Raw genomic sequence first — 64457 nt, forward strand, 5'->3', positions numbered from 1 at the left:
GTTCTAGCGAGTTAGATCCACTTAGTAAACACTACAGTTAGCTTCCCTTAAAACGGCACTGTTAATTGAGAGTGAGGACTTTTCAAGGGTATTAGGAGCTTTTGGAGTTACATGTTAGGATTGACAACCCTAATCTTGTAATCAACGTTTGTATCACATGAGCATAAGCTAGGTGACTCGTTCTATCAAAGTAATAACTGTGCTAGGGTATTGTAGTTGAAATTTTGTATAACTATAACTATGAACACACATCCCTGGAATTCCCTTATCTCTATTGTCTTTCTCCTGATTTATTTGCTTTTAGTTGATCTATACTTTTTATTGCTTTTTTCAAAAGTTTTCAAAACCCAAATGTTTTTCCAGATAGTAATTGAGTCTTAGTAGAGGATAGACACTTTGTGTTCGTCTTCCCCGTATTCGATATCCGGTACTAACCTTTAGCTATACTATATATACTCTGTATACTTGCAGGTTTATTTAGTGCTAAAAAAAAGTGCATCGCCGTTGCCGGGGAAGACAATTCACTTTGGAGTGATATCTTCAAACGGATAATTTTGCTACTTTGGACTTTAATTTCTTTCAGTTTTTAATTTTAGTTTTTAATTCGTTTTTGTTTTTGGTTCTTGCAGGTTTTGTATGCGAACGCGCTCTGGGAAGGACAGCCTAGAACCGCTCGATTTAGAACTTGAGAGAACTCGTAGAAAAATAAGAAGTGAAAAAGGATCAAGAACAATGGGTGACCGAACGGACATCGAGAAACTGCAGGAAATGGTGAAGCTACTGATGGATGAGAGAGATGCGGAAAGGGCGGCCCGAGAGGCTCTGGAAAAGAAGAATCAGGAGATACAACCCGTGATGAACATGTTCAATCATGGGAATATGATTACCTTTCCCGAAGGACCTCGTATTGACGCTAATAATTTCGAGTTACGCATGCCCCTTATTCAAAGGGTCGAGCAAACTCCTTTTGCATGTAGGGCTACAGAGGATGCTAACCGCCATCTCTCCAAATTTGTGGAGATCGCAAACACTCTCAAACTGAACGGTGTCGACGACGATGCCATAAGGGTAAGACTCTTCCCCTTTTCATTAACTGATTCTGCTAAAGAGTGGTTTGAATGTATGCCCAGAGAAAAGGTCTCCACATGGAAGGATATTGTAGCTGCCTTCCTCGACAAGTATTATCCGTCGGGCACAATTTTGAAGCTCAAAAGCGAGATCTTCCAATTCATCCAAGGCCATGACGACCCCCTCTATGAGGCGTTTTCTCGTTTCAAAGCCCTTCTCCGAAAGTGCCATAACCATGGTTTCACCGTGGACCACCAGGTAGGGATTCTCTATAATGGGTTTAACGAGAAAATTTGTGCTATGCTTGATTCAGGTGCAAATGGAGGGTTCTTAAGAAAGTCAGGTGAGGAAGCCATGGCGGTGATAGAGGAATTCGCCACCAACAGCAGGGGGTGGTCGAAAGAAAGGCATAGCCTAAAAAGGATAGCTGCAGTTGAAGAAGCCGAGGAAAGCTCCTTTGCAAAGGAATTGGCCGAGCTTCGAGCTAGGGTGGACCAAATGGATTCATCAAGGAAGGAGGACCCGATTCCACCAACCTCCATTATAGCAGTCTCTAAGCCCGAAACTCCTACCTCGACAGTGGAAGAAATCAACTACATGCAAGGAGGCGGCCCCAATAGAAATTACAACAATAACTATCGCCCTAACCAAGGGGGCGGTAATTTCAATAATTATAATGCGAACCGACCTCATCCTAACCTTTCTTATTCTAACAATAATTACTTGCAACCCCCTGCAGGATTTAACGTTAGCAAGGGAGGAGTAGTTGAGACAATCAAGAAGGAGGAAAAGTATGAACAAGGGATCACAAGGATCTTGGAAGTAATCACGCAAGACAGGAAGGTTAATGACACCAAGATCGGAGTGGTCGAAGCTAGGATAAACAACCTCGAGCAGGGAATGAACACGATCTCAACTTCCATAGCCAACATCAACACACAACTGGAGCAAATCCAAAAGAAATTGGATGAGGACAGGGCAAAGGCAGCCGTACGAGTGGACGACGTCAACAAGAAGTGGGTGGCAAAGCAGAAAACTGGGGACTGCCCAGACGCCGGTGGACCGCCGCACACCACGCGGCGGACCGCCACTGAAGCCTAGAATGGAGTCTGCCCAGCCGCCGGCTGGCCGCCACCAAGAAGGTACACGCACCCGCTCAGCAGGGACTCGTGCGGCACAATGGGATTGTGCTACCTTTCCAGCCGAAGAGGAAGTTTAAGCTCGAAGAGCAGTTCAAACACTTTTTGAACATGTTTTGTAAAGTTCATACTAACATTCCTCTAGTTGAATCGTTGCAGGAAATACCTAGGTACGCAAAGCTACTAAGGGAGGCGGTGATGAGGAAGAGAAAGCCAACAAAAGCCGACCTTAAGCTACCACATCATTGCAGCGAGATCATCCAAAAGGAGAAGGCAGTGAAGCAGAGAGATCCGGGCCAATTCATTATCCGATGCCGGATTGGAGAGGGAAAGGTTGACAAGGCCCTATGCGATCTAGGATCTTCCATCAATCTCATGCCATTAAAGTACTATGAAAAGCTCAACATTGGGCCACTCAAAACTTCAGACGTAACACTCAGGTTGGCCCATAACTCGACCATCAAAACTTTTTGTATGATTGAGGATGTCTTAGTGAAATTAGATGATTTTATTTTCCCCGCCGATTTTAATGTACTTGACATGAAAGTAGACAAGAACGTCCCTCTAATCTTAGGGAGAGACTTTCTTGCCACTTGCAAAGCTTTGATTGATGTAGGTCGTGGCGAGATCACCATTAGCGACAACCATAGCCAATCCACCTATAGGATCGAGAGCGAGATGCTCAAGTTTGAGGAAGCAAAGCGGGCAAAGATGGAACAGCAGTGTAGGGCAGTCATGTTCACGGATTTGACCAAACCACAAGACCCCTTTGAAGCGGAGGAACATACTACCTCCACCATCTATGTTGTAAAAGAGGTAAGACATCCCAAAAAGGTAAAAACTAATCCCTCTACCTCTATTCCGCAGAAAAAGAAGCAAAAGAAGAAGAAGGCAACCGGAGAGGACCCCGAAATTTATGTTATCAAAACAAAGACGGGGAAATATCAGTGGTGGAAGAAGCTAGGGACCAAGCTGCTCCCTTTGCCTATTTTCAACACTCGGGTCGCTGATCCGCCCAATTAGTGGGCCACTTCAAGTCGAGCTAACAACTAAAAACAAAAGCGCTTGTTGGGAGGCAACCCAATGCTTTTCATTTTCGTTATTTCGTTATTTTCATTTTTCATATTTATATATATATAAAAAAAAATTTAATTTACGCGTGGCGGTCGCCGCACTTAACACGGCGATCGCCACACGTGTTTTCACATGTGCAGGGTAGGTCGGGCTTAGGGCAGGCTTAGGGCGGGCCGGATGAACCGCTGAACGGGCCGCGGCGGCCCGCCACGAAACACTGTTTTAAACGCCCGTGCGGCGGACCGCCCCGCGCAGTCCAGAGACGAGAATGCAGTTATAAAAGGTATGTTTTCCATTCTTTCTCCCATTCCTTCTCAAATTCCTTCCTTGCACACAACCCCCACCTTTATAAATCACCAATTTCACACACCCACACCATAATTCTCTCAATTCTCTTCAAGTTTAGAGTCTTCATCTCCAATTCTCAATCAACACAAGGTATGAATCCTAACTAAATTTCTGAGTTTTGTTCTACTCTCTTCATAGATTTAAGCATGTTTTGGATGAATTGTTCGGTGAAAACTCTTATTTTATGATGGGGGATGATTGTGTACGCCTATTTGTGGCTTTCCATGGTGGTAGTGTGCTTTGGTGATAATCTTGAAGCTTTGTGAATAGTGATTCCTTCTTGTTTATACTTGTTTCTATGTTGCAATCATTTTCATAGCATTGTGAGGCTATTATTATTTCCATGAATTGCAATACTTGAGTATCCTATAGAGATTGTTGTTATATGTTGAAATACTGTTGATACGTCTCTGCATGGGGGATGAATTCACGTTGGGGGATGGTTTTGTGTTTCCTAGTTTGGAAGTTTATGTTTTACATGTTTCCATGTTACCATCTAGGAAAATTTCTACACCTAAGCTTGCTTCTACATGTTGATCCGTTGATAATGTTTCTAAGAGTGCAAGTTTGGGGGAACATTTGATTTTTCCCATTAGTGGTATATTTTCTAATTATTATACTTTTCGTTTGTAGGAATATGGGATCAAAGGGGAAGCCCGAGAATGCGAAGAACTATGGTGTCAGCCTTGCTTCGGATGAGCATAAGGCTATGTGAAAGAAATTGTTGGCATGAGAGACGGCGCCCTCGAGGTACCCCCACGATTTCCCTCTTCAAACTTTGGGGATCGCGAAGGACTTTTAGGCGTTATGCGATGTTGGAGAAGGGAACGGCCTCCGGTACATGTTTGAGAGGAAGTGGCCGTCGTTCAGGAAGTATACTCTCGAGTTCCTGAGCTCGTTGAAAGTCACAAAGGATCGCCGGCATAACTTTCCGCTTAGCATCGACTTCCGCCTAGGAAACCAATGGAACTCGCTCACCATGGAGGATCTTTGTGGAATCTTCCATTGCTTCGACCCCAACCCCGTGACCGACAATGATTATGATTTTGATGAGGTTTGGGGTGCGATGACGAATGAGCACGAGCACGCCGCGGGCTACGCCAAGTCTTCCTCAATTCGCAACCCCGTTTTGCGATATCTCCACCGAGCTATGACCCAACTGATGTTTGCTAGGGTCGACGGGAGAAATGTCTCCCAAACGGAGTTGAATGTGATTTAGTGCCTCCTCAACAAGAAGGGGTTCAACTACGGAACCCTTTTTACTATCTATGTGGATCGAATCACGAAGAAGGATGGTGGCGTCATGTGTTGTGGTGGTTTGATCACCGCAATCGCCGAACATTTGGAGGTTTCTTTCGCGGGTTTGGCGGAAGATGGCGGGGAGTGCTTCATCACTTATGAGGTGCTATTTTCGGTAGGGCTCTTGAGGACCGACTTTGGGGGCAAGGATATTTCCTACAAGTGGCGGGGGATCACTTCCCCGTTCCCATCCCGCAGTTGACTAAGGTCGACGATTGGGCAAACCAAGTTAATTGTAAGCTCAACACCCCGGCGCACCGGAGAGCTATTGAGGTTAACCCCGTCAATGGGGAGTTTAGGAAGAGGAATATCACGGCTCGCATCCCCATTTTTTAGGCCGACGAAGAATCCGCCTTCGAGGCTATTGATCACTACACCGAGGAAGGGGAGCACTCGCACGCTCAAGAGAGTGAAGTGTCGCCGCCGCCACCACCCGAACGCCGCCAAGAAGAGGAAGAAGAGGAGGAAGAAGTAGAAGGACATCGCCGCCGGACCAGAGCAAACTGCCGACGTGGAAGGCCGAACCCCGACGAGGAGTTTCAAGCAAACACCTCCGCCCAACTAGGAGATATCTACTCCTACATGCATAACGTGTCCAACACTTGGGACACCCGATGGGCGGAGCAACAAAGGGAGAACGCCTACAACCGCCAAGGATGGACGGCTCAAGGCGATTGGCGCACGGCGGAACAACAATTTTGGGAGCAACAAAGGCTAGAAGACGTGTATCACCGTCAACAAATCGAAGAGCTTCAAAGGATAGCCGCCGAGGCTCGACAAGAGCGCCAAACAATGAGTGGTGATATCGCCTATCTTATTGGCGCATTCGACGACCTCAATGCCCGTTTCCCCCCTCCTCCTCAAGATTGAAGAATTCAAGCTCAATGACTATAAATGAGCATTTGTATCATACTTTTGGATGTTTCAAGACAATTTCTTTTCTTGTTTTTGACAATTTTTGCTTTAAGTTAAGTTTGTTTGGTGTTAGTTCTAATTTTTGTGCGTTGAAAAATTTTCGCAGGTTCTGACCTCTCTGCGGCGACCGCCGCATGTGCTGCGGCGGTCCGCCACATACTCGCTGGAACATTCAGTTGTCGCGTGGCGACCGCCGGACAGTCTGCGGCGGGCCGCCGCCTGGGCGTATTTTTCCAGCGTGATTTTTTCGAAGTTTCTCAACTTTCACCCGGTCAAGCCTCAACGCGAGAATTTTCAAGGTACGTTTTTTTTTCAGTAGTTCACTCACGTCCCTACCAACTCTGCAAACTTATTTTACACTGTTGTAAATAAGTTTGGGGGGATGAAGTGGTGGACCGTGAGTTTAGTTTTTGCTTTTATTTTCAAAAACCCCATAGGTGAATTTTGTGTTCTAAAAATATTTTCTTGAATCCATGTCGTGAACTCAACATGAAGAACTTAGAAACACGCATGCTTAGGGACATACTTTAGATCGAGTTGCCGATGATATTACATTCCATCTAATGTTTAAGTGTGGCTAACGTTTTGATTTGATGGTTTGGTAAAAAGGTGCATAATTAGTGAATTGCTTGTTCGCCTTGAATCATGCTTATACCTTGTGAGGATTTGAGCCAAAAATTTATTCTTGTGTGATTTATCTGCATGCATGTATATGTTTCTAGAACTTGCTCCTAGTCTTGCCTAAGTTTAACTCGATTTATGAGGATGATTGACCATCTTTTCTTAGCCTACTTTTATCTAAAAACCATGACCCTCTAAAAAATTTATATTCAAGATTTTTCCCTTCGGAGCCAAGTTTGAGCCTTTAAGCCTTTTCTTTGGAAGCCAAAATTATGGGGACAATTCCTTGGGTTAGTTAGTCATTACTATCTTATCTTGTAAAGGAATTGGAGAGATAAGGGTGAAATATAAAAGTAGTGTGCTTAATCTAAAGAAAGTACAAGTTGTGAAGTTGAGAAAAATTCCAAGTATGTGCTTGATCTTAGAAAAGAAAAGAAAGGATGTGTAAGAAAGAAAAAGAAAAAAAAAAGAAAAAAAAAAGAAAAAGTGTGAAAGGTTGTGAAAAGAAGAAGAAAATCAAAGGATTGGAAAGTGAGTTGAAGAAGAAAAATAAATGAAGTGTTAAAAGTGCCTTGGGTTAGAAAAGTGGAGTTATCTTTACTCTACTTGGGATATTTTTATTTTAGTCACTTTTTAGCCAAATATTCCTCACCTACCAAAGAGTCTACATTACAACCAAAGATAAAGACCTTTCGGACTTTTTAAACTTAATCACATTTAGTAGAGGAGGGAGTAGACTTTGAGCAAGCCTATGGTAAACTTTGCATGATGCATGATTTGAGTGTTTATGTACACATTACCCTTATACACTTTGAGAGTGAGAGAGCACTTCCCATCTTTGGAAGTTTGCCACATGTGAGGGCTTGAATTCAAGGTGTTCCACGAGTTAGTAATGAAAGTGCACTAATAAGCCATGCTTGATTTATTGCGTTAATACATGTTTAAATTGTTCTTCCATCTTTTGAGACAATTATGATGTCTAGTCCTTGTGCATTCCATGCGTCTATTTGGTATCTTTATTGTTTTGTTTGAGGACAAACAAAAATGTAAGTTTGGGGGAGTTGATACGCTCGGATTTTGCACTGTTTTAAGGCCATTATTTGGTCCGTTTTTTATGTCAAAGTCACTCTACACGTCCATTATTTGCATATTTTGTCTATTTTGGTATTTTGACGTGTTTTGTGAGAAGTGTGCATAATTGAGCCGAAAAAGGGAGCCAAAACGCCAAGTTTGGAAATCTGGAGTCAGACGGCGACCGGCGACGGCCGCGGATGTGTGAGGCGACCGCCGGCGCCCGGCGGGCAGATCAACGCAGCGGTTCGCCTCGGAAAATTGTGCTTGGAAGAGATGTCTCGTCCGGCGACCGCCGGAAGATGTGCGGCGGTCCGCCACCGAGGGAACAGACTCTCTGGACTCCAACGCGGCGACCGCCGGCCAAGATGCGGCGGTCCGCCGGAGAAAGGCGGCGAATCCGAGAAGCCCTAGATTTGCGCCCAGTTTTACCATATTTTGGAGATTTTCTTCCTTCTACAACAAGTTATGGCTTTCCCCTATAAATAAGACCTCAAGCTTCATCAAAAGGAGAGAACTTCCAATTGCAAAATACTTCATAGAGATCAAGACCTAGAGTACTCCATTGGTGCAAGGAGTTGGAGAAGGATTTCAAGAACATCAAGAACGACAAGGATTCAACCTACGGATTTTATTTGTTTTAAGTTGAAATGCCTCTTATCTTCAATTTCACTAAGGGAATCATGCCGTATTATATCCACTGGCTCATGCGACAAAACTTAGACTTACAGACTCTTGATATGCAGACAAAGTAATGCATTGACTCCTCTCCCCCTCCCACTTCACTCAAGCTTGTCCCCAAGCTATCGTCGTGAAGGGGGGAAACAGAGAGATCAATGCAAAATAACAAAACAGGTTACAAAAACAGAAACTTCTCACACTTAGACCAAGCATTGGGCTAAGTGGGAGAAAAACACAACAAAACAGAAAACACAAACTTCTCACACTTAGACCAAGAATTGTGCTAAGTGTGAGAAAAGCACAATAAAACAGAAAATACAAACTTCTCACACTTAGACCACGCAGTGGGCTAAGTGGAAGAAGACACAACAATTATAAAACACACATAGGTAACAGAAATAATAATAAAAAAAAACTAAAAGAATGAAAAATAAAAGTTACTTGGTCAAGGGACGGTGATTCACTTCTGGGGCTGGCTCCCTCGAGAGCCAGATGGGGTGGGATTCCGGGTCGGGTTATTCTTACTTTCTTCTTTGCTGGCTGCTCCAGCTCTTCCTCCTCCTGTGTTGCTTGTTCGAATACTGGCTTCCTTACTATAGACTTTGATTTAGATGGGGCTGGAACTTGTTTGGGAACGGCCGGGGGGATCAACTGCTTGAGCGATTGCTGCGATTGCCCGACGGAGGGACTGCTCTGAATGGGCTGCTTGACTTCACTGCTGGACCCAGGAGTTACCTTCGACTGGGTCAAGGGGAGCGTCTGCTGCATCCACTTTAACATTTTCATTGAAAGCTCCACCGCTTTCGTCATTCACTCATTCTGTTTGGCGCACTTCACCGCCAAATCTGCAATGTTGCCCCTCAGGGTCTTCACTTCCTCCCGATTCCCATTCAACTCCTTCATGATCCCACCGAGTTCCTTAATCATTTCCCTCCTCATTGACTGCATTTCCTTCTTTACGTCCTGGACTTCCTTGCGTAGCTCTTCAATCTCTTCACTTGGCATGGCTTCCTCGGCTTCCTCCGGCTCTGCTTTCACCTTATCTCCCAACGAGTAGAAGAGAGTCTTGGTGCCGTGAGTCTGCAACAACCCCTTGTTGAAAAAATAATCAACACTGAACACTTCTGGGGGTTCGCACATGACTACCAACGGAGCGGTCTTGGCAATTTTCATTTCTATGTTCCTCTGGAGGTAAGCGCCGATGAGGTGGCAGGTGTACATATGACGCGCAGGGTTGCTCGTCATTTGGTGGCACGCCTGCGCCAGCCAATATCCTAGGTGCACCTTTACACCTTTCGCCATGCACCATGTGAAGTAGAGGTCGGTAGTTGTGAGAGCTGAATTTGCGGTACCCATCAAGTTATAACTGACAAACGTCTGAGCAAAGCGGAGAATCCGGTCTTCAATGTGGGAGGCCTTGGAGTATCTGGACTTAAATGTACCCACCTTGGGGTGCGTGATCAGTTCCCATGCCGTTTGCACCTTGAAACCAGGTGTGTTCTTCGGCACTCCAACCATCCTATCATTCCACGCCCCCTCTTCATCCTCGGCTTGGGTAAACAACCACATCCGCAGAGACCACTCCCGAATGCTCATCTCATACTCCTCATTAAAAAGCCTGAACGTTATAGAATCCGCATCGAGATCAGTGGTATTCTTCAAACGAAAGGTGGAGAAAAACTCTCTTGCTAGATCCACTGGCACCCTCTCCTGGCTGTGCTGTAATAACCACTCAAATCCTATCGATTGGATACAAGCGCGGAATTCCTTATCACATGCAATCATTTTAAGCTCCCTCGAGCTGTACTGCTTCCCTGACTTGGCCATCTTCCCGGCGCTACATCTTTCCTTGTACACTGTGATCCTCTTTTGGTCGTCGAACTGCCTCATCTCTTCCAACAACTCTTTAGTCAGCCAGACTTCCAGACGTCCTGGAATTGGCTCTTCTTCAGCTTCTTCAGAGTCATAGATGGGTTCAGGCATGGGCTCATCTTGTTCCTCGACAGAGGGTTCCTCGGTTATAGGGGAAAGGGTCTCCTCGACCTCCTGGACGGAGGGAGCTTTCCTAGACCGGGTAGATGAGGTCGCCGCCGCCTTTCCTTTCCTCGCCCTTTCCTTGGCCAAGCGGCGCTCCTCTGCCTCTGCTGCGTCAGGAACTAAGTCATCGACTTCATCGAGGAGGCTCCTCCTGGTGCGCCTCCTTTCTGCCCTCTCATCAATCTTCGGTTCATCTTCATCCTGGTCGCCTACCAGGTCCACAATCAATTTCAGCCTTCCCTCGGGCTCCGGTGTTCCAGTCGTGAGTAGATCTGCTTCTTCCAATAGCTTTTCCGGGGTTTCCCCCTCGCCAACCAACATCGGGGTTGCCCCTCTCAATATAAATGGGGTTTCCCCCCTGACATCTCCTGGGGTTGCCCCCTCTTCCATAGGTTCAGGGGTTGCGCCCCTGAAATCGGTTGGGGTCTCGTCCCCAGTTTTCAAAGGGGTTTCCCCCTCAGCAACATTCTCTAAAACAGGGATTTCCCCCTCAATCACACTATCCACAATAGGGGTTACCCCCTCCATCACTTCGTCGATAACAGGGGTTTCCCCCTCACAAACTTCCCTCACTTCAAGATTAGGGTTCTCAGGTTCTTGCCTTTCTGTCTCCACCATGGTTTCGTCGTTCGTCGGTCCGTCACCCTCCGGCCGTTCGTGTACTGCCTCCTCTTCCTCCGCCTTTTGTGAAGCGGTTTCTGCATGATGAGATATAGAATCTTGCGGTCCTTCTTCATGAAGATTCACCGGTTGTGCAGCCGAGTCTGCCGGAATCGTCGGTGGTGGTTCGACCGGCGCAGACGGCATCAGGCTAGCGGCGAACAGGGCATACACTTCTTTTGCTTTCTCGACACTCCCCAATTTCTGCGTCAATTCCGCCAACAAGGCCGGGTCGTACACCGTGCTGTGTGAACTTCCGGTGTGTTGGGTTGAATCCATCAGTGCAGATCTGAAAATGAGAGAAAAACTGGTCGGATTTGGTTAGGGTTTAGTTTCTAGAGAGAGAGCAAAAGTAGTGAGAAGGGAGAGTAAATCAGATTTCGTCGATTTGGGATTATTGGAGAGGGAAAGACGACGATTGCTTTTCTGATGAAAGATGGTGCGGTTGCAGGCATGATGTAAGCAACCGTACAACTTCCATAATTATCGGCCAGATTTTGAATTTCAATCTTTTTCCCTCCTTGACCCCTTCCTCCAGGCTTCCCTTGACTTCTCCCCTTCAGGTTCTTCTCTAGCTGATTCCCTTGACCATGTCCTACATAAAAAAAAATGAAGGTTCCAGACTCCTAGGTCAAGGTTAGAGTGTAAAAATATCGGTTCCCTATGGAGTCTGGTGCTTCGAAAATATTTTTGGATTTTCTAAGTTTGAAAAGTAATTAAACTATTTACACACTTTATTTTTTGTATTCCCGAGATTCCCTGGTTCAGTTTGTATTTTCAAAATTGTTAACTTACTCCTTGACCCAGGAATTCATCGGGAATATCCCCCGTCCGTTTAGGCGATAGTAGGGAGTGCATGTAGTGGAACTTCGTCCACAACACACAACTCGGAATTATCCCTATAGACTTTCACTCTATGACCATTTACAAGGAAAGGAACAGAGTTCGGAGCACTTCCCTGGATCTCCACTGCTCCGTTTGCTCGGATGCCGATGATGGTATATGGGCCGATCCATTTAGACTTCAGTTTTCCTGGCATTAGCTTGAGCCGGGACTGAAAAAGGAGCACCTTCTGTCCCACATGAAGTTCCTTGACCCGGAGATTCTTATCATGCCATAACTTCGTTCTTTCTTTGTACCACATGGCAGACTCAAATGACTCCAGCCGAAGTTCCTCCAATTCTTGCAATTGTAACTTCCTCTCTTCTTCGCAAGCTATCGGCTTCATATTCAGTTCTTTCACTGCCCAGTACGCCTTGTGCTCAATACCAACAGGTAGGTGACACATCTTGCCAAACACAAGTCTGTAAGGCGACATTCCAATAGGCGTTTTAAAAGCAGTTCTGTAAGCCCACAATGCGTCTCCGAGCCTCTTGCTCCAGTCCTTCCTTGACGGATTAACTGTTTTCTCCAATATCGCCTTGATCTCGCGATTAGAAATCTCTGCCTGGCCATTAGACTGAGGATGGTATGGGGTCGACACTCTATGGTGAACACTATATTTCTTCGTCAAAGCCTCTATGGTGCGATTACAGAAATGAGTTCCTTGATCCGAGACGATGGCCCGAGGAACTCCATATCTGTTGAAAATATTGGTCTTCAAAAATTTTGCCACCTCCTTCGATTCGCATGTTGTGGTGGCCTTAGCTTCGATCCACTTAGACACATAATCCACTGCAACCAATATATACGTGTTCCCACAAGACGATGGGAATGGTCCCATAAAGTCCATTCCCCACACATAAAATAATTTCGCACACGATCACCGGGACCTGAGGCATCTCGTCTCTTCTTGAAATTCCCCCCGTCTGCTGGCACCTCTCGCAACATTGGCAGAATTTAAAGGCATCCCTATTTAGCGTCGGCCAATAAAAACCGTTGTCCAAGACCTTCCTCGCTGTCTTCCTTGGTCCAAAGTGGCCTCCACATGCTAACGTGTGGCAATGAATTAACACATCTCTTTGTTCCCATTCGGGAATGCAGCGTCTAATCACTTGATCTGAGCACATTTTCCATAGGTAAGGATCGTCCCAAAAGTAATATTTAGCTTCACTTCTAATCTTCATCCTCTGGGCCCGGGAAACTTCGTCTGAACTTGGCATCTCTCCCGTGACCAAGTAGTTGGCTAAATCAGCAAACCATGGTTCTGCATTTAGTGTGCGCTTCCCCTTATCCGATTCCCCTAGACCGGTCAGAGCCAAAACTGCTTCCCAGTTAGGTGGTCTAGGAAATCTCTCCAGAAGGTACAAATGTTCCTCGGGGAAGGCATCGGGTATGGCCTCTTCTGTTTCCCCCTGATGTATTCTGCTCAAGTGATCAGCTACTCTATTTTCCGTTCCTTTCTTGTCTCTTACTTCCCAATCAAACTCCTGCAAGAGTAACACCCAACGGATTAATCTCGGCTTAGACTCTTTCTTAGCCAGCAAGTACTTAATCGCCGCGTGATCCGTGAAGACTATAACCCTTGACCCAAGGAGATAGGGTCGGAATTTTTCAAACGAGTATACGACAGCCAACATTTCCTTCTCCGTGGTGTCATAATTTTTCTGAGCCTGATTCAGCGTCTTGGAAGCATAGAAGATCACATAGCTTTTTCCATCAATTTTCTGTCCTAGGACAGCTCCCACAGCAAAATCGCTCGCATCACACATTATCTCAAAAGGATGGCTCCAGTCTGGTGCCCTGATAATTGGTGCTGATACTAACCTGTCCTTAAGCAACTGGAACGCCCTTTCGCATCCTTCGTCAAAGACGAATTCCACATCATTATGTAACAACCGAGTGAGTGGTTGCGCGATTTTTGCAAAATCCTTGATAAACCTCCTATAGAACCCTGCATGGCCTAGGAAGCCTCTCACCTCTTTTTGGTTCGTAGGGTATGGTAATTTTGATATCACATCCACCTTTGCTTTGTCTACTTGAATACCCCTCTCAGAAACCACGTGACCCAGGACAATGCCTTCAGTCACCATGAAGTGGCATTTCTCGAAATTCAACACTAAATGCTTCTCTTGGCATCTCTGTAACACTAGATCAAGGCTGGCTAAACAAGTATCAAATGAGTTCCCATATACAGTGAAATCGTCCATGAATATCTCAATGCATACTTCCAACAGATCCGAGAAAATGCTCATCATACACCGTTGGAAAGTTCCCGGTGCATTACACAATCCAAACGGCATTCTTCGGTATGCATATGTACCAAAGGGGCACGTGAATGTGGTTTTCCCTTGGTCCTCTGGATTAACGTAGATTTGGAAATAGCCGCTGTATCCATCAAGGAAACAAAAGTACTGTTTGCCAGCCAGTCTTTCCAGCATCTGATCAATGAAAGGTAAGGGAAAATGATCCTTCTTTGTGGCTTCGTTCAACTTCCTGTAGTCGATGCACATCCTCCATCCTGTCACTAGTCTGGTGGGTACCAACTCATTCTTTTCATTCTTAACAACCTGTATTCCAGATTTTTTTGGTACCATATGGACAGGACTGACCCACTCACTGTCCGGAATGGAGTAGATGATCCCTAGAGCAAGCAATTTTAACACCTCCTTTAGGACCTCCTCTCGCATGTTCGGGTTCAGTTTCCGTTGTGCATCTCGATGAGCCTTCGCACCTTCTTCTAAACGAATGTGGTGCATACAAAGATCCGGACTTATTCCCACCAAATCTGAGAGAGTCCATCCTATTGCTTTCTTGTTTCTTTTGATGACTTCCAATAACTCCTTCTCTTGCTCCTTGGTCAGGTTGTTGTTGACTATTACCGGAAATGTCTCATCCTCCTCCAAGTAAGCGTACTTGAGGCCCGGTGGAAGTGTCTTCAGCTCCTTTTTTGTTCCATTCGTCTCCTGGGGCAAGGGATTTTTGTCCGTAATTTCTGGTAACGTCTCCTTCCCAGACCCAGGAGATTTTTCCAGACTAGCCACATGAGCCGATCCCTTAGATCTAGCTGACTCAGGGCTTTTGCAGAATTCCATAATGGCCTCCGTGAGTTCTTCATCTGTCAATTCTGCTGTGTTCATTGCTGCACACCATCCTACAACTTCTCTGTCAATCGAATGGCTCAACTCCGAGTTGTCGATTTGTTCCTGTATCAATTCCGTCTCAAGATATTCTTGGACTAAAGGGTTAATAACATCAATAGCATAGAGATTCTCAACATCTAAAGGCCTTTTCATCCCCTCATCTATGCTAAAGGTATACTTTTCCCCATTATAGTCCAAGCAAATTGTTCCATCAAAAACATCGATAATGGTCTTAGCAGTACGCAAAAATGGTCTCCCTAAAAGTACCCCACTGGACTCAGCAGACTCATTATCATTCATCTTGATCACATAAAAATCAGCAGGATATAGAAAATCATGCACCTTGACTATAACATTTTCCAACACTCCTTCAGGGCAAATGCAAGTTCTATCTGCTAACTGGATCACTACCTTGGTAGCAACCATTCTCACCCCAGTCAACTTCTTATAGATCGAAAGTGGTAAAACATTTATTGACGCCCCTAGATCACACATAGCATGCTCGACCTTGATATCCCCTAGAGAGATGGGTAATGTGAACATACCTGGGTCGGTGCATTTTGAGGGCATCCTTCTCTTTTGTATCACAGCAGACACAGTCTCCCCGATCACAATCTTCCCATCTGGCTTGGTCTTCCCTGCAATAAACTCCTTGATAAACTTACTGAAGGCAGGCATTTTTAAGGCTTGCAAGAATGGCAGGTTGATTTCCAACTTGCTAAAAATCTCCATGAGATCCTCTGTATCATCCTTTTTCTTCTTCGCCTCCCCGCGATATGGAAATGGTTTTGCTCGCTTTACTGCATTTGTGGAAGTCCCAGCCTGGGTTTCATCAACTCCCTTGTTTCCTTCCTTACTCACTTCTTCAGGTTCGGGGTCTAGGAAGAACGGGTCCCTTGGTCGAGGTAGGGATCCCCCTAAATCTCCCTTCTGGAGGTCTTCCTGAACAAGGATTTCCCTGGGTCTAGCGCCTTCCTCTTGATGTAGCTGACTCTGTTTCCCTTCACTAGCCTGCATAGGCACTTCCTCATCAATTTCCAACGTCGGCCCTTCATAACCCCGCCCAGATCTCAAGGTGATTTGACTAATGTTTGCTCGGTCTGGCGGTTTGACGGTGGCAGGAAGTTTCCCTTCATTCCCTCGCATCTCATTCAAGGAAACTGCGATCTGGGAAAGTTGTTTTGCCATCATGTCCATGGCGGCTTTATGTTCAGACTGAGCATCTTGCAACTTGTGCACCATGTCATTGTTGGAGTGCAGGTTACCCTGCATGAACTGCTGTGAATTCACTAGATCATGGACCATGTCATCCAAACTCCTCTGTGGTCTGGAGTTGAATTGACCAGAATTTGGTCCTTGACCTTGGTTCTGACGATAGTTGCCTTGATGATTGTTGTATTGGTTGTTAGACCCTTGATTTCCCTGATGGTTATTGTACTGGCTACCAGACCCTTGATTCCCTTGATGATTTGGTTGGGAATTCTGGTAGTTTCCTTGGTTATTTCTCTGATGAGGTGGCACATAGGAACTCCCTGGATTGTTCTGATTTCTGTTTCCCCAATTAGTTTGATCTTGATTCCTGTACCCCAGCTGCAATTGCCCCTCTTGACCTTTCCCTGACCAGTTGGACTGCCTCTCCGGAGGGTGTGCATAATTCGTGAGCTGAAGTGGGGGTGGCTGGCCTTGATCATGGTCAGTCCATCTGAAGTTTGGGTGAGTCCTCCATGGAGCGTCCCTCTGTCTTCCTTGGTTCCAACTTCCGTCGGGATTCCAACTTCCCATCGAATTTGCCTGAGCTTGACACTCCCCTTCGCAGGGCTGACTGTAGTATGGTTGAAGTTGTCTTTCCTCCTGACCAGGGGGTTTCTCAATTTCCACTGGAGCATGTGGATTGTATTTCTCAATTGCATTTAGCAAGGCCTTTTCCAGTTTATCGATCCTATCTTCCACCTTCTTGTCTTCTTGTTCCATCACTGCATTAGCTGATCCTCTCCTCAATATGCTTCGCGGGTTATCATAGGCCTTCTTCGCCTCGATCAGCCTTCCCAAGGTTTCCCGAGCTTCACTTGCCTTATTCTTGGTAAAATTTCCCCCGCTCGAGGAGTTCATCAAGTCCTTTGATTCAGGGTTTGCACCTTCGTAGAACAGATAGTAAGTCTCCGCTTCTATCATCCTGTGGTTCGGACAAGCATCCAGCAGCCCCTTGAAACGGGACCAATAAGAACTCAGAGACTCATCGTATTCTTGTTTGCACTCCTGAATCTCCTTCTTCAAGGCATTCGTCTTGTTGGATGGAAAAAAGTAATCCAGAAATTCTAGTTTAAAATCCTTCCACGTGTTGATCGAGTCCGGTGGAAGCCTTAGCAGCCAAGTGTTCGCCTCCCCTTTGAGAGCAAACGGAATTGCTCGAAGACGGTAGTCCTCCTCTGTTGCCTCGTTGGGACACTTTTGAATGCTGCATAGTTTACTGAACTCGTTCAAAAATTCATAGGGGCATTCGTTCCTACGCCCAGAGAAAGTGGGTAGAACTCCAAGTACATTCGTCTTGATATCGATCGACCTCCGTCGTGGGTTCGAGACTATAGCATGAGCGGGTTCACCGTCAAGATGTGCGGTGAGCGACCCTATTTCCGGATCGGGATCTAGCAGATGAGCCATATTCGGGTCCTCCTCCTCCTCGGTCTCGGAATGCTCTGGTTCTGTTGACGACCCCGGGTTCTCCTCTGTCGACGAATTCCACTCCTTTTCACTTTCTGACTCGAACGGGAATGGATCCTCCGTCCTCAATCCTGATCTGGTGGTGATGGTAGATGTAGATTCCTTGACTCGCCACTTGTATTGGCCACTCCCTGATCCAGATGAGCTTGCCCAACTTCCAGAATGGAAGCCTGCTTTCATAAACTGTCAAGGAGAAAGAAAATAACAGAAATTAAAATATTTACACCAAATCCTTAAACGAAATAACAATAAACGCCATCCATCCCCGGCAACGGCGCCATTTGAAAGTACGTGAATTGTAAGTGTGTTACGTAGGAAATAACAGGTTCCCTAGGTCCAGCAAATCCACTAGATCACGCGGTCTAGGAACTCGTTGGTCGCAGGAAATCCCGGTCGTCGGACACACAGAGCACTTCTTTCAAAAACCCTCAACCACTTTACTAAACCTAGTATAGGGAAGTAGGGATCGATCCCACAGAGAAGGATGCGTAATACTCATGTTCAAGGATTTGGACTTGTTTTTGGTGTTGGCTGCTGCCACGCATTTTTTTTGGGGTTGAGGAAAACAAATTAAACTTGACTTGGGAATCTTAAAACTCCTACGCTAATAGCTAGACCTAGGCGAAATAACAAGAGAACGTTGCGAGAAAATTAACTGCTCAAACACTAGATCCAAGAAAACTACTCCAATTACCTAGACCTAGGAAATAACTGACTGTGGGGACCATGACTGAAAAAAAAAACAGAGTACGGACGAAAAGCTGGCAGAATAACTAACTCGAGTACTAACTAACAGCGACATCATCTTCTACAACCAAATTGCGTACTAAAAAACTCATAAGAAAATTAACATGAGCGAAATCAGAGCAGAGCAAATTAAATCTAAATCAAATTGATGCATATCAACGAAGAACTAAACAGATCTACAAAAGCTAGACGAAGTAAAACAGGAAACAAGCAGAAAACTCAAATCCATCTAACAACTTCCTTTTCTCACTTCAGATCCAACCTCAGACGCTAAATCCACTCCGGATCCAAGCATCCGACACAAACTCCGACCAACAGAAACACTTCATCACTTCAGATTTGAACAACAACTTCCAATCAGTCAATAAACCACAGATCTATCACCGAATTCCCATATCAAACACCACAACATCAAAATAAAACAGAGATCGACATAATATTTGTTAAAATAAACTCTCAGCAGCGAGATCTACGTAAATCAACTCAAAATATCACAACTAAACGCAAATCAACAAAAGCAAAAAAATAACGAGTGTCATCAACAGCCAAGTCGACTCCCAAAAGTGAAGTTCGACCGCAAAGTGCAAAACAACTGAAATTAAAAGAGATTGTATCTTCGTCCACACGCGGACGGTGTTGCAACTGAGAAACTTCTAAAGAAACGAACCCTTCGTAACCCGAACTACCCCAGATCTCCCATTCCCAAGTGTGTGTTATGTGTGTGAGCTAAAAGAGAGTGAAAAAGTGATATTATGTGCGTTGCATGCTCTTCTATATATAGGCGTTGGAGTGGGGCCCAGCGAGGTATAGATAGACTTTGTTGCCCTCAGCTATTGACTCCCTTCGTCACGCCTTCTTTTCTTTTAAATTCTGCTCATTTCGCTTCATTCCTTTGCTAGACCATCTCCTTCAGCATTTCCTCGATCTAGCGATTTTTCTCACACACCTGGCTTAGGAAACGTGTTAGACCCAGCAAATTATAACGCTTTTCACCAAATAACCGATGCATGAAATTAGCCTTATCAATGCTTCATGATTGAGTGACACAATCGTGCATGATTTAATATAACTTGGTTCATAACTGTGACAGAGTTCTAGCGAGTTAGATCCACTTAGTAGACACTACAGTTAGCTTCCCTTAAAACGGCACTGTTAATTGAGAGTGAGGACTTTTCAAGGGTCTTAGGAGCTTTTTGGAGTTACGTGTTATAATTGACAACCCTAATCTTGTAATCAACGTTTGTATCGCATGAGCATAAGCTAGGTGACTCGTTCTATCAAAGTAATAACTGTGCTAGGGTATTGTAGTTGGAATTTTGTATAACCATAACTGTGAACACACATCCCTGGAATTCCCTTATCTCTATTGTCTTTCTCCTGATTTATTTGCTTTTAGTTGATCTATGCTTTTTATTGCTTTTAGTTTTTCAAAAGTTTTCAAAACCCAAATGTTTTTCCGGATAGTAATTGAATCTTAGTAGAGGATAGACATTTTGTGTTCGTCTTCCCCGTGTTCAATATCCGGTACTAACCTTTAGCTATACTATATATACTCTGTATACTTGCAGATTTATTTAGTGTTAATAAAAAGTGCATCAGTAAACAAACACGTTGTAGCCGATTCAAGGCCCGTTTAAATTTAGTTTATGCAATTACAATAAATTTTCAAAATTAGTAGTACTAGTATTATATTTAGGCAATCATTCTAAAGCAAAAAGAACTCCTTAAACTTGTAAGTTGTAATTTTTATGATTTAGGATGATTCGGGTTTTGATGTTCACTTGTAACTAAAAATCATATCTATTTTATTCTTTTGTTTAGTTTTTTTAAACCTCGGTTCATGATAATAAAACTTGATATGTCTTCTACAATATTAGTGTTACAGTGTAGTATCTCATTATTATCTATCTCTCCTCCATTAGTTTAACAAATCTAATCTTATACAAATTTCATTTTAACTTCATATATTGTATTTCACTCTAACGAATGAAGCATAAGGTCATCCGCATCTCTGTTTCTTATCCGTCTCTTAACCGTCTCATCTCTTAACTATTCATGGGCCCCACTGTACTTTTCAGCTCATCTCTTAACTAAGAGACAGCACCTAGATCCCTCCATCTCTTAAATTCATTCAATTTCATTTTTTATTTTTATTTCCAACAAATTCAATTAATAAAAACACACTTCATTAAATAAAATAAATATTACAATTTAAAAGCCTAAAAAATAAAAAAATACATAATTTAAAATCCTAAAAAATTAAAAAAAAATACATAATTAAAATATCTAAATTAAACTATAAAAACTATTCCGCCGGCGAATCATCATCCCCCGAAGTCGGCGGTGCACCAAAGTTAGATTGATTCCCTATACCAAGTTGAGCTTTCATATATTCAATTCCGTCCATATGCGCTGAAACTTGGGCAGGAGTCATTTTTGAAAGGTCAGCCATCGTGGCGACCAGGTACATGGACATTAGGGTGTTCGAGCCCGTGCCGGATTCCGAGCCTCGCCCGCCTGGCTTGATTCGCCGCGGCCCCTCCCTCTCCTTCTCCCCCTCGCTCTCGCCGCCTTGGTCCCTTGCGGCCGACGCCGTGAACCGGAAGAAGACCCCCCTGCATCATCGGTTGGCATGCCCTTACATGAGGTGTTGCCTTCCCCGCCATCACTAGACGAGTAGTGGCCACGTGCCGTGTGCTTCGTGCGTTTCGAGCCCGACTCGACACCGCCAGCCCACCTTTCAAGGTGGTGGACTTGCGACCAAACATCGACAAACTTAAAATCTTTACCGACGTCGTCTTTGAAGACCCGCAACGCCACTCTCAGAATGTCGGCTCCACTGGCTCCGCTCTGATAATTCGCCTCTTCTCCCCTGTATATTGCGCAAAATTTTTTGACATCTTTGTCGCATCGGTCCCAATGACTGCGGAGCATCTTCACGTTGCGGGCAAAGGTGTTCTTCGGCCTTCGTGCGTTGTAAACTTCGGTGACTTTTTTCCAAAAACACTTGTTGGTTTGTTGATTCCCGACGACAGGATCGTACGAGACGCCGATCCAAGCGTCGTACAGAGCCAATGTCTCGTTTTGGCTGTATGGATGACGAGTGTCGTCTCCCACAACCTCTTCCTCATCTTCCTCCTCGGCATTGACGCCGAGCCTGAGGCCGATCCTGCCGGAGCCGCCGCCTATTGGCCAGTCAGGCAAAGTGCGCTCAAGCGCCAAAAAATTCTCCGGAATTTGGGATAATCTCGGCGATTGCCCGTACCTCTGGGGGGAGGGACGATAGTATGCATCCACATCAAAATGTGGTGGAGTGGTCGAGGCTTGGGTGCCCGGCAACGAACCAGTAGTACCCAAACAGTTGTACATGCTTGCCCAATCGTCGAACGAGTTCAAGTTGAACCCGCCGGAGCGCCGCCTGCCGGAGCCGCCGCCGCTGGAGTTTCCATCGCCGGACATTTTTTTAACAATTTGAGAGAAATGAATAGATGAGTGTAGTGAATGGAAGAGGAAAGGAAGAGTAGTGTTTGTGTAAAATACATATAAAAAGAATTCATGAGAGCTTTCTGTATTTCCAAGAAGGTGGGTTTCCATATTCCGAAAAGAAAAAGTTATTAAAATATATTAGTGAAGAATGAGATCCATCTCTTTAAAGAGAAATAAGTTATCAAAAAAGAAATAGATTATTTTCATGAGACATACCAAAATAGAAAGAGTTTCTATTTTTATAGGACATGAGAGTAGTAAATTGACAATTTGGTCCCCAAATGATGTTAGATGATTCAAATCAAGAGTAAATGTCAATTTTGGTCCTTAACATATGACCAAAATACTGAATTTGGTAAAAAAATTCACTTTTTGAAAAACAGATCCATAACAAATAGTAAAATTCTTATTGGAGTGGTATTTTTTTACGGTTCCGTAAAAAATCTAACGGTCATACCACTGTGCATTTGGCGTTGATCGTTAGTTTTTTGACAGAAACGTAAAAAAAAGGACTACTTCAACGATATTTTCATTTGCTATGAACATATTTTTCAAAAAGTGAATGTTTCGTATCAAATTCGTATTTTGGTCATATGTTTAGAACCTAAATTAACCTTTAGTCTAAAATCAATTGTATGTCACGAAAAATGCGATGAATTTGACTTGTCAGTACCAATTTCGAGCCATTTGACACAATTTACATTTTTCAGCTTTTGCAATATTGCAGAGGAGTGTTGTAATTTAAATAAAGAATAATAAAATAGTTTTTTTTTAAAAAAACGCAGTGCACGTAGTAAAAAAGCTTTTTTGTGGACCCAAATGCCCAAATGTGTCCCACCTACAATCCACGGAGTCAGGCGCGATGCTGTCACCACTAAATTATTTGAATTGGATTACGCTAAAACCGAAGAAGCCAAAGTTTGAGAGGCCAAGAAGAAGAGAGCTTCGTACTTGTACATGACTTCTTCATTTCGATTTTTGGGAATTTACAGTTGAGGATGAGCAATAATCGGTGGAACTGGGAAGTGGCGGGTTTCGAGCCCAAGAAATCCGTGGAGCAGAGCCAGAGAGATGATTACCGGAGGGTGCCTCGCCGCTACTCGACCTCGATATCGTCGCAGTCCGACCTCGCCAACCAAGTCGTCATCTCCAAGCTCCTACGCTTGAACGACAAACTCAAGGTCACTGTCTTGCTGCTCACTCCTTAACTTTGAATAAAAAAAGAACACTGTATATTCGGAAATGCTTTGAGAATTTGAGGGTTTGAGAATGACAATCAAGGTCACTGTCTTGCTGCTCACTCCTTCTTAACTTCTAACCAAATCAACAAAGAGTTTACTCCTTCCCTCCCACTTACTGTACGCATTTCATTTTAAAAAATTGATAATAATAAATAGTTAAAAGTGAGAAATAATAAAGTAAGGAGATGATAATCTTAATTTACTCTTTCTTTCATTTTAACTATTTATTATTGATTTTTTTAAAATGAATGCTTAAACCAAAATGTTTCTACCACAGTGCCACAGAGGGAGTGCTTTTTTTCTTCTTTTTAACACTGTATTTTCGGAAATGCTATTAAATGAACTCGAAGACTATGAAATGACATTGGTTTAAGAAAGTGCTTGAGTTTAGATGCCCCTACTAATTTTGTCCAGCATATATTTCTAGAATGAATAAAGTAGAAGAGTGAAGAGAGAATAAAATAAGAGAGTAATTGTGTTATATTTTTCCAAAAAACGAAATGACTCATTTTATGTGAGATGTCCCAAAAAGGAATACAAGTCGTTTATGGTGGGACGGAGGGAGTAAGAAATAGAGAACTCTGGTAAAAGGTTGGCTACTGTAGGAAGGATCCTTTTTCCGAATTATTATAGTTACACTTCTAGAATGGTCATATTGAAGATTCTGAATCTTGTGTCTGTTGGTTATATTCTTATTGATGTCCAGCACACTGTCTTGCATACGGACGATCATCTCAAAATGATATATATCAGTTCTGGTAACAAATTTTAAGAACTAAAGAGGCTTGGGAATTTCCAGATCAGGCTGCCCTTGAAACAGAAGCTAGAATCTTTCCACTGCTATCTGAGAAGAAAAAGCTGTTTAATGACTTATTGACAGCCAAAGGTACTTATTAAGTTATTATACTCTAGACCTCTGGGATTCTCATGCTCTCCAAATTCTATATGCATAATAATCACACCAAGCAAACATGTTACAGGAAATGTAAAGGTGTTTTGTCGAGTAAGACCTCTCTTCGAGGAGGAAGGCCCAGATATCGTAGAATTTCCTGATGATAATACCCTTCGGATAAACACTGAAGATGAAAGTCTCTCCAATCCAAAGAAGGATTTTGAGTTTGACAGGGTCTATGGGCCTCATGTTGGACAAGGTGGTATCCTTTTCACTTCCTTGGCTTCAGCTGTTTGAATGAACTGTACTAACTTATGAGCTTCGTTTATGCAGCCGATCTCTTTGCTGATATTCAGCCCTTTGTTCAGTCAGCATTTGATGGATTTAATGTTTCTCTATTTTCGTATGGGCAGACCTCATCAGGAAAGACACATACTATGGTACGGCTTCTCCATCTCTTCCCCATCCTGCAGTACTCTGCACACTATACTTATTCACTATTGTTAATTGGCTGCAATGTATCCTATACATTTCTTTATTTCTCTGATACATATGCTTCTTTGACATATTGATATTTACATAGTATAAATGGTGCCTGGAATCATTGATCTATGTTTTTTCTTTCTATTTGTTCAATTAAACTGTACTGCGTTAAAAGATGTGTAGTGAGGGTTCTTTTGTCTCAAAATCTCAATAATAATCACGGGGGAGCTATTGTCTATCTTGGGCCTCAGTGTAAGAATCAGTTAGGGTCATTATAAAAGATTGATCATGACATGTGGTTTACTTTGTTTCTGATATCGTTCTAATCTTTCTCCAGGAAGGATCTAGTCATGATCGTGGTCTGTATGCTCGGTCTTTTGAGGAGCTCTTTGATTTATCCAACTCAGATGCAACTTCTACTTCTCGATATAGTTTTTCAGTTTCAGTCTTTGAGCTTTACAATGAACAGGTTCCTGGATCCTACCTCTTTACAACAAAACTTTCTCAATCTATGTTCTGAAATCAAGTAGGCCACTAATAGCAGGACATAAGGAGTCTTAAGTAAGGGCAAATAAGATGATCCGTTACCCTCTCTGGTTGCTGAAGAGAATCTCCACTTCAATACAAGAAGAAAATATAAGGATTGGAAGAACATAATTATTTAAGTGCGTGAGTTTCAAAGATGATTTATTTGGAGTAAATGACTCATTTTACTGGTATCTGAACAGCTGAACTATTGATTTATTGGACTAATAATAAGTACATTATATTATCTCTAATTCATATGGATAGTAATGCATTTAAACATTGCAAGCCATGTACAGTTTAGTAATTAGTTACATGCAGCTTTTGCATTTTAGAATATTCTATCAGACTCTACCTGAAATTAATTTTCCACTTTATGCAATCGAGCATCATTAGCATCTGATGCTGATGTTGCACCTCACTTTTTTTTTTTTTGTAGATAACAGATTTGCTTCTGGAATGTGGAAGTACTCAACCAAAGGTCTATGTTGGGTCACTGAATTATGTTTTAGAACTTGTCCAGGAAAAAGTTGAGAATCCTTTAGAGTTCAACAGGATTCTCAAAACAGCTTTTCAGAACCGAGGAACTGACACCTTGAAGTTTAAAGTTTCTCATCTGTATGGTTCATCAATTTTATTGCCTTTCTTTATGATTCTCTTACTTATTTGTGTTTTATTCATCTGTTGCATATTTGTGTTTTTGTTCTTCTTTTACTTATTACTGTTGTATTATTATTTTACACTGTTTTTGTCACCCCTTCGTCATTTTCTTTTGGAACAAATACATGTTTGATGCCAATGATAAACTGAGACAAATACATATATGTGAAAGATGGCAGTTTTCTTGAGTAGCTCTCTACATCAAAAGTTATCTATAGCACCCTTAAGCTGTGTGGATAATGATATGTTTACATGAAGAAGTAGTGGGCATATAATATAAACATTTATAGTTTTGAAATGTTCCCATTGATGTGTTTCCACAATACTGCTCAGTAAAATGTTGGGATATAGTATGTAACTAGTGGGTCCAAGTGAAATGATTCATTAAAGTCATATTATATTTGTTAGTTGGACGAAGTATGCACAACAATGATGGAGCTTGTTTCTGATTTTTATTGGGGTATTAAAATTGGAGGATAGTTCTTTTGTAAATTGTGGTTCTGCTGATATTACAGTCCTTAGTGGTCTGTGAAATGCAAAGGTTTGGATGGCTTGTACTTGTTGCAAAAACTATTATTATAGTTGGATGAAGCTTGTACAATAATGATGGAGTTTCTTTTCTGATATTTATTTGGATGAAGTTTGCTGGCTTGATGCAAAAACTATTAAAATTTAATTGGCGAGGAGAGGATCTTTTGTAGGTTGTGGTGCTGCTGAAAATATTTTCCTTTGTGGTCTAAGAACTGCAAAAGTTTTGTTGCTTTGATGCTAACGCTCTAGGTTATTACGTTCAATTAGGAACTAGAAGTTTGGGCTTTTTAGTGGTGTTACTATTTTATAATCAGCTTAGTAGAAAAATAACACATCCTGGATTTTACATGGTTGAAAGTTTAGGAATATAACCACTGCTGAACTCCACAATCGAAAAGCGAAATGCTCCATATCAAATTCAAACTACAAACTACGAAGAACACTTTTTCTACTTTTTCTGCATTTCATATGTTACATTACTATTATTGGAATGGGAGGTGACATGTTTGCAATTAATATTGCATTTTCAAAACTAAGAAATTAATTGAGTCATGTATTTGTCTTTGCATGTTGTATTCCACTTTCTATTTGGGAGAAAATAAAACCTTACTTCCTATTTTCTTCTCATTCCTTTATTTTTTCTCTTGTGTTTGTATTTTGTAGGATTGTGTTTATACACATATACCATAAAAACTTGATCACAGGTGAAAACACATACAGCAAGCTTTCCCTAGTTGATTTGGCTGGAAGTGAAAGTACGGGTGTAGAGGATGAAACTGGGGAACGTGCAACGGAATTGCTGCATGTCTTAAAATCCCTCTCAGCGTAAGTTTTACATAATTTTGTTGTCCCATTGACACTGCAATTCCTTATCTTCAATTTGGACATCTTCTATGTGTCTGAACTTGAAGTTGATGATACAAGACAATTGCTGTAGCTCTGGTTGCTTTCATTAATTTTAATTGCATTTCTGATGCATTTTGACATGTAATTGTCTCGTATCTACATGTCATATGGATTTCCTATGCATGATGCTCTGTTTAGTTTTATTTAATCACTAACTTGATGTTGAGAGTTTTTTTTGTTTTTTCTGTGTGTGTATGAAGTATGAACTATTGCACCATCTAGGAAAATACTATCTATCCTGTTGACGTGTACATAGTTTACCTTTTAACTTATTGCTCTATGCCGACGCTAAGGTATTTATTGTTGTTAACTTGTGCTAATCTTTTGGTTTTTTCTATCCATGCTGTTGATTTCATTGTGCTATTGTCTCCTTGTTCTCTTATGTAGAATTACAACATTCTCTGTGCAGATTGGGTGATGTTTTGGCATCCTTAACTTCAATGAAGGATGATATTCCATATGAGAACTCAATGCTGACAAAAGTTCTTGCAGATTCACTAGGTAATAGGTGTCATGCTCTGGTTTTTAATTCTTTTATATATGTCCCTTCTCTGTCACCATTGCATGGCCAATCACTATAAATGTGTTTTTCGAAGTGGCTATCTACTGCATCTGATTGTGAATCCATGGGTATTTTTTACAGAGTGTGTAGGACTGATATCTTTGCTACTGTCCATTTGTATCTGAATTCAGAGATGGTTACAACTAGTAGGATGTGCAACAAAATATGTGCAGAGAGTTGGACAAGTTTCTGATAATTTTCTTTTGGGGACAAAGAGCCCTTGAACTAGGGAAAGCCTTGTGTGAATACACACGCTGTTTTCAATGTCGTAGCAGAGACAGTTCGGAGTTATAAGAGTGTTCTATGTCTTATGATTCAAAGTGAATATTTTAGTTTTTCCTACAATTTAAATCGTTCTGTGCTACTACAAGGATCTCTCAACTCGCAAGTGGCACCAACCCAATGCTTCTTACTGTTATGTATATGCTACCAGGGGCGGAGCCAGGAATTTGTAGGGAAGCGGGCAAATTTATCTATGAAGAAAATTTAAGAATTTGAGGAGGGGCATTTAGTGAAAAATTAAAAGAAATAAATTTTAAAACAGACAATATATCTATGGGGAAAAAAATTTGAGGTGGGGCAAATGCCCCTCCTACCAAGTACCACCTTACTAGATTTGCCCCTGTATGATATATGCTAGAGCTTTTTTGACCCAGCTGCATGAATACTTTGCTATGGTCGTTGGTCAAGGCATGTATGTTGACTACCCTTTACGTCTCTTGCATCCATTATCTTCCTCATGCCATTGGAAATGGCTGTTAACTTGTTTTTTATTCTAAAATTTTTGGCTTGACTGTGTAGCATTGTTTGGTATGCAGGTGGAAGCTCAATAACATTGATGATTGTTAACATCTGCCCTAATGTACCCAACATGTCTGAGACACTATCTTCGCTTAATTTTTCTTCTAGGGCCCGAAATGCTATGTTAAGCCTTGGTAATCGAGATACAATCAAGAACTGGAAAGATATTGTAAGTCTGCTCAATTTCTTTTTTGGTTGGGCTCATCTGTGTAATGTATTTGTGACTGAAAATTTCATGATGCATGTGTTTTGGCAAATGAATGGCATAAGTTAGAAAGTATGTGTTAAAAACTGTCTACAAAATTCTGTCTGCAAATTTTCTTGCAGGCCAATGATGCACGTAAAGAATTGCTCGAAAAGGAAAAGGAAGCCAGTGAATTGAAGCTGGAAAGCATGGGCCTAAAACAAGATTTGAAGCTTCGCAAATGACCAGTGTGTTCTGCTCTTCAATGAAGTTCAGAAAGCTTGGAAAGTTTCTTTCACATTGCAGTCAGATTTGAAGGTTTGTAGCACCATGCGTTTCAGCTATTGAGTGCTTGTAAAATGCTGGATTATTCTGTCAAACTCTTTTTTAGCTATGGAGTACTTGTAATTTGCAATACTTTTCGGGCCCATATGATGTTCCGATTATGCTTCTTGAACTGATTAATTTGTACTTTTTTTGGTTTATCTATCTGACAATCTGGAATTTTTTGACCCCGTCATTGCAGACAGAGAATATTATGCTTGCGGATAAGTTTAAGGTAGAAAAGGATCAGAACCTGCAACTAAGGAACCAAGTAACTCAGTTTTTACAAGTGGAGCAAGAACAGAAATTGCAGATTGAAGAAAAGGAATCAGCAATTCAAATGTTGCAGGTTGGCTCAGACATTCTGTATTAATGCAGCATGCTTCTTATATGTTAAAGTTAAAACTGAACAATGGAGCCATGAGTTTGTTCCCTGTCTTCCAGGTATACAGACAAGTTGTGATGGTGGTACTTCGAATTGGGTTCAGGGTCATAGAAAATTTTTAGCAGTTCCTCTGTGGCTTTATATTACAATGATGTCAATAAGTACCATTTTCTTTGTTAAACTTTATCTTGTCTAGCTTGTGGTGAGGGTTTATTTTTTTTTCTTTCTAGGTTTGGGGTTTGGGGATGTACTGACCAGATAAATTAATAAATTTGTTGATGGAGAAATATACTTAAGAATGAAAGTGGTTAATGAGATCAGCATAACTGGATAGGGTGGCTTTGTTCTTGGTGGTCACTCTTTGATGACTCTGCATCATGTTTCTGGTTATCTGACAAAAGGTAACAGCTTTCAGGTATAACAGGAGAAAAAACATTCGCATACAAAATTTGTACTACATAACTACATATTGCATGTTTATAGTGCTTGGTGGCCCTTGAACGAGAACTTACCATCCTTCATAATAAAGTTTAAGAAACATGATTTGTTTAATGTTCAAGTGAACTGGTAAATAGTGATGCAGGTATAATTTAGAGATGGTTGCATTATGTGCCAAATATTCCGAATTTATGTTCATGTTAAGAACTGCATAAGCATGTTCTGTGGTTTATTAACTTATTTTGATGTCATGTCTGGAATTAAGAAGCAATGAGTCAGATGCTGCTATATTGCTGAGCTTCACAGTATATCCTTGTGAATACGACTAAATCTTTAATTCTCATCATGTTTGTTGCCTCTGTGTAGGCCAAACTGAAGAATGTTGAGTCACAATTGAACGAGGCTCGTGAAACTAGGACAACAAATGGCTCTATATCGCAAGCTGAAGAGAATTCAAGCAGCAAAGACACAGGGGACGACATGGATTCTGCTGCTGTTACTAAGAGACTTGAAGATGAACTGAAGAAACGGGATGCACTCATTGAGGTTTTTGGTTTCATTATTTGGCAGAGGTTGCATGAAGAGAATGAGAAGTTGTTTGAGAGACTAACAGAAAAAGCTTCTTCAGCTGGACCTCCACAGGTTTTAATCTATATATCACTTTTTTCAGAGCTGTTATTTTTCCACAGGCTGTGTCTCTGTCGTATAATCTTATTCTAGTCATTATTTGATATTTGTGGACATACTCATTACTTGCTTGATCTATATTCTCTCAGGTATCAAGCCCATCTTCCAAGGCACCACTTAGTCAGTCTCGTGACTTGCAAAGGTGTTTTTCCTGTTTGCTAACTCGTTTATCTTTTGTTCATGACTTCTCTGATGAAATTGATTTCCTCTGTCCGTACTCTTCTATTTAGTTTCACGATTGATATGTCTGACTCCTCTAGTTGAATATCTTTGACAGGAACGAAAACGCCAACGCCAAAGGACACGCTGGTGATGGTGTTTCACCTTTGGCTTCTGAAAAGACTGAGAGAGCTATTACATTGGTTAAGACTGGTACTGACATTGTCAAAACTACACCAGCTGGCGAATATCTTACTTCTGCTCTAAATGATTTTGATCCTGAGCAATATGACAGCCTCGCTGCAATCTCAGATGGGGCTAACAAGCTCTTGATGCTGGTAAGTACCAATACTCATATTTTCATGCATTCAACTGTACCTGTCAGAGTTAAAATGTGACAGCTGCTTGCTTGCTTCTATATGTCATTAGTTTATGAATTTGGAAATTCTATGTTTTTATGGGGATTGAATTGACTTGGTGCATCCCTTGGGTACCTTGCTTCCATTTACCGCTGCTCTCTTCAGTATTTTGTCTTATGCAGTTGTGGACCTTCGACCTCTTCTTATAAACACGGTTTGCAACATATAGTTGCTCTATCATGATGATGAGAAACCTAAACTTCATTGTAATGAAGAATGACATGATTGCATCTGCTAGTCAAGTTCAACCTACAAAATAAGTAGTCTCCGGAAACCTTCTTGCATCAGAGAAGATTAGAGAAAATTAGCTTGGTTCCAGAGCAAGCATTAATGACAATCTCTGCACTCATCCTCACACAATCTATTGATGAAACACCTATTTTCCACTGTCAAGCTTCCTAAAGCTACATAGCTGCGTTTATTGCTTTATTTAATATAGTTCTAGTTCTGAAATATTTGCTGAAATTTATTATTTCCTTTAGTGGTTTGCGTCCTTCTGGTGGTATTGCACATGGTTATATGTCTCAGCTAAGAAATGCCCGATTATTAAAAAAATGAATTGGCATCATCTTCCATGAAATTTAATTTCCTGATAACTGCTTGATTCGCTATGTGGTAGGTACTGGCTGCAGTCATTAAGGCAGGAGCTTCTAGAGAGCATGAAATCCTTGCTGAAATAAGAGATGCTGTTTTTGCTTTTATTCGTAAAATGGAGCCCAGAAGAGTGATGGATACCATGCTCGTCTGTTTGTTATGTTTCGCATACTGATATCTACGGTTATATTGGTACATAAGGATATTGCTGGTACTTTGGCGACTGAAGCAGCGGAAGACTCTGCTCAAGTAGCTAAGCTACGTTCAGCTCTTGAATCTGTTGATCACAAGAGAAGAAAGGTCTGTATCATAGCGCGTGGTGGCCTCACTTCTCAAATACTGAAATTCCGCACACTGTTTACTACTGCTAGAGGCTAACTGTTTACTCGAATCAGATTTTACAACAAATGAAAAACGACGCGGAGATGTTAAGTTTAGAAAGTGGCGCTGCACCTATTCGGAATCCTTCCACTGCTGCTGAAGATGCAAGGCTAGCGTCGTTAATCTCCCTCGACAGCATACTGAAGCAAGTCAAGGTTTTTCATCTTTCTCCAATTTCCACTCTTTTAACTTTCTGGATCTTAAAAACCTGGGAAATTTGAAAAAAATTCTGCCTCAACAGGATATAATGAGGCAAGCTTCTGTCAATGCACTGAGTAAGAGCAAGAAGCGATCAATGCTCGTCTCTCTAGACGAACTTTCCGAACAGATGCCTTCTTTACTTGACATTGACCATCCGTGCGCTCAAAGCCATATTTCAGAAGCTCGGGATGCTGTAGAGGTATGTATGCAGATGATTTTATGAAGGTCTTAGGTACGCCTTCCGCACTTTTCTGAAATTTTTTATTCTGCTATGATCCGATGCAGTCGACTGCAGAAGAAGATAAGCTTCTGGAGGCACCACCTCCCGGCACCAAATTTTCCGCAGACGCGACGCTCAGTTCTGAAACCGACGTGGCACAGTGGAACGTGCTGCAGTTCAACACGGGCTCCACGACTCCCTTCATAATCAAATGTGGAGCCAACTCCAAGTCGGAGCTGGTCGTGAAGGCAGATGCGCGGGTGCAGGAACCCAAGGGTGGGGAGATTGTGCGAGTTGTTCCAAGACCGACTGTCCTGGAGCATATGAGCCTGGAGGAGATGAAGGACGTGTTTGCGCAGCTCCCGGAGGCTCTGAGCCTGCTTGCTCTTGCTAGAACGGGAGATGGAACCAGAGCTCGATATTCCAGACTGTACAGAACTCTGGCCATGAAGGTTCCTGCACTAAGGGACCTAGTTGGTGAATCATATCTAACGTAAATTAAAGCGAACTCTTGCAGGTAATATTTTTTACTAAAAATATTAAAGTGAATTATAGTAATTTTTTATTATAAAGCTTAATCTATACGTTATTTAAGTAATTATTTAAAAATTTAAGTGAATTAATTCAAAATTATTTTTTGTTGTAAAATGTGCTTTTATGTATGTCTAAAATAATTGCATTATTGAAGAGGTACTAAAACTGTAATTTCCAGTTAACAAAAATGCCCTCCATGACATTTAATGAAGAGGGGTATAAAATCGACGAGTACCAAAAATGTAATTTCTAGTGACCAAATAGGCTATAATTTTTTTTAAAGACCATTGGTGCATTTTTTAACAAGATCAGGGACTATTTGTGTAGTACACTGTTATCTAAAAATGACAGTTTTGTGGGCTATAATTACAAGATGGTTCAATCTATATTTGCCTAAAATTGCTTTTGACAAAGAGTGAACTACAAAATTAGCCCATATGTATGGCTAATCGAACGTTGGAGGTACCTATGTTTCAAAAAATGCATCAGACACCTCTACGTATGGTTATAATATCATTTGAAGTCCTTTTTCACTATTTACAGTCTTTCATGCCCTTCTCATCCTCAATTTATTTCCTAAATGCCACTCCAAGGGCATTAATGTCTTTCCATTACTTCTCATATTCCTAGTATAAATTAGTTTTAGAAGAGTGTACATGGGAAATAATTTTTATATATTATTAATATACTTTAATCTTTATTAGTATTTCTCAAGAAAAATAATTGGAGAATAAAATATATTTAATTATCCTTAAAATATTCGCTGATAATATGTGTATTATAATTTCTAGTATTTCTAATTTATTGGTATTATGTTTATATAAAAATTAATATTTTAATAATTTGTTTTACAATATTCTTAAAATTCAAATTTGTTTTTAAAGAGCGTGGGAATATAATTTTTATATATTATTAGTATACTTTAATCTTTATTAGTATTTCTTAAGAAAAAATAATTAGAGAATAAAATATATTTAACTACCATTAAAACATTCAATGATGATAATATGTGTATTATATGATTTCTGATATTTTAATAAATTATTTTTCAATATTCTTAAAATTCAAATTTATTTATATTAATGAAATGTAATGATGAAATATTGGATATACCTAAATGTCCTTAGTGGCATTTTGGAAAAAAGGAGGGTGAAAAGGGCATGGAAGACCGTAAATAATGAAAAATGACTTCTAATGATATTATATCCATACGTAGAAGCATGTGGTGCATTTTTTGAAACATAGCTACCTCCAACATTCGATTAGTCGTGAGACTAATTTTATAGTTCACTCTTTGACAAATGATTTTATGGGCTTTGAGTCAAGCCCAATAGGCCCACTAGTTCCTCTCTTCTCTCTCACTTTTTCTCTTCATCGGCGACTACACTCAAACTCCGACGCACCGTGACGACGCGCGGTTACAAAGCAGAGAAGAATGGGTAATGACTACTCTTTGACGTGCAAAAACCTACCTCTTGTCACAGTTTCAGCTGTGCTCATCCAGATTATTGGTCTATATCTTTTCATCGTCGGTTTCTTTCCGGTTAAGCCTTCTCTCTCCGGCATGAGGTCTGCTTTTCTGTTCCATTTATGTTCAGTTTCCGCGGATTAACAAATTTGCTTTGCTTCTGTCTCATTTATGCCGTTGCTTGGTTTAGTGGATTCGAGAGCTTCTATCCGCCGGCCGTCAATTCGATTCATTTCGATAATAATATTTCTACTTTGCCTCCTGGAAAGCTCAAATCATTATATCAGGTGTTGCTTTGTTATTTCAAATGCCAAAATCCAAATCAATTCGGTTGATTGACCCTACTTAAACCAATCATACTATTACTATTTTTCTTCTCTTTGGTCGATATTTATGAATCCAATTTACCTCAATTTCTGTAAGCTTATGTGGTTTTGTTCTGGTGAATGCAGGAACTATCTGGTGTTTCTCCATTGTATGATAGATTAATATTAATGGTACGTATACTTTCACAATGTTAATGCTAATAGTTCTGTTTAAGTACTACTCCACTTTCTAAGGGTCGAGTATCGGCTTTTAACTATATTTAATGAGCTGTGGTTCAGGTTATTGATGGATTGCCAGCTGAATTTCTTCTTGGAAAGGATGGGGAGCCTCCCCCTAAGGTTTTTATAGAAGCTATGCCGTATACACAGTCATTATTGGCTAGTGGATTGGCAATTGGCTATCACGCAAAGGCTGCACCGCCGACTGTTACAATGCCTCGCCTAAAGGCAAGTAAATTTTTGTAGTTCTCTATGCACTCATTGGTTAAGGAGTGAAGGATAGATGTAACCAGAGTTCTTAACAATAGTGATGGTTAAAAGCAGGCTATGGTTTCTGGAGCTATTGGGGGATTTCTTGATGTTGCTTCTAATTTTAATACGCAAGCATTTTTGGAGGATAACCTTATTGGTAAGTTTATTTATTATCTAAATATGTTCACTGGCTGTCGTAGCAATATAGTGGGCCTCCCATGTTTCACATCCTTATGCCTGTGCTATCCGCAGCTCAATTTCGCAGGATTGGCTGGAAAATGATGATGCTTGGTGATGAAACATGGCTTAAGCTGTTTCCAAATATGTTTGATAAGCATGATGGAGTTAGCAGTTTCTTTGTAAGTTGTTATACGGAATATCTAGAAACATTGAGTAGACATGACACTTAAGGAACTTCTTTTTTTAGTGTGCAGTTGGAGGTACTAACACGAAACATCTTTTTATTTTGTCAGCACATTACACCATCATAGTGTTTTTTTACTTGCAACTCCATATGCATAGTATTTGTAGTATTTATAGTGGTTGGGTGATTCTTGTAATAGAAAACGAGTTTTAATTACAGCTTGCCTCCTGGAGAATCATGGTTGTGCTGTCTTCTAGATGAAAATTAACAAAGGCATTTCACCTTCTTTCCCGTAAGAAGTAGTTTACTGAACTTCTTAGTCAGTGAGACTGCTCATATGACCCTCGAATCTGTTTCTCGTGGTAGTTCTAATTATCAAAAGATGAGGCTTTGATGTTGGGGAGGTAGCTGAAGCAGTCTACTTGGTTACCTACACTTAAAATGTGTTTTCCTTTAAGTTCTTCTTTTCCTTTACTATATCCATTCTTTCTAAAGGGGGAAACTTTTTGAACAATCCTTTTGGTCTGACAACAGGTCAAAGACACTATTGAAGTCGATTACAATGTCTCTAGACACTTGACAAATGAGCTTTGCCATACTGACAATGATCTTCTGGTAAGTCTATCATTCACAAGTTCAGCATATAGGACTATAAAGTATAAACTCCCGCCCTATGGATGTTTTGTACCCAAGATTTATTCTGAGATTATATTCTATGCATAAAACTGCATTTTCCTCACTATTAATTAAGCTTCCTGTTTCATAGCCAAGCTTGAATTGGTTTTAATTGCATACTAAAAAAATGGAATTTAAGTGTATATATTTACCTAAGTAACTTGGCTCATGATAATTTTCCGTGGCTTCAGTTTTTATGGTGAGAAAAAAGACTTAAAAAATCCTTTTGATTGGCTTGGGGAGAAGAATAAGAGTTCCATGATACAAATTAAAATGTGGCTGTTACTTCATAGGATTAGTAAGCTCTGGAAAAATTAAGGATGCTTATTTTTTGTTGTAAATAGTTTATTCATTTGATTATTGATCGGATGTCCTATCTGATTTAAGCTTAAACTTTTTCCTTTTTAAGTAATTTCAATATGTATGTTGAGATTAACCGGGATATATTACAGATTCTTCATTATCTTGGATTGGATCATGTTGGACATATTGGCGGGCGTAATAGGTAATGCTTCTTATTTTGCTATACTTCTAAATTACTTACTCATATGTTGCCAATTTTCGACTGCCAGTGCCTTGATGAGCCCTAAACTGATGGAGATGGATAGAGTAATTGAAAGGATTCATTCAACATTAGTTCAAGAAATGAAGCAAAGGCGGACACTTATGGTTCGTGCTGCTTTATTCTCATCTGAAATTTCTGGTGCGCCGCTAGTTTTACATAATCAGCTACTATCAGTATTACATAAGCTATATACAGCATCTTGGCTTGAAGCATTGTAATGAACCAGATATAAAGTGTTTTAAATTAAATCATGTGGTTAGGTAACTGCACCTAATAAACTTGTTTAACTGACAATGACCTTTGAATGGCTTTACATGATTTGTTTGACATGTTTTCTTCCATAATCAAGGTTTACAACATACTTTCTGAGGTTATAGTAAAGTTACCATATTGAAATTGGCGACCTTTTGGTTGCATCGATATTAGTTATTTAAGTTAGAGCATAGCGTTGCATACATTATGCATTGTAGCGTGGAAGAAACAGATTTGATCAATGCTCATTGAAAACTCAATGTATCATCAAATTATTCAAACAGTGTGAATGTCATCCTTATTTGTTAATATGGAATGATTTTGTCTTAATACAGGATAATATTTGCACTGATGATCTTAGTTGATGTATTTAATTAGTTAGAGAGGGGAAAACATGTTAAAGATTACTCAGAATTCAGAAATTTTTTCTCTATTGTCATATTAAAATATAATTTATTCTTATTGAGTGCCTGCTCTTTCTAGATTCCAAAAGTTAAAATTTGATGTATAAGGTTATTGGACACGCGACCATAGATATCACTGCTTAAGTCAAAGAAAGTTGCAAAATGGTTTCAGGCTTCTCGATTTACTATTTCTGAAGGACAGTAAAAATCTGACTTAATCGTTGAATCTTCTCATGCAATGCTGATATTGGTGTTTACTTGTATGTTGTCCCTGTAAAATTTTGTTATTTCATAGTACCATTTTGCTAGTGTGACTGGGCGAGATGTGCATTCATGAACTGGATAAGCCAATAATATGGAGTTTCCCTTCTGTCTTTATTCAATCATGATCTAGTTTTACTTGACTTTGATCATGCTAATGATGAAACTTATAAGGTCAAATACTATAGCGCATGCCATTTCATAGCTTTGGAATGACAATGCTATATACATATATTAATGCGGTCTATCTAAATTCCAGGTGGTAGTAAGTGATCATGGCATGACTGATGGTGGTAATCATGGGGGGTCTTCGTATGAGGAAACAGATTCTTTGGCACTTTTCATTAGTGCTGAAAAGATCAGTGATGCTGAAAATATTAAAGAAGCTTACCAGGTACTCTGACTTCAAATCTAGTTTTTAACTTGATATAAATAAGTCAAATGATTGAATAACAGTTGATGAGCTTTGATGCGTAGATTACTATAAAATAAACCTATTTCACCCAAAACCAAATTATGTTATTAATGCAAAATAATTAACCTACAGCCCAAACCAAATTGTCAACCAAACCTAACTCCTAACCAATGTTGTCAAATCAGTATGGCGGTTCGCCGGAAAACCGCCTCACGGGTATGGCGTATCGGTATGGCGAGATATGGCGGTCATTAATTAAATAAATAAAATAATACTTATATATTTATAGTATAATTCAAAAAATAAGAGAATAATAAAAATATAACATCTAAAACTCTTAAAATAAACCATAAAATCAAAAGCAATTCTAAAAAAGACTAATAATTCAAGTCTAATAATTAAAGTTTAGTTCAACAAAACATAAAGGCATCATAAGCTATACTCAATAGTCATCAATCATCAAGCCCAACATAGTCTTCTAGTTCATCCTCATCAATATCATTGGCATCCATTGCTTCATCTTCATCATTGGCATCCATTGCTTCATCCTCTTGACATCCGCATACATTATCCTCAAATTCTTCATCTTTCAATGTTTCATCTACAAGCCCTTTGCCTCCCCCTTTTCTAGATATGGTGGGTACCGTGGGTTCCTATTTCTTAGAATAGCTAACACAACTTGAACTTGGTATAGAAGATTCTTTCCTTTTCTTTGATCTAGTATATGTCCTAGGCTCTCCAACTCCTGAAGCTTTATACACCATATCCCAATCAAGTGTATCATCATCATTATGAACCAAATGAAGCTGGGAGAAGCCAAAGAAGGAGGAGAGAGTGCGGCAGTGGTGTGGGGGGTAGGACTTAGGAGGCGGGCAGATTGTGAATAGTGTGAGAGAGGAGCAGAGGATAATTAGGGTTTCAATTTCTCTTTTTAATTTTAATCTAATTTTAATTGTAAAATGGGTTCGAATGGGTGGGTGGATTATTTGGGCCGGTTCAATTATGGGGCTTAGAGTCAATATTCGACTAAAAAGTCAAAACTCAATTAAAAAGTCAAAATCAGACAAAAAAAAGTCAAAATTACATCAAATGACCGCCATGGCGGGATATTATGGCGGCGATATGGCGCTGTATCATAGCGCTTCGTGATGAAAACGCCATTGCCACACTGATTTATGGCATTTTTCTGTGTCGGCCGCCATGGCACCGCAATATCCACCATGGCAGTCATTTGCTGTAATTTTAACTTTTTTTGGTCTGATTTTGACTTTTAGTTGAATTTTGATTATAAGCCCGATAATTGAACCAGCCCAAATAATTCACCCATCCATTCTGACACATTTTACAATGAAAATGAAAATTAGATTAAAATTAAAATGAGAAATTGAAACCTTATTTATCCTCTCCTCTCTCACGCTATTCACAATCTGCCCGCCTCCTAAGTCCTACCCCACGCCGCCGCCGCCCAGCCCCTCGCCGTCGTGCAGACCCTCTCCTCGTTGTCTGGCTTTTCCTAGCTTCATTTGGTTCATAATGATGATGATACACTTGATTGGGATATGGTGTATAAAGCTTAAGGCATTGGAGAGCCTTGGACATATACTAGGTCAAAGAAAAGGAAAGAATCTTCTATACAAAGTTCAAGTTGTATTAGATATTCTAAGGAAATGGAACCCACGGTACCACCATATCTAGAAAAGGGAGAGACAAGGGCTTGTAGATGAAGAATTTGAGGATAATGTATGCGGATGTCAAGAGGATGAAGCAATGAATGCCAATGATGAAGCAATGGATGTCGATGATATTGATGAGGATGAACTAGAAGACTATGTTGGGCTTGATGACTATTGAGTATTGCTTATGATGGATTTATGTTTTGTTGAACTAAACTTAATTATTAGACTTTTATAAAATTGCTTTTGATTTATGCTTTATTAATTATTTTAAGAGTTTTAGATGTTATATTTTTATTATTTTCTAATTTTTTGAATTATATATAAATATTTAAGTATTACTCCTATTTATTTATTTAGTTAATGACCGCCATATCCCTGAGGCGGTTTTCGGGCAAGCCGCCATACTGATTTGACAACATTGCTTGATTTATTAGGTTTTTCTTTGTGTTTTAGTCTATATTTATTTCAGGCTCTGACTTGTAGACCGAATGTTATCTAAATGTAATTTACCTGATCCACGATGGTGGTTGCAAGCTGAAGTATTTGTGGCTTCTCAAACTTATAAACAGATACGTATGAGCAGAGACGAAGGCAACTAACCTTTGTTCCATTTAGAAGCTGTTTATAATAAATTGGTTAGCATCTAGTTCTTTTGTAAGCTAGGAGATATCTGCATCTCAAGGATGTGGACTTACAACGAATAGAAATTTTGATACAATTTGATAAAGACTGAAGCCTGTGAAATCTTTTTCTCACTCATTGGAAGATGTGTAGTATAATCTTATCTCCGAGGAGTGAGGCCTTTGTCTGACAGTTACATATTCTTGATAAGTGCCTTGTTATCTCCGTTGTATTGAACTTCTATAATACTGATTTGATGGTTACATTTGAAAAATACAACCTTGTTATATGCACCATCTGTAGAGACTAGAGACAATGTCCTAACCTATATCGCACAACACATTACAAGTTTCCCTGACTAATTTCTTGTTACTTTCATAGTGACAGAGAGACTTCCACATGAACTTTTATGCAAGCTCTAATAATGGGTATCTTTTCTCTTATTCTGCATTTTCAGGTTGACATTGCCTCAACATTGGCCCTCCTCTTTGGTGTGCCTATTCCAAAAAATAATGTCGGCACTGTAATGACTGATGTTTTCTCATCTCTCAGAGGTTCTATATTACTATCTGGCACTTAATAATAAATGTATTGTCATTTGCAATGTGTTCTCTGGATGTCTCACTTCCTCCTCAATTTGTGAAACCTTTTATACATTTGCTACTGTTACTTTATTTGTATTTTCTTCTCAAATGAAGAAGTGGAAGTTGCGCCATTGTCTGGTCCTTGGATGTCGAAAAATTACTTAAAGGGACTCCAGAATTAAAGCTTGGTTCTCCAACCAACAGGAAAATCTGTTTTACCAATTAAATATCAAGTATGCCTAATGCTTAAGAATGGAAATGCCTCATATAAGCTGATACTGGATGAGCTGCTCTTTGAAGTACATGATTTTGCTTCTTTCCTTCAACCTCGTCAATAGCAGACCCTAAAAGTAGAATCTAGAATCCGGTTAGTGGAATCTTGCATGTAGAATACATATGTCATATGCTCAATTGCTTGTTAATAAAGGTGCATATTCAGTTTCATATAGTGAAAAGACATCTAGCAAAGCACATTAATATGATAACAAGTTATTGTTATTTAAGAACATTACTGTTCATAAGCTTATAGGTAAAGAAACATATTCTAGTTAGTGGATGAAAGCTTCAGATTGAGGTATCTATCTTGTATCAAAGCACCTAAACTTGCCATGAACTTAATCCTAGCTGGAGTTCAGAACTTGGTCTGTTCCCATTTCACCGAATCCACTCCTTAATTACAATTCCAGTGTCACTTGTCCATTTTATGATAATTGCATCTCTTTTTCATCTTTCGCATGAAGCAGCTGAACAACAGCTGAGGATACTAGAGCTAAACTCTTGGCAATTACTGAGGCTACTACAAACCCATTTCACCGAATTTGAGTGTGCAAGATTCTCATGCGATTCTGGAAGTGGTAAAAATGATGGTGCAGAGAGGTTTTGTTGCTTATATCTGTCTGCCAATAAACTCCACGAATCCTGGAAGTCAACAAATTCTTTGAGGTCATTAATCTTCTTAGCCTCTTGAAAATATGTATGTGTCCATACATAATTTAATAGGGTAGTGATAAAATGCAAACTTATATATTGTACAAACTCAAAACTCCTCAACACAACTTCAACACAGTTTCAATACAAAATCAACACAGTGTAAACTTTCAAGATTTTAATGTCAACACAGTATCAACACAATATCAACACAACATCAATCATTGATTACCATTGAAATTCTGTTGACATCTTGATGATGCTTTTTTGTGATCTGTTGACATTTTAATCATAGTTTTGAGTTTGAACAGTATTTAGAGTTTTCATTTGATCACATTCCTAATTTAATATTAATAATCCCTCCATAGAAAAAGTGTGTAACACTCTTTTTCGCTATTCTTCAAATAGATCCACCAATGGAGATGATTACCAGAGCATAGTTATGGCATATCATGATTTCCTTGGAATTGCAAGCAAGTGGTTATCAAGCAGATTAACTGATGTATGTATGAATTCTTTTCTACCGGAAAGTTCATTTCTACTAAGGAAAATATTGATACCTTGCTCTTGTTCTTCCTTGTTGGGTTCTTTGTTTCTTGGTATTACAGAAGCCATTTGTTCAACTTGCACTGGGAATAGCAGCAATGCTTCTGTCGTCTTTGATACTTATGAGCCTCCTTTTCCTCCTTGGCCAAGAGAATAATCTCCAGGGAAGTGACTACATTTCTAGCTCTGATGACAAGACTCACAAGTGGCATTTAGAGGAATTATTTATTGTGGCTGTAATGTTTATCCTTGTATTTAGTATGGCTTCAAGTTCTATGGTAGAGGAAGAACAATACATTTGGCATTTCATGACCTCTTCATTTTATTTGATCTTGCTGAGAAAGACAATACACTCCATCACCAATGGCAGTGCACTCACTTTGACATCTGGGAAAAAAGTAAGAATAATCCATAGCATATGTTGCATCATTGTAGTTCTAGTATGTAGGAGAGTTCTCAGAGGCTGGCATCAGGGTGGTGTCAACTGGGCTTATCTACCAGACATTTCTAAGCTACTTGAGCAGGCAGGGACTGTTGCTATAAAGTCTCTGCATTTGTTGTCATTGGTCCTTGTCGTTATCACATTTTCAGCTGGTCTTCTGGCAATGCGGTTGAGAATTAACTTAGTCTTGTTCTTACTGCTGATATACTTCGTTCCGGTGCTGATAATTTTGGAGCAAATTTTGAATTACCAAGATGGCACATTCACATCATCGAGCATTCAGAGTACTACAATGATAAAAATATTTTATGCACTTATAGGGACTATTACTGTGGGGGTCCTTCTTTCTCTGCCGTGGTTGAAGCCGATCAGAGATCCCAAAACCTCTAAAGACATCACCAGAGCATCGAGTGATGCTTTACAAGAAAGTCAATGTGAACTTCTCTGTATTAGAGATGTTATATTTGTTATTGGCTGGTGTTATGCATTCTCTTGGTCTTTGTTACAACTTCTGCTACAACAGCCTATAAATTCAATGCCCACATATCTACTTCTTGTGCAAATTTTGGCTACCCTATGCTATTTTTCTGAGGGTGGCATTCATTTGAAGCACTGGACTAAGGTCAGTTGAATCTCAATATATTCTCATGGGAAAATACATTTAGATCCCTACATTTTCACTTCTTTCTGTATATCTATCTCTTTTCATTTGAATAAAGTAAATGGTTTCCTGCATTTTCATGAGATCTTTGGTTCATGAGATTTGCCACACATCTCTAAACTTTTTCCTTCTTTTGGCATGAGTTATGCAAATTTTTACTACTTGCAAGTGTAAAACCAGGAACATTCAAACACCAATTATAAATCTTGTGCAAATTTTCTCTGTAAATGAATTTGTTTTTAAATGTTGGTTTGCAAACTGCATTGGCAATGTATCTGCTAAAAATGTTGGAAACACTTTCGTATTTGTTTGACTGCTTTTATGGATCAAATCATGAGTGGCTGCACTTTTAGGTTGCTGCTCTGTACTATTTGGGAATGGCTGGCCACTTTGGTCTTGGTAATACAAACACTCTTGCTACAATTGATGTTGCCGGGGCTTTCATAGTACGTTCTACCTTCTTAACTTTGCAATTATGTTCTCATGCTCATGTATGTGTGCATTAACTCTTTCCATGTCTCTATTCTGGTGCTTCCCAGGGCATGTCGAGCCACTCAACTGTGATTTCTGGTATTTTGATGTTCATTATCACGTATGCCTCCCCAATGTTAGCTCTTCTTAGCACATTGATGGATGTCTCCGTGATGGATGCAACAACACTTGCCAATTCCCAGGATGTTGATTTTGGACATCTTCTGAAAACGACGCTAGGATATCCTTGTCTAGTTCCACTGGGATTGAATTCCATCGTCCTACTTGCGTACACAATCGTATTGCTTCTAATGAGGAACCACTTATTCGTCTGGAGCGTCTTCTCCCCAAAGTAAGTTCCCCCCCAAAAAAAGCTGCTTCTATTGCCTAACTCCACAAACCAAACCTTCATATTAGCACGAGGCATGATGGAGTCACGGTTGTTTTGCAGGTATCTCTACGTTTGTGGCACAACAGCTTGCGTCTACATTGGTGTATCATTCATCGCCTTGACTGTAACTTACACATGCATTGTTAGGTATTATCGACATCGAGTGTAGTGAATCAATACGTTTTTCAAATGATGCTTATGAGTTTTTTATATGATCAAAATTTGGTTCCTATTAGATAATATTACGATTGAGCATCTTCAAGGAACAGAGTAAATGGAAATGTAAATAGAAACAATTGCCATATTTACTTTTTCTTTGTAAAAATTATTTTGGAAAGATAAAGAGAAATAACTACCATATCTAAAAATTATCATCTTAATAAGAAGATCATCTTAATAAGAAGAGTACTTGAGAAGAAATTAGGCCTTGTTCAATTTTCAAAATTGGAACCTGTATAAAACAATATAATCAATGAAATGCTACTTAGTAGTATTATCTGTTTTGGAATAAAGAATTGAATTTAACAGAATTCAGCATGAATATATATATATAAAAAAACTTGTTTGCTTTAATTTGATTCGATTCGATTGACCTTTTTCCAATCCCGTTCGCGGTTATGGGTAACGAATCCGAAACGCAAACGCTTCTAAACGCGGCCGAATATCTCCTCCAAAGCCGCAACTTCGCCGACTGCATCAACTACGCCGCCCGCGCCCACGATTCCGACCCCACAAATCCCGCCCCCGTCAGAATCCTCTCCACCGCCTCCGTCCTCTCCGCCTCCAAAATCACCGCCACTCACCATGACTACTACGCCGTCCTCAATCTCCCCTATTTCGACTCCGATTCCTCTCGAATCGACTCCACCTTCGAAACCCTAACTTCAATTCTCGATCCCAATACCAACCGCTGCCCCTTCGCATCCGAGGCCTTCGATTTGGCGGTCAAAGCGTGGTCCGTCCTGTCTAATCCCCTCGAGAAGGCCCGGTTCGATGCCGAGTTGCAGGCGTTTTTCGATCCCGCCGTCTCTACCTCCGCTACCTTTTGGACAATCTGCCCTTATTGCTATTACGTCTACGAGTATGATAAGGTTTTCGAGGATTGCTGCTTGAAGTGCCAGAATCAGAGGTGTAGACGAGTGCTTCACGCCGTGCCGATTGCGGGGCCTCCGCCGCCGCCGGACGTGGTGTCCAGGGGCCAGTACTGCTGCCCTGGATTCATGCCGTTCGCGCTTCGTTCCAACGATGGAAAGCCAATTCGAGACAAATTATGGCTTCCCTTCGCGCCTTCGCATCACTTAGGTAAAATGCCGGATTTCAATTCTGCTACATTTGAAGATTGTGTTGTTGTTTTAGATTATGACAGATTTCAGGGAACAGGTTCTCAGGCTCATGTTAATGGAAAAAAGGCGAGAACGGAAGGAAATTCAAGAAAGAGGATGAAATCCGCGCCCTGGAAATCAAAGAAGTTGTTGGGTAGAGGGATTAATATCGATGGCGACGAGGCACATCGTGTATACGGAGTTAGGGACGAGAGTTGTTTTAATGACGAACCCGAGCCTTGTTTGGGGGGACTGGAGTTCCTTAATGGAGATGATGATGTATTCGTTAGTTTGCCGTGCGAATTTGATATGGGAAATGGGAGACCAATGGCCTTGTAAAATGATGTTGATACAACTGACTGAAGCAGGAAGGTAATTGCTTATTTGGTGTAGGAAAGAAATTATCAGCTTTTCTGCTTCGTTACTGTTTTGCTTCTTTCCTGTAAATCTATAGCCTTTTGGGATAGTGATGACACACACAATGTGCTCTAGCTGTGTAAGTTGGTTTTTGCTTTCTTGTCAAATTGCCAATAGTTAGTTGTTTTAGTCTATGAGAAAAATTTTCCTATTATGTCCATCCATTAACTCATAGTACTATGTTTGTATTTGCACCAAATCCAGTCTTAGTCTTAGGGCTTCTATTTCCGAATCTTCTTTATCATAATAAGGTAGTAATAACCAAAGTATTCTTCTTTTCCCAAACATGTACTTGTTCCATGATTGAATTGAAAGGAAAATATAGCAATTTAGTCTTGGTTTCTGCCTTTAATGATGATCAGGCCGTATCTTGGAGTATTTCCTTTTCAGTATCATACTACTTAACTATTGCAGGCTTTGTGTATAGAATGATGTGATCCAGTTAATAGGACAGACACAAGATTGAATAACAGAGAAAAATAGAATTTTACTCCTTAACGTATCATTTACTTTTCAGTTTGGTAGTATGGTTAGTACTTGCTACATTCCTTTCAATGATCTGTTGTAATATGTGGTTGGAGTTAAGACTGTTAGAAGGAGCTAATCTTTCGTTCCAAGTCTGAACTTTGTTTGTTCCAGAAACCCAATTGACTAGCAGTTTAAGTTATATCATGTTATATTCTCAAGTTTTATGTTGACTCACACCCATGCATTTTGCTGGACTGTTGTTGCATTTAATCCATATTTATTTGACTGCCTATGTAAAGTTGTAAACTATTGGTTCTATGGATTGTTGGGGTTGGCTTTATCTTGAAAGAGGTGGACGAGAGCCTCTGTTTTTTCAGGTTTAAACTGACGACCACTTTAACTTTTTCAAATTTTGTTATGATATTTTCCTATTCTACATTATTTGGTATCTTGCGATTTGCTAATTCTAGTATCTAGAGTTGTTGAACTCAAAAATTCGGAACCTAACTTGAAGAAAGAAGACTAAAGGCTAAAAGTAGTCCTAAACATATGGCGATTTTACGAATTTGGTCAAGAACAATATCTTTTGATTTATTCCGTCCCACACAATTGAAAACGGACCGGATTAGTCCTTTATGAACGGCGTCGTGAAAAAGTGACAGTCAACGCCAATGTAGTGTATTTTGACCGAATTAGGTTACTAATAATGTTTTATTAACGACTAAATTATAACATAGTAATCATTTTGGAAAAAATTTGAAAATAAAAATAATCTTTAACAAAAGGAAAAATAACAAAAAATACAAAACAAAAAATTTAGTCTCCCTTCTCTGAGATCTCCCACTTCATACAATTTGAATCGTTGTCTCTGTCTCACTCTGCAAACTTTTAAAAAAAAAAATCAAATGACATTCAAATGGAACCCTAGTTCGCGCTGATGAAACCTAGTCGGTTCACCCTCCGATGCGCTGCTGTTGGAGGCCAAGCGCGAGAAGGAGATGGTGCATAACACTAAAGACATTCACTTTCTTGGGAAAACAGTGCCTATCATTCTCCGGAACGACAGCGACCAATGCCCTCTCCTCGCTATTTGTAATACCGCTTTCATTCTCTCTAGGTCTTGCAATTTTAGCTCTGATAGGCGTTGATGTGATTTTCATATTAGATATAACGTATTGCACGATTGATTTCATAAAACTGCAGACTGTGATTTTTGAAATTCAAATTCAGAATTTGTTAATTAGTACTCCCTCCGTCCCGCTTAAGATGACACGTTTTCCTTTTTAGTTTGTCCCAACTAAGATGACACATTTCCTTTTTTGGTAACTTTCTCTCTCCAATTAATACACTCAACCACTTTTTCTCACTCCTATTAAAATATTTATCTTTCTTTATCTCTCTACTTTAATACTTACACCCATCTTCTCTCTCCAATTAAACACTTTAACCAATAACTCCTAAAATCCCGTACCGGCTAAGCAATGTGTCATCTTAGCCGGACGGAGGGAGTAGTATTATTGGCTCATCTTGTCTATGTCCTAGAGGGCTTAATTGGTTTCTGTTGGTGGCGTTTAATTGGTTCTTGCAAGAGAAAAAAGTGTTCGTGCAAAAACTTGGGTTCTTGAGTTCTTGAGAGTGTAGTCCATCTGTTTTTTAAAAATAGCAACTATTTCCATTTTGGGCTGTTCCTTAAAAATAGAAATTTTAGAATCTTTTTATTTTAGGACATGGACCCCATAATCCACTAACTCTATTTTCACTACTTTTTTTCTCTTAATCTCTCAAACTTTGTCAAGCTACTGAAAATTGAAAAACTAGAAGCAGCAACAGCAAAAGGCAGCGAGTGAAGAGAAAGAAGATGATTCAGTTGCTTTTCAGCCTAACACTCATTGAGATGGCGCTGATTAAAAAATATCCACGTGTCAGTATTTTATTAGTATAGTATGAAATGGTGTATTATTTGAATGAGGTGATTTATGACCACTTTAAGTTTAGCGTTTAGTCAAATCTTAATTACTAATTGAAGCTTTGAATATCTCATGTTTATTAGTACATTTTTAGTGTCAAATTTTTCACTAATGAGTGAATCGATCCAAGAAATAATTATAATAGTGTACAAACAGTACTACTCCTACTATTTTTTTTTATTACTATTAGTATTATCCTTAATTATGCAATATAATCAAATAAATGACTTGTGATATAGTTTTGTAATAATTAAACTCATTAAATTGGATATATTTCTAAAAAGAACAATACCAACAGAACATGTAGTTTTGAAAAAAAAAAATCATACCAAATTATATACCAGTAAGTTTGCAATTTTTCATTTGGTAATAACTAAATGAACAGAATGTTTACCTAAATATAACTTCAGATATTATTCAAATATTGTAACTTACTTTTAGAAAAATAAATTAAAAAGGTCTAAATGATGCGGCAAAAAAAAAATTCTCATTTTAACTTTTGCAAGATCTCAATCTAAATTTGTTCACGTCACTGTCTTCTTAAATCTTTTGAACCAATCCGCAAATTGTGCAGCGACTATATATCCAAAGTCAAAATATGACAAAATTGGATTTGATCATATCTTTTGATGTTCAAACAATAATTCAGACGTAAAAGAATACACATTAGATATATACTAATTAGATATATACTAATGTGTATAAGAAGATGAATATTTTAAGAAATGTTATTACTCACTTTAGATAAGTGGTTGTAACATCGGAACAATTGAGTAAATTGAGTAAAATATATATGTGCGAAGGATTGAAAACTTTAGTTTGTCATTTATTACGTTTTTCTATAAATTTACAATAATAAGTATTTCATGTATTAATAATATTATTAAAAAATAATATAAAAATAAATATATAATAGTGTGGTTGGGTGGTTGGGGTGGTCATTGATAAACCATGAAAATGTGGGTGGTTGGGTTGGATAAATATTGATGATGTGGAAGATGATGTGGAGGAGATAGAAATAAATTAAATATTGAAAAAGTGGCTGGTTGGGTTGGGTTGGGTGGTTGCTGATAAACATAGTCTAAGAGCATCTGCCCCCCTTAAAAACACTACTATTGCTTTCTCCACCATAATTACTTATGAGGGCTTGTTCTTTATGTTTGTTCTCACATAATTCTAATAATAATACCAACAAAACGTAGAAACTTCTTCTACTATGGATCCTTCAATTCATAATATATTTCTTGTTTTGAACCTTCTAAAATATCTATCGGTCAAAATAAAAATAATAGTATTTGTTTCTATCTTGTTTGTATATTTTTAGAAATAATCCGGTTGGAAATAGCTTCGAACCACGTCTAGCGGTAAAATGCAAGTTTTTGTAGTGTATAGTACTATATATACTATTATGCTATCTAATGTTAAATTATAGATAGAGGTAAAACATAGCTTTGTATGTGAATCTTTTTCATCTTCTTCACTTTCACTTTATTATTTATAGGTCACACCATCCACTATACAATTTAACTACTTTTTCCTTTTCTCTTTTATTTTAATCCTAAACCTTTTTCTCTTATCTTTTACTTTATTATTTATGTGTTTCACCATCTACTATGCAATTTCAATTATTTTTTCCTTTTTTAATTTATTTTATCAAATTATACATTAAAATCTGTGACAATACTAAATAACCTATATCTATGAGAGATGAACTGTTTTAAAATGATTTGTTTTTACATTTTAACAATTACTTTCTGTCTTGTTAACGGGTATAAATTTATAATTGGTTTAAAACAATTTTCGAGTTCAAATGCTTTCTCTATTCTCTTTTTCTTTAACCTTTTTGACTTATAGATAGTAGTCGTAGTGGTATTTTCTTTTCTCTAGAAAGTAGAAAGGGACGACCTATAGTGTCACGTGAAGGCGGAATATTATTTGGAGAAGATGAATACTACAAGTCCCAGTACAGCAAATAATTAATACTCCACAATAACCCCTCAAACAAATCCCCCTGTACAACAATCAATATTTATAGTAGTATTTTTTACTATGATATATTTTCAGGAATCTAAATGATATGAAAGTTCACGAGATGAAGAGTTGAATATGGAGTATATTAAACTACAATTATTATATCACTATCGGTAGAAGCAAGGATTTTGAAACTATCATAGGAGTAGTATGTTTAAATGCGTATATAGGTAGTATTTCCAAGAATATTAATAACATTATTATATTATATATAGAAGTTGGAACGTTTTCAATTTTAAATTTAGTTTAATTCGAAGTGGACATGAGGATTTAGCACCTATAAATACGTTTGTTTCTTTCACCAAAATTACAAACACAATCAAACATTTATCAAGTCTTTTATAATTTTAGCATCAATCAAGCAATGGCTTCCCTGAGAATTTCTCCCATTTTTGCACCCTTCAATCAGTCGAAAAGAAGATTGGGCAGCTGTCATAGCCATCGAGGCAAACATGAGTCCTGCTCATCGTTGTTTGGGAAAACATTTCCGAATAGGGTTTTGAATGAGAATAGGCAATTGCTAACAATCTCAAAAGTAGCTACAAATGAAGTTGTTGCAAAGGAAGCTGAAAGTAATGAGAAGACACATGTTGCTTTTACTAGTGTTAGGCAAGAGAGATGGCAAGGAGAGCTTCAAGTTGAAGGAGAAATTCCTCAATGGCTGGTATGTATAATGTACTCGTATAGTAAGTACTTTTAATTTTGATAATTGATTGTTACTACTAAAATAAAATAGTACTGTAGTAGCAAAATCAAATGTTTAATTAATTAGGTGATATATATAGTTCCATTACATGCTAGTCTAATACCAAAATTAATTTATTTTCAGAATTGGACATATCTAAGAAACGGTCCGGGTGTATGGCACGTCGGAGATTACAACCTCCAGCACCTCTTTGATGGGTAAGCCACCCTCGTCCGCCTCAACTTTGACAGCGGGCGTCTTGTTGGGGCATCGCCAAATCGAGTCTGAAGCGTACAAAGCTGCCCAAATGAATCAAAAAGTTTGCTTCCGTGAATTCTCCGATAATGGCCTCAAAAGCGAGAATTTCTTAGACTACATGGGCGACCTAGTAAGCTGTTTTCGGGTGCTTCCCTTACTGACAATACGATGACCGGTGTGGTTAAGCTAGGCGATGGACGAGTCCTATGCTTGACCGAGACCCAAAAAGGCTCTATTCTTATTGACCCCGACACGTTAGAGACGTTGGGGAAGTTCGAGTATACTGACAATTTGGGTGGCCTCATCCAAGCGGCCCATCCAATTGTCACTGATACCGAGTATATTACTTTGTTGCCCGACCTAATCAACCCCGGCCACCAAGTCGTCAGGATGAACCCTGGGACCAATGAGAGGAAACTCATGGGGCGTGTCAATTGTCGGGGCAGGCCATCCCCCGGCTGGGTCCATTCCTTCCCGGTCACCGAGAACTATGTGGTTGTCCCGGAGATGCCGCTTAGGTATTGTCCACAGAATTTGCTGAAGGCTGAGCCCACAGAGTTGTATGAGTTTCAATGGCTTCCTGACTCCCAAAGCCTACATGCACGTTATATGCAAAGCTACTGGCAAGACTGTAAGTAATTCTCTTCTTTTTTCATTTATTAAAAAGTACCGTAAAATTTATGTTTTAATTCTTGTTTAATTAATTATAATTAAGGTGGCGAGTGTGGAGGTTCCTCCGTTTGTGACTTTTCATTTCATCAATGCTTACGAAGAGACCGATGAAGATGGAAGAGTGGCGGCTGTTATTGCTGATTGTTGTGAACATAATGCTGATCCTGCTATTCTTCCGAACCTTTCTCTCCATAATCTTCGCTCGTTACACGGCCAAGATGTGTTGCCTGATGCAAAGTCTGTTTAATATCTTTTTATCTTTATTTACTTCTCTATTGATATATGTCAAATAATTATACTAATACTACTGTTTATTTATGAAGGGTTGGGAGATTTAGGATTCCAATTGATGGGAGCCCAAATGGGACATTAGAGGCAGCATTGGATCCTAATGAGCATGGGAGAGGCATGGATATGTGTAGCATTAACCCTAACTTTTTGGGGAAGAAATATCGCTATGCTTATGCTACTGGTGCACAAAGGCCTTGCAACTTCCCAAATACCATTACTAAGGTATTCATTCATTCATATCTTGATTAATTTTACCCTCTTTTCCAATAACACTTCACTTGTGTTTAATACTCCATAATTTTGTTGTGTAGCTTGATTTAGTGGACAAGAAGGCTAAGAGCTGGTGTGAGGAAGGCTCTATCCCATCCGAGCCCTTCTTTGTAGCTGGGCCGGGTGCCACTCAAGAAGATAATGGTGAGTTTAATTTGCTCTCAAAAATTTATTTCACTATTTTATTCTACTGCTAATAATTACTACCCACTTTTTTTGTGTGAGAATCCAATCTCATTGTTGTATACTAATGTCACATGTACGGTTGCAGGTGTTGTGATCTCCATGGTTAGTCAGAAGAATGGTGATGGGTTTGCCTTGGTGTTGGATGGAACTACTTTTGAAGAGATTGCTAGAGCTAAATTTCCCTATGGTCTTCCTTATGGGCTGCATGGTTGCTGGGTTCCCAAGAATTAGATCTTTTAACTAATGTACTACTAGTGTTTGGTTTTCACAATGCTGTAGCAGAGCAGACCTTGTTCTGATATATTTTGTGAAACTGTTTCTCATGCATTTTCTGAAATATCTAAAGATTCTAGAATTTTCTCAGTTGAATTTATTCTGTTGCATTTCTAATCTAGAATAATTCAAGCGTTTCATTAGAAACCTTATATTAGTAATTTAATAATTAATGATAATAATTAAGATTAAATTGTGTAATCCTTTTATACAAATTGAGACACGAAGAACGATTGTAGAGATAGGTCACGGCATATGTGCCGAGCGAAGTGTGATATTTTTTTAAGTAATCATAAACTTATTGAGTTGAGGGGAATATTTTGATATTCCCCTCAATTTTAAAAGTTGTTTATAGTATCATAAATTTTGCCCTATTTCTAGTTATTTATCCTTCCTTCAAATATTGACAAAGTTATATATAATGAATATTCTAATATTAAAAAATTGATAGATGGAGTAATTATTTTTCTGTTATTTAGTCGCTGTTATTATAAATAACCAAAATCAGGACCAAATCCAAAATCAAGACCAAATCTGGATCCTTAAATATTAAAATGAGTGGATGAGATTAAATTTTACGAATCTCAATAAATAGTACTAAATATCAACAAAAGGGTAATATCGTCGTCATTATGTTAACATATGATAATTTTTGTGAATGTTTTTCTATTATATCAACATTGTGTATTACAAATATCAACACATATTTATTGAGATTTTTACATGGTTTTATTGAGATTTTTTGATGTATTTGTTGATAAAAATATCAACATTTACGAAAACTAAAATAAAAAATATCAAATTTCATCATTCGAACGTCGTCGGAACATATTCAATTGAGATCTCGTTGGAATTCTTATAAAATTATCTTTAATTTGACATATTTTTTGCGAAAAAATAATTTGAATCGAGAGAGTTACGTAAATTTAAAGTTTTAAGATGATTTTAATGAGATGGAATTGACATTAATACCCTCTAATTTTATTTATTAATTTTCTTAATTAAAAATATAATTCATGTGGTATTATTTCAACCACTAGGATCTTCTAATCTAATGGCTAAAATTTAGTCTTAGTTTGGGATTGCTAATTAGTTAGCAATTGATCACTGCACTCTATATATTGGTCAATAAGTGAAATTCTGTTAAAAATCAAAACAAATCTCAGCCCTTGGATCCTTAGATTGGATGGTTGTGATAAGCTACATTATTAGCCCAAGATGCTACATTATCAGTCGAGCTACATTATTAGACTAAAATGTTACATTATTGTACTAAAATAGTACATTATTAGCTAAATTACATTATTTGACTAGCAATCTACATTACTAGATGACACATGGCATTAATCTAACGGTTACATTACAATATCCAATGACTGAGATTTGTTTTAATTTTTGACAGAATTTCACTTATTGATCTGAACACGTCCATATAAATATATATAGGGTCGCGTTAAAATAAAACCAACCTTCTAATCCAGAACCCAGAACTATCTCAATATTATGTATTAAAATTATCAACACAAAGACAAAACTTTCTCAATAGATTTGTGTTGATAAAATTATATCTTTGTGTTGAGATTTAAATTTACATGTTATGTTGATAAAGTTATATCTATATGATGAGAAATTTCCAACATAATGTTGAAAATTAGAAATTTCATATTTTACCCCTCCGTGTTTTTACACGTGGCAGCATGACAAGCACACGATTTTCAGATCCAATTGCCTAAAATGGTGGTATGGTGTTACAATAAAGAGGGTTGTCATCTTAGTACATCCCTATATATATATATATATATATATATATATATGGATGTATTAAAATGACAACACCTTTTATTTTGACACCATACCACCATTCTCAACCATAGGATCTAAAAATCGGACCATTGTCATGCTGCCATGTGGCAGCTAATTTCAATTTTAAAAAATAGAAAAATAGGGTAAAGGGTAATTTTGACATTGGTTATTCTCACCCCCACAATTCACGTTTTTTCCTTATTCAACAAATTTTGCTCCAGATTTCTTGCAAAATCTAGTGATGTTATTCTAGAATTCTTCCAGATTTCTCACCCCCAAAATCGAGAGATGATATTCACGTGATCCAAATCTGGTGATGTCCTCAATTTCATTAATTTCATCTTCAATTGTCGACAATTTGAATTCCAATTGCAACAAATTTTATTCTATTTCTGCATTTTTGGTTCCACAATTTCCAGTTTCATAACTGATCGAAGACGATTCTGCTTTCTTTCAGCTCCATAATTTTCATCCGACTGCAAATTGCAGACGACATGACAACTGATTCGATTATCAGTTTTGATTTGGATGGGTTTTCTAGAAGGTGAGCAATTATATATTGTAGACGTTTAATTTTATATGTGTTCGATGATTGTTGGTCAATTTTGTTAGATTCTATCTTTCTTTGATTAGAACTTGTTTAGTTGAGTATGTTCCAATTTGTGTTGAGATTACATGTTATTTGCTATGAATTGAGTTTTTTTTTATGAACCTACTGATTATTGTTAAAATTCATTTTAATTCGCTTTTGATTATGTTCTATGGTCATACACTGTTTTTTATAAGATTGCTGCATTATGTGGTACATGTTGCAGTCCACCATATGGTCAATTGCAGGTTCGGGAAATAGTTCTGCAAGCTGATTCGTGTCCATGAAGGAAAGGCCGTGAAGTTGATGGCGAAACCATTGCGTCTGTGTGGAAAGTGCGGAGAAATGTGTCCCCGTGACTATAAATTTTGGCAGCCAAAAGGAATAAGCGAACACTTAGTTCATTTTGATGTACTTGAAGATTGTAGTCGTATTTGTTTTTACCTTACCAGATTGCAAATTAAAGGCATGAATATTACATTGTTACCACGTAGTGTTTGCAGTTAACATATTACTTTATTGAATTTATTCATGATGTTGTTTACTGAAACGATTGCATATTTGTTCTCACTGTATTGTTTACTATTGCTTTGTGGTGTTCCGTATTATGTGAATTTACATTAGTACTTGCACAATACAATACAATTAATTGGTAATTTTATACTATTGGTCAAACAATGTATTCCCATTAATTGGTTATTGCATCCTAATGAGTTCAATTTTGCAAGCGCTATAATTGCAGCGCAATGCTTCACATATTGCAGTACAAAATAGAAAATATTGTTGTTTATTCCTTGACTACCTTAAACATCCAAAAGTTATAGAATTACAGGAGATCAAACAAGTACGCAATAATGAACATTCAAATTACATCAACAATATTGGCTACACCAAAATAAAACCGACTTGTTTTAAGTAAGAGTAGTTACCGAATCAAAATATCAATAAAATCATCTACACAAAAAACCAATAAAGAAACCAAACTCTGTGTTTGAAGAAGAGAAAAAGTTCAATAATCGATCATTGTTTGTGGTAGTTCGTGACCATCTTCTCAACATTTATCGGTCTTTCCGCTCCTCGAAGTACTTTGAAGTAATACTCATGACATAGTCAATTACATGAATGTCGTTGTTGTACAGCATTGTTGTATTGTACGGTATTTGCCACAAGGCAGCTGGAAGGATTTTGATTTCTTGTTTATCAGGTAGCATTTCCATTCGCTGACCTTCGTACCCATATATGTCTCCATATGACATGAAATGCAAATCTCGTAACACAAAACTGCAAGATTTAGTTTAGTAGAATGCAACACATAAGTTAGACATTTGAATATGGGTGTATTTCATATACAATACTAACAATCATTCAACCAATGATGCACATTACAATACACACGATGCACTGCAATATTGTAAATGGTGCACTGTAATATTTGGTGATAAACAATACTACAATATTGTAAATGATACACTGCAATATATAACTAGCAATACTGCAATATCAGTATCACATATATAACCAGCACAACTCAGTATAGTTTGCGCAGCAACGAAACAAATTTGTAACAACACTATATATGAAACTAGAATTCCAAGATGCACATCGCAATTCACATGAATGGAAGATAGTGTATAATGATGCACTGCAATGTATAACCAGCAATACTGCAATATAAGTATATCAAATCAATAAAGCAATGCAGCGGAAATAATTAAGCAAGTAAGCAAACAACAACCAACCAAACTACACTATTCTTATATTTGCAAAAATGTTTTTAATCAAAGTATATTGTTCTTATGCAGATCATGTCACAAAGTACTTCAATATGGTGTGAATTAGTATGCAACATTAGTTATGGTTGAGTTTTCCTACTTAAACCACCAGGTCCTCTCCGACTTGACTCTCCAGATCCAGTCTCAATTATCTCTATTCCACCATCTGAATTTTTGTTCTCTTCCTCGTAAGCAATCGTTTATCAAATAGCAATCAATCGTATATCACATAAACCAAAACAATTTTGAAAAATCGTTGAACACAAATTTAAACTAAGATCGTTACTTAGGGTTTCAGAAATCATGAACTACCAAAAACATTGGAGATAAATACCAAAAATCAACAATACACCGAGCAAAAACGCGATACAATTGCAGAACTCACCGCGATACATAGCAAATTCAACAAAAAACTGAAAAAGAAAACTAAAAACATAGAGAGGGGAATCGAAATTTTACCTAGGCGTAATCGAAGAAACGTAGTGCCGCTGAACGTAGTTCACAATCACCAAGCAAATCTCTTCGATTCTCCATCGAAACTCAGTTCTACACACCGATCATCGGTGAAATTAGAATTTCAACGATTTCCCTTCGAATCGTCATCGCCATCAACCGCAGTCAACAATCACCAAGTTATCCCCTTCGAATCGCCGCTGGAAGTTGATTATTCAAGCATGTGGATGGAGAATCTGGATGTGCTTGGGTTTCAAAATGAGGGATGGATTTTGGAGTAGTAAGGATGGAAAGCGTCGCGATTGGTAATTGACTCAATTTCCAAATCTGATTCTGATTTCAATTTTAGGAATTGACAAATATACCCCCGCCTGCAATATTCAATATGTTAGACTGCAATCCATATTCTATTTCAGCAATTGAATCCTATGCGTCCATCTTATAGATCTAAGGGCTAGGATTAGTGGTATGTTGTTAGTCTAAATAGGGTGGCACCCTAATGCTCCCCTATATATATATATATATGTGTGTGTGTGTGTGTGTGTGATCAAATACTAACTAAGTTACAGTAATAACTAATGACTAATATCAATTTTGTATGTTAAAAATATCACACAAAGACTTAATTTATCAATCTTCTTGTGTTGATAAACTTATGTCTTTGTGTTGATATTTAAATTTACATGTTGTATTGATATAATTATGTCTTTATATTGATAATTTTAATACACAAAATTGAAAGTTATTAGTTATTATTGTAAATTAGTTAGCACACTAGCGCAACCCTATATATATATATATATATATATATATATATTATATATGGGAGTGCTCAAATCCATAACCCAATTTATGTCAAATGTCCAATTAAATCTCACCCATCAATTTCTTAATCTGACGGTGGATTTGACTGCCATTTGTATTTTATTTAATAATTATAATAAGCATAAAAGGGTAAGGATGGTATTGATATATTTTGGCAGTTTTTAAGTATCCATGATTCACGTTTCTTATTTTTAGAAAAATTGATTTTCCTTAACTGAAACAAAATTAAAATCACGGAAGGTTCTTTCTCTGGAGATTTTTTTCCGTAAACATAAACACAACCATGCATAGCAAAAAGTTCTGCTCCGCCGTTCACCATCTCAAGAGTATTTCGCGGTTATCAACGATGGAGGAATGTAAAAAATTTTTATGCGTATGATTTTTGTAGTGCATTCTGTTCTATAAATTATTGCAACTTTGTAAATTACAACCTGTTGCAATTTTTCTAACCACTAAGGAGGCAGCCACTCTTGCCCTTCGGCCTTCGCCCTAGTCCGTACCTGTTCATGGAGATAAAGCCGCAATTTTTTAACAGGGATCCTCATCCGATCAAAGCAAATATTTCAATTATGTGAATTAGTATCTACATTTTGTTTATAGACGAAAAAATGGTGTTTAGCAGTGATGATTAGATTACAAATCCCAGCTCTACGAGACCTTTGTTTTGTGTGAAGGTCAGGGACAATACTTTTTTCTCACGTCTCGTCTGAGCCACTCCATTTTTAATTTTAATTTGTTGCAATTTTTCTAGTGAATATACGTTGTTCAAATTGTTTTGTGATTAATGTCTTTTTGTATTTGCACGACAATATTTTAGTATCATGAAGGCAATGTAATCGCGTCATGTTTGTTGGAGTTGGACTGAAATATAGGAATATGTACATAATGTAACTTGGTATATCTATAGTGTATTTCGTGTTTTTGGGTGATGTAACTTGGTAATATCTATAATGTATTTCGTGTTTTTGGTATATATCTTGTTGTCTTACCGAGGGTATTTATGAATCCAACGTTTGTCAATATCAGTATTTGACATTGTGTAATAGCTAAGTAACATATTATTCAACCCACTTAGTAACGATTTACATTATCATTACTCTAGATTTACATTAGTCAATTTTTCGATTTACATTGTTTAGCACATGTAATTCAATACTGTCCAATTTCGTTGTTTGTTTTGTTTTTATGTATAAGATATTGTTGAGCACATTTAATCATCAGCACCATCAACTACTCTTGCCCTCTTAGACCTTGTACATAAGATAAAACAAGGACGATTACAAATCAACTACGGAAAATTGTATTTCACACATGTATTAAAATATAATTCTACTAAAAGCGCATAATGTTGCAGCACCAATTGAATAATGTATGTACACACCAACATGAACCCCATCCCGTTTACATTATTGCTTTTATTAGCTTACACTACTGTGTTCAGCCTGTTGTATGTTACTAATTAGGGGTAACAATGTAACGTATAACACAAACACTTGGCAAACAGAGCTCATACCCATGGCTACAATGTTAACAATTATGCAATACATTATTATCGTTTGCCTATTAGATAATGTAACAGGAAGTGGTTAATAATGAAACAAAGGGCATGCAAATAATAGCAAGAAACAACTTATTCCAGGGCGCATACTAAATTACATATTAAGTTATATTGTTGATAAGTCTAGAATACATTATTCCATTATACATGTGGATAATGTTACTGGAACTCTTCAATAATGTAAAAAAATATGATGATGTATCATGTTTATAGCTACAAGTTATCATCTATGGGTTTCGCAATCAACTTGAAGGGTCGCCCTCTTTTGACCACGTTCTTCCCCTTTTCCATCGGAGAGTCCTGAATGACCACAACATTACAACCGGGTTTAGTAGAATTCAAAAAAACCCTAAACAAAGAAACAAACAAACAAACAAACAAGCAACATACCCAAAGTTAAACTGAATAATGTAATCAATGTTCAAAGACGAAACGTGTGCTGATACACACTGTAAATAGAAGCTTCAGCAACAGAATTCATAACTTACACTACAGTTGTACAATTTATCTCAATAATGTAAACAAAAAATTCAACCTTTAGTCTTGAACAGTTTCAAAGCAAAAACGAATACGGTTGTAAATTACCTCAAAATTCAACAGTGTTCTAGAACCATTTAAATTAAAAACCAAGTCTATAAATTACCTCAAAATAGTCGAACAATGGTCGCTTCAATTGTACCACTGCCGTGCTCAGTGGAAACGAAATTGTTGTGTTTAAACCACCGAATCTGAATACAAAAACGCCTGCGGTTGAATGTGCTGAATAGAAAATATCGGCGTTGTAGTGATGAAGAAACGACTAGGGTTGAATGTGTAGAGAAATTTAGGGAATTAGGTTTTGTGTAGAATGGGCTGAATTGGAGTGAAAAATCGAGGGTGAGAGGATGTGGGAGGTTGGTTGAAATTAATTAGAGCTCATTTCGGAACTTCCATTTAAAAAACCGATTGCTATTGTTGATGTTCCAAATATACCCCTATAATGTAAATCAGACTTTGTAATAATGTAACACGGAGAATGATATATACTATTAATCTAATCCATCCATCAAGTTAATCCTAAGGCTATAATTATATTTGAACTTAACACTAAAGGATCATTTGGACCATAGTGCACCCATATATATATATATATATATATAGAGAGAGAGAGAGAGAGTTGTAATCAATGTCGAACCCTTCTTAAAGACCGAACTAGAGACTAAATCTGGGCCATTAGATCTAGTTTTCTGATGAGATGTGCTGCTGTGTAAATTTTTTTCGCTCTTCATTATAAGCCAATTTTACTTCATTGTATAGATTTATTACTTCATTCCATACGTAATACCTTGAAACTACAATATGTTTTTACTTGTTTCAAGTAGGTTTTGAGATGATTCATCATATGCTTCATTCGAATTCATTGACCTGGGTTTTTACTTTATTCACATTTAAAAATGCAATTTATTCAAGTGGGTTTATTACTTCATTCAGAAACGTTATTACTTCATTGAATAAGGTTTTTACTTCATTCCAGTAGGACTTCAAATGCTTCTACACATACTTCATTCAAATAATTTATTATATTATTCCATGTGTTTATTACACCATATCAGCTCCGTAACGGTGGTGATAGATATTGTAGAGAGAAAAAACGGAACGCGATGGCGAAACTGCATTACGTATTAGAATGAAGTAATAATCCTATTGGAATGAAGTAAAAACCTACTGGAATGAAGTAATATATTCTGGAATGAAGTCAAATCTTCGTAACGTGTTAGTAAGACTTATTTACCTTCGGATGAATTAAAATAGACTAGTGATGAAGGTGAAAATAATTTATAAATTTGTGCATCTCATCCATAATAAACTAGATCTAAAAGCCCTAATTTGGTATGGTTCGGTGGTTCGGTCTTTAAGAGTGGATTTGTGGATAATGGGACTATATATATATATATATATATAGGGGAGCATTAAGGTGTTTTTGCCCCCTTAGTGTCTATTTCGTTCTTAATATCATCCATTAGATTTAATGGATGGACGGACTAGATGATTCTTTGATAATGGATCCCGTGTTGCATTATTCGGCATAATCTGTGCATTATATGGGTATAATTGTAAAACTACAGTAAATCTAACGCATTTCAAAATGGAAGGAACGAGATTTAAGCAAGATTTTCATAGATACTCACTCTCTCTCTCATTCCAACTGTCTCACTCCTCAACCCACGACAAAAAATCGTCTCCTCTAATTCCCCTTCATTTCCAAACCCTAGCCGCCACCGGAAATCAATCCAAGCTTCGATTTTCACCGATTAACCAAGCTTCCGACGCTGTTCGTCAGTCGAAACCTCAGTACCGTCGCGCTCAACCATGAATTTCAAGACCACAACAAGGTAGGGTTTAAATGCTTCGACTTTTTGTAATACCTAATTTTAATTATCGATTTTCACCGATGAAACACCGCCTAGTAGTCGATTCAATGTTTTCTCTCAGAGAATATCACGGTTGGGACACACGTTTTGGTCGATATTTTTGTAAATCATGAAATTGTCTGCATTTTCGTTAGGATTTTGTACATAATTGAAGCTTTTATTTAATTACCGGTCTACAATTGTCAAATGGACGATAGCGTACTGAAAATCTTAACCAGTTTGATATTTTGCTCGTCTAACAGATCCACAATGACAAAAAGATGCCAACCGTTAAAATCCCAACCCCCCCAGGCTGCAGGTGAGCAGTGTATTGCATTTGGCTCTTTAATTCATAGAGTAGTGGCGCGCATTTTTTTTAAGCTTTATCAATCGGTCTAATAGGGAAAATGTTATATTCAGATTTACTGCCAAACATGGTTGTGTTGCTGTAATTGTTTGGTTGATGATTTCGGATTTGTACAGTATTTGCTTCCATTTGTATATCATGCATTTAACTGGATTTCTACATTAGCATGTATATGATACATTATTTATACCGTTTTGTACATTACATTAGTTTAATTTGATACATTATTCATCCAGTTTTGTTGCAAGCTACATTATTTATACCGTTTTGTACATTACATTACCAATTTACATACATTACTGACAAGTTACAGTATGGAATATTGTGTTCGTTGTAAAGTTTGGTACATTATTAGTCAGTTACTACTCATTATATGAACTTCTTGGTACATTACTGAGTTGCATGACAAAATTTAATTATCTTTTGGTACATTATTGATATGTTGTCTTGCATTATGTGTTATTTATCGTACATTACTGACCTGATATATTAACCATTACTGTTGTTGCTATTACAAATGCATTATACATATATTTTTGTACATTATTGATCTGTTACATCACTGATACATGTAATTTCCTTTTGCTAAACCAGAAGGTGTTGGAGGAACTTGGCAGCAATGGCGATCTCAATTCACCCAACCAGGAGGTGTTGGAGAAAGATGAACCAAGTAGGCTTGTTTGGAAATGCTCATGCCCATGGATCAACCCCATTCCTTGTGCGCTGCGGCGGCAGCAACGGCTCTGTGGCGGTCTCGGTGAGAGAGGATTTTAACCTAGTCAAAACAAGAAAGACAACAACATGTACTTCAGGAGGTGTCCAACTGATTTGAAATAGATTTGTAGGGTATTTTGTCTAGATTTATGACGATGTAAAGCACTTGGTATGGTTTGAATTAAATTTCCTTTCATAATTATTCTCTTCAATCTGTACATTATTCACTGATCCGTGCACATTATTAGATTCTATTTAGTACATTATTTACTGTACCAAATCTTAAACGCATTAAAAAAAAGAAATTTAATTCATGTGGTGGTGCTATAACCTATCCCATTATCCTACAAAAGAAATTACACTCTTAAAAGAGCATCAACAAGTAGGAGATCAAAAGTTCCCCCAAACATGCATTCAACCAAGTAAAAATCAAGAGATAAGAACTTATATGCAAGCTTGGGTAAAATAGCATCCTAATTTTTTAGCATAATAACATTTTAAGCAAAAACAACCAAATTAGGACACAAAAAATCATCCCCCAACGTGAATTCATCCCCCATGCAGAGACGTATCAACCAAATATCCATAAAAACCAACAATCTCTACAAAATCA

General features: G+C 38.5%; 3 protein-coding genes, 1 long non-coding RNA gene, 1 other non-coding gene and 1 pseudogene across 7 annotated transcripts; all 6 read left to right on the forward strand.

Annotated features, from left to right (window-relative positions):
- The first annotated feature begins 22774 nt into the window (after positions 1-22774).
- On the forward strand, positions 22775-32976 carry LOC125196702 (kinesin-like protein KIN-14B). Its single transcript, XM_048095314.1, is given in 21 exon segments — positions 22775-23073; positions 23789-23885; positions 23927-24013; positions 24108-24278; positions 24353-24459; positions 24840-24971; positions 25467-25645; positions 26882-27043; positions 27534-27625; positions 28505-28656; positions 28815-28907; positions 28909-28989; positions 29198-29344; positions 30185-30460; positions 30595-30647; positions 30783-31002; positions 31703-31825; positions 31873-31977; positions 32073-32213; positions 32300-32458; positions 32545-32976. Coding segments are annotated over 21 exon segments (3198 nt in total). The 5' UTR covers positions 22775-22884.
- A 1368-nt stretch (positions 32977-34344) lies between these two features.
- On the forward strand, positions 34345-44775 carry LOC125201631 (GPI ethanolamine phosphate transferase 2). Its single transcript, XM_048099820.1, has 17 exons — positions 34345-34582; positions 34672-34768; positions 34934-34978; positions 35087-35254; positions 35351-35435; positions 35531-35637; positions 36177-36257; positions 36770-36822; positions 36890-36986; positions 38059-38193; positions 40969-41065; positions 41839-42037; positions 42431-42524; positions 42631-43632; positions 44025-44117; positions 44211-44494; positions 44594-44775. Exons 1-17 carry the CDS (start codon positions 34449-34451, stop codon positions 44700-44702), a joined length of 2880 nt encoding a protein of 959 aa, XP_047955777.1. The 5' UTR covers positions 34345-34448; the 3' UTR covers positions 44703-44775.
- Positions 44776-45101: 326 nt separating this feature from the next.
- LOC125211988 lies at positions 45102-46432 on the forward strand. Of its 3 annotated transcripts, none has more exons than XM_048112092.1 (2): positions 45102-45835; positions 45900-46432. In XM_048112092.1, the coding sequence occupies exons 1-2, from the start codon at positions 45151-45153 to the stop codon at positions 45974-45976; spliced, it is 762 nt and encodes a 253-aa protein (XP_047968049.1). In that variant the 5' UTR covers positions 45102-45150; the 3' UTR covers positions 45977-46432. The 3 variants fall into 3 exon arrangements, with proteins under 3 accessions (XP_047968049.1, XP_047968127.1, XP_047967969.1); XM_048112170.1 differs by having other exon boundaries at positions 45907-46432; XM_048112012.1 differs by having other exon boundaries at positions 45914-46432.
- A 4670-nt stretch (positions 46433-51102) lies between these two features.
- Positions 51103-53331, forward strand: LOC125196710 (annotated as a pseudogene).
- Positions 53332-55411: 2080 nt separating this feature from the next.
- Positions 55412-56231, forward strand: LOC125208550. The gene is made up of 3 exons (XR_007174133.1): positions 55412-55489; positions 55634-55720; positions 55992-56231. It is a non-coding gene; the product is annotated as an uncharacterized LOC125208550 (long non-coding RNA).
- A 3194-nt stretch (positions 56232-59425) lies between these two features.
- Positions 59426-59533, forward strand: LOC125202906. The gene has a single exon (XR_007173236.1). It is a non-coding gene; the product is annotated as a small nucleolar RNA snoR69Y (small nucleolar RNA).
- The last annotated feature ends 4924 nt before the right edge of the window (positions 59534-64457 follow it).

The sequence above is a fragment of the Salvia hispanica genome, chromosome 1, assembly GCF_023119035.1.
Source record: "Salvia hispanica cultivar TCC Black 2014 chromosome 1, UniMelb_Shisp_WGS_1.0, whole genome shotgun sequence".
Taxonomy (NCBI): Eukaryota; Viridiplantae; Streptophyta; class Magnoliopsida; order Lamiales; family Lamiaceae; genus Salvia; species Salvia hispanica.

Excerpts from the sequence above, each read along its gene's own strand:
- LOC125211988 (XM_048112012.1), top strand. The coding sequence starts at position 45,151 with ATGGGTAACGAATCCGAAACGCAAACGCTTCTAAACGCGGCCGAATAT. Across the intron at positions 45,836-45,913 it reads CGCGCCTTCGCATCACTTAG|GTTCTCAGGCTCATGTTAAT; the intron begins GTAAAATGCCGG and ends TTCAGGGAACAG.
- LOC125201631 (XM_048099820.1), top strand. The coding sequence starts at position 34,449 with ATGGGTAATGACTACTCTTTGACGTGCAAAAACCTACCTCTTGTCACA. Across the intron at positions 35,638-36,176 it reads ATGGAGTTAGCAGTTTCTTT|GTCAAAGACACTATTGAAGT; the intron begins GTAAGTTGTTAT and ends GTCTGACAACAG. Across the intron at positions 44,118-44,210 it reads ATGTTGCCGGGGCTTTCATA|GGCATGTCGAGCCACTCAAC; the intron begins GTACGTTCTACC and ends GGTGCTTCCCAG.